General features: G+C 39.9%; 1 protein-coding gene across 1 annotated transcript; it reads right to left on the minus strand.

Annotated features, from left to right (window-relative positions):
- Positions 1-17918: 17918 nt before the first annotated feature.
- On the minus strand, positions 17919-46366 carry LOC106093860 (uncharacterized). The gene is made up of 11 exons (XM_013261024.2): positions 46307-46366; positions 34484-34769; positions 34193-34423; positions 29359-30020; positions 24911-25031; positions 24629-24849; positions 22087-22503; positions 19796-19916; positions 19528-19733; positions 18165-19462; positions 17919-18091 (listed from the first exon to the last, which is right to left on the minus strand). Exons 2-11 carry the CDS (start codon positions 34739-34741, stop codon positions 17919-17921), a joined length of 3708 nt encoding a protein of 1235 aa, XP_013116478.2. The 5' UTR covers positions 34742-34769; positions 46307-46366.
- Positions 46367-69965: the final 23599 nt, after the last annotated feature.

Below are 69965 nucleotides of genomic sequence, written 5' to 3' on the forward strand. Positions count from 1 at the left end.
GATCACGAATTAACCTTACTTTTGCTCTACGAGGCTTAGTTAAGGATATATGGCCATTTTAAGTTTTGGTATTTTTTGAATTTTTGGAAGTGATCACGAATTAAGCTTACTTTTTCTCTACGAGGCTTAGTTAAGGAGATATGGCCATTTTAAGTTTTGCTAGGGTAAAATTCAGTTTTCTGCTGATTTTCATCAAATTTTTGAATATTTGGAAGTGATCACGAATTAACCTTACTTTTGCTCTACTAGGCTTAGTTAAGGAGATATGGCCATTTTAAGTTTTGCTAGGGAAAAATTCAGTTTTCGGATGATTTTCATCAAATTTTGAATTTTTGGAAGTGATCACGAATTAACCTTACTTTTGCTCTACTAGGCTTAGTTAAGGAGATATGGCCATTTTAAGTTTTGGTAGGGAGAAATTCAGTTTTCGGCCGATTTTCATCAATTTTTTGAATTTTTGGAAGTGATCACGGATTAACCTTACTTTTGCTCTACGAGGCTTTGTTTATGAGATATGGCCATTTTAAGTTTTGCTAGGGAAAAATTCAGTTTTCGGCCGATTTTCATCAATTTTTTGAATTTTTGGAAGTGATCACGAATTAACCTTACTTTTGCTCTAGTTAAGGAGATATGGCCATTTCAAGTTTTGCTAGGGAAAAATTCAGTTTTCAACCGATTCTCATCAATTTTTTGAATTTTTGGAAGTGATCACGAATTAACCTTACTTTTGCTCTACGAGGCTTAGTTTATGAGATATGGCCATTTTAAGTTTTGCTAGGGAAAAATTCAGTATTCGGCCGATTTTCATCAATTATTTGAATTTTTGGAAGTGATCACGAATTAACCTTACTTTTGCTCTACGAGGCTTAGTTAAGGAGATATGGCCATTTCAAGTTTTGCTAGGGAAAAATTCAGTTTTCGGCCGATTCTCATCAATTTTTTGAATTTTTGGAAGTGATCACGGATTAACCTTACTTTTGCTCTACGAGGCTTAGTTTATGAGATATGGCCATTTAAGTTTTGCTAGGGAAAAATTCAGTTTTCGGCCGATTTTCATCAATTTTTTGAATTTTTGGAAGTGATCACGAATTAACCTTACTTTTGCTCTACGAGGCTTAGTTAAGGAGATATGGCCATTTCAAGTTTTGCTAGGGAAAAATTCAGTTTTCGGCCGATTCTCATCAATTTTTTGAATTTTTGGAAGTGATCACGAATTAACCTTACTTTTGCTCTACGAGGCTTAGTTTATGAGATATGGCCATTTTAAGTTTTGCTAGGGAAAAATTCAGTATTCGGCCGATTTTCATCAATTTTTGAAATTTTGGAAGTGATCACGAATTAACCTTGCTTTTGCTCTACGAGGCTTAGTTAAGGAGATATGGCCATTTCAAGTTTTGCTAGGGAAAAATTCAGTTTTCGGCCGATTTTCATCAATTTTTTGAATTTTTGGAAGTGATCACGAATTAACCTTACTTTTGCTCTACTAGGCTTAGTTAAGGAGATATGTCCATTTTAAGTTTTGCTAGGGAAAAATTCAGTTTTCTGCCGATTTTGATCAATTTTTTGAATTTTTGGAAGTGATCACGAATCAACCTTACTTTTGCTCTACGAGGCTTAGTTAAGGAGATATGGCCATTTTAAGTTTTGCTGGGGAAAAATTCAGTATTCGGCCGATTTTCATCAATTTTTTGAATTTTTGGAAGTGATCACGAATTAACCTTACTTTTGCTCTACGAGGCTTAGTTAAGGAGATATGGCCATTTTAAGTTTTTAGAAGTGACCACGAAGTAACCTTACTTTTTCTCTACGAGGCTTAGTTAAGGAGATATGGCCATTTTAAGTTTTGCTAGGGAAAAATTCAGTTTTCGGCCGATTTTCATCAATTTTTTGAATTTTTGGAAGTGATCACGAATTAACCTTACTTTTGCTCTACTAGGCTTAGTTAAGGAGATATGTCCATTTTAAGTTTTGCTAGGGAAAAATTCAGTTTTCGGCCGATTTTGAGCAATATTTTTGAATTTTTGGAAGTGATCACGAATTAACCTTACTTCTGCTTTACGAGGCTTAGTTAAGGAGATATGGCCATTTTAAGTTTTTAGAAGTGACCACGAAGTAACCTTACTTTTTCTCTACGAGGCTTAGTTAAGGAGATATGGCCATTTTAAGTTTTGCTAGGGAAAAATTCAGTTTTCGGCCGATTTTCATCAATTTTTTTAATTTTTGGAAGTGATCACGAATCAACCTTACTTTTGCTCTACGAGGCTTAGTTAAGGAGATATGGCCATTTTAAGTTTTGCTGGGGAAAAATTCAGTATTCGGCCGATTTTCATCAATTTTTTGAATTTTTGGAAGTGATCACGAATTAACCTTACTTTTGCTGTACGAGGCTTAGTTAAGGAGATATGGCCATTTTAAGTTTTTAGAAGTGACCACGAAGTAACCTTACTTTTTCTCTACGAGGCTTAGTTAAGGAGATATGGCCATTTTAAGTTTTGCTGGGGAAAAATTCAGTATTCGGCCGATTTTCATAAATTTTTTGAATTTTTGGAAGTGATCAAGAATTAACTTTACTTTTGCTCTACGAGGCTTAGTTAAGGAGATATGGCCATTTCAAGTTTTGCTAGGAAAAAATTCAATTTTCGGCCGATTTTCATCAATTTTTTGAATTTTTGGAAGTGATCACGAATTAACCTTACTTTTGCTGTACGAGGCTTAGTTAAGGAGATATGGCCATTTTAAGTTTTTAGAAGTGACCACGAAGTAACCTTACTTTTTCTCTACGAGGCTTAGTTAAGGAGATATGGCCATTTTAAGTTTTGCTAGGGAAAAATTCAGTTTTCGGCCGATTTTCATCAATTTTTTGAATTTTTGGAAGTGATCACGAATTAACCTTACTTTTGCTCTACGAGGCTTAGTTAAGGAGATATGGCCATTTCAAGTTTTGCTAGGAAAAAATTCAATTTTCGGCCGATTTTCATCAATTTTTTTAATTTTTGGAAGTGATCACGAATTAACCTTACATTTGCTCTACGAGGATTAGTTAAGGAGATATGGCCATTTTAAGTTTTGCTGGGGAAAAATTCAGTTTTCGGCCGATTTTCATCAATTTTTTAAATTTTTGGAAGTGATCACGAATTAACCTTACTTTTGCTCTACGAGGCTTAGTTAAGGAGATATGGCCATTTCAAGTTTTGCAAGGGAAAAATTCAGTTTTCGGCCGATTCTCATAAATTTTTTGAATTTTTGGAAGTGATCACGAATTAACCTTACTTTTGCTCTACGAGGCTTAGTTAAGGAGATATGGCCATTTTAGGTTTTTCTAGGAAAAAAGTCAGTTTTGGCCGATTTTCATAAATTTTTGGAATTTTTTTGGAAGTGATCACGAATTAACCTTACTTTTGCTCTACGAGGCTTAATTAAGGAGATATGGCCATTTTAAGTTTTGCTAGGGAAAATTCAGTTTTCGGCCGATTTTCATCAATTTTTTGAATTTTTGGAAGTGATCACGAATTAACCTTACTTTTGCTCTACGAGGCTTAGTTAAGGAGATATGGCCATTTTAAGTTTTGCTAGGGAAAAATTCAGTTTTCGGCCGATTTTCATCAATTTTTTGAATTTTTGGAAGTGATCACGGATTAACCTTACTTTTGCTTTACGAGGCTTAGTTAAGGAGATATGGCCATTTTAAGTTTTGCTAGGGAAAAATTCAGTTTTCGGCCGATTTTCATCAATTTTTTGAATTTTTGGAAGTGATCACGAATTTACCTTACTTTTGCTCTACGAGGCTTAGTTAAGGAGATATGGCCATTTCAAGTTTTGCTAGGGAAAAATTCAGTTTTCGGCCGATTCTCATCAATTTTTTGAATTTTTGGAAGTGATCACGAATTAACCTTACTTTTGCTCTACGAGGCTTAGTTTATGAGATATGGCCATTTTAAGTTTTGCTAGGGAAAAATTCAGTATTCGGCCGATTTTCATCAATTTTTTGAATTTTTGGAAGTGATCACGAATTAACCTTACTTTTGCTCTACGAGGATTAGTTAAGGAGATATGGCCATTTCAAGTTTTGCTAGGGAAAAATTCAGTTTTCGGCCGATTCTCATAAATTTTTTTAATTTTTGGAAGTGATCACGAATTAACCTTACTTTTGCTCTACGAGGCTTAGTTAAGGAGATATGGCCATTTTAAGTTTTGCTAGGGAAAAATTCAGTTTTCGGCCGATTTTCATCAATTTTTTGAATTTTTGGAAGTGATCACGAATTAACCTTACTTTTGCTCTACGAGGCTTAGTTAAGGCGATATGGCCATTTTAAGTTTTGCTTGGGAAAAATTCAGTTTTCGGCCGATTTTCATCAATTTTTTGAATTTTTGGAAGTGATCACGAATTAACCTTACATTTGCTCTACGAGGTTTAGTTAAGGAGATATGGCCATTTTAAGTTTTTAGAAGTGATCACGAAGTAACCTTACTTTTTCTCTACGAGGCTTAGTTAAGGAGATATGGCCATTTTAAGTTTTGCTAGGGAAAATTCAGTTTTCGACCGATTTTCATCCATTTTTTGGATTTTTGGAAGTGATCAAGAATCAACCTTACTTTTGCTCTACGAGGCTTAGTTAAGGAGATATGGCCATTTTAAGTTTTGCTAGGGAAAAATTTAGTTTTCGGCCGATTTTCATAAATTTTTTGAATTTTTGGAAGTGATCACGAATTAACCTTACTTTTGCTCTACGAGGCTTAGTTAAGGAGATATGGCCATTTTAAGTTTTGCTAGGGTAAAATTCAGTTTTCGGCTGATTTTCATCAAATTCTTGAATATTTGGAAGTGATCACGAATTAACCTTACTTTTGCTCTATTAGGCTTAGTTAAGGAGATATGGCCATTTTAAGTTTTGCTAGGGAAAAATTCAGTTTTCGGACGATTTTGATAAATTTTTTGAATTTTTGGAAGTGATCACGGATTAACCTTACTTTTGCTTTACGAGGCTTAGTTTATGAGATATGGCCATTTTAAGTTTTGGTAGGGAAAAATTCAATTTTCGGCCGATTTTCATCATTTTTTTGAATTTTTGGAAGTGATCACGAATTAACCTTACTTTTCTCTACGAGGCTTATTTAAAGAGATATGGCCATTTTAAGTTTTGCTGGGGAAAAATTCAGTTTTCGGCCGATTTCCATCAATTTTTTGAATTTTTGGAAGTGATCAAGAATTAACCTTACTTTTGCTCTACGAGGCTTAGTTAAGGAGATATGGCCATTTTAAATTTTGGTAGGGAAAAATTCAGTTTTCGGCCTATTTTCATAAATTTTTTAAATTTTTGGAAGTGATCACGAATTAACCTTACTTTTGCTCTACGAGGCTTAGTTAAGGAGATATGGCCATTTTAAGTTTTGCTAGGGAAAAAGTCAGTTTTTGGCCGATTTTCATCAATTTTTGGAATTTTTTTGGAAGTGATCACGAATTAACCTTACTTTTGCTCTACGAGGCTTAGTTAAGGAGATATGGCCATTTTAAGTTTTGCTAGGGAAAAATTTAGTTTTCGGCCGATTCTCATCAATTTTTTGAATTTTTGGAAGTGATCACGAATCAACCTTACTTTTGCTCTACGAGGCTTAGTTAAGGAGATATGGCCATTTTAAGTTTTGGTAGGGAAAAATTCAGTTTTCGGCTGATTTCCATCAATTTTTTGAATTTTTGGAAGTGATCACGAATTAACCTTACTTTTGCTTTACGAGGCTTAGTTAAGGAGATATGGCCATTTTAAGTTTTGCTAGGGTAAAATTCAGTTTTCGGCCGATTTTCATCAATTTTTTAAATTTTTGGAAGTGATCAAGAATTAACCTTACTTTTGCTTTACGAGGCTTAGTTAAGGAGATATGACCATTTCAAGTTTTGCTAGGGAAAAATTCAGTTTTCGGCCGATTCTCATTAATTTTTTGAATTTTTGGAAGTGATCACGAATCAACCTTACTTTTGCTCTACGAGGCTTAGTTAAGGAGATATGGCCATTTTAAGTTTTGGTAGGGATAAATTCAGTATCCGGCCGATTTTCATAAATTTTTTGAATTTTTGGGAGGGATCACGAATTAACCTTACTTTTGCTCTACGAGGCTTAGTTAAGGAGATATGGCCATTTTAAGTTTTGCTAGGGTAAAATTCAGTTTTCGGCTGATTTTCATCAAAATCTTGAATATTTGGAAGTGATCACGAATTAACCTTACTTTTGCTCTATTAGGCTTAGTTAAGGAGATATGGCCATTTTAAGTTTTGCTAGGGAAAAATTCAGTTTACGGCCGATTTTGATAAATTTTTTGAATTTTTGGAAGTGATCACGAATTAACCTTACGTTTGCTTTACGAGGCTTAGTTTATGAGATATGGCCATTTTAAGTTTTGCTAGGGAAAAATTCAGATTTCGGCCGATTTTCATCAATTTTTTTAATTTTTGGAAGTGATCACGAATTAACCTTACATTTGCTCTACGAGGCTTAGTTAAGGAGATATGGCCATTTTAAGTTTTGCTGGGGAAAAATTCAGTTTTCGGCCGATTTCCATCAATTTTTTGAATTTTTGGAAGTGATCACGAATTAACCTTACTTTTGCTCTACGAGGCTTAGTTAAGGAGATATGGCCATTTTAAATTTTGGTAGGGAAAAATTCAGTTTTCGGCCTATTTTCATAAATTTTTTAAATTTTTAGAAGTGATCACGAATTAACCTTAACCTTTTCGGCCGACGGCCATTTTTTTCATAAATTTTTTGAATTTTTGGAAGTGATCACGAATTAACCTTACTTTTGCTCTACGAGGCTTAGTTAAGGAGATATGGCCATTTTAAGTTTTGCTAGGAAAAAAGTCAGTTTTTGGCCGATTTTCATCAATTTTTGGAATGTTTTTGGAAGTGATCACGAATTAACCTTACTTTTGCTCTACGAGGCTTAGTTAAGGAGATATGGCCATTTTAAGATTTGCTAGAGATATGGCCATTTTAAGTTTTGGTAGGGAAAAATTCAGTTTCCGGCCGATTTTCATCAATTTTTTGAATTTTTGGGAGGGATCACGAATTAACCTTACTTTTGCTCTACGATGCTTAGTAAAGGAGATATGGCCATTTTAAGTTTTGCTAGGGAAAAATTCAGTTTTCGACCGATTTGCATCAATTTTTTGAATTTTTGGAAGTGATCACGAATTAACGTTACTTTTGCTCTACGAGGCTTAGTTAAGGAGATATGGCCATTTTAAGTTTTGCTAGGGTAACATTCAGTTTTCAGCTGATTTTCATCAATTTTTTCAATTTTTGGAAGTGATCACGAATTAACCTTACTTTTGCTCTACGAGGCTTAGTTAAGGAGATATGGCCATTTAAAGTTTTGCTAGGGAAAAATTCAGTTTTCGGCCGATTTTCATCAATTTTTTGAATTTTTGGAAGTGATCACGAATTAACCTTACTTTTGCTCTACGAGGCTTAGTTAAGGAGATATGGCCATTTTAAGTTTTGCTAGGGTAAAATTCAGTTTTCGGCCGATTTTCATCAATTTTTTGAATTTTTGGAAGTGATCACGAATTAACCTTACTTTTGCTCTACGAGGCTTAGTTAAGGAGGTATGGCCATTTTAAGTTTTGCTAGGGAAAAATTCAGTTTTCGACCGATTTGCATCAATTTTTTGAATTTTTGGAAGTGATCACGAATTAACCTTACTTTTGCTCTACGAGGCTTAGTTAAGGAGATATGACCATTTTAAGTTTTGCTAGGGAAAAATTCAATTTCGGTCGATTTTCATCAATTTTTTGAATTTTTGGAAGTGATCACGAATTAACCTTACTTTTGCTCTACGAGGCTTAGTTAAGGAGATATGGCCATTTTAAGTTTTGCTGGGGAAAAATTCAGTTTTCGACCAATTCTCATCAATTTTTGTGAATTTGTGGAAGTGATCACGAATCAACCTTACTTTTGCTCTACGAGGCTTAGTTAAGGAGATATGGCCATTTTAAGTTTTGCTAGGGAAAAATTCAATTTCGGTCGACTTTCATCAATTTTTTGAATTTTTGGAAGTGATCACGAATTAACCTTACTTTTGCTCTACGAGGCTTAGTTAAGGAGATATGGCCATTTTAAGTTTTGCTAGGGAAAAATTCAGTTTTCGGCCGATTTTCATCAATTTTTTGAATTTTTGGCTTAGGCTACGAGGCTTAGTTAAGGAGATATGGCCATTTTAAGTTTTGCTAGGGAAAAATTCAGTTTTCGGCCGATTTTCATCAATTTTTTGAATTTTTGGAAGTGATCGCGAATTAACCTTACTTTTGCTCTACGAGGCTTAGTTAAGGAGATATGGCCATTTTAAGTTTTGCTGGGGAAAAATTCAGTTTTCGACCGATTTTCATAAATTTTTTAAATTTTTGGAAGTGATCACGAATTAACCTTACTTTTGCTCTACTAGGCTTAGTTAAGGAGATATGGCCATTTTAAGTTTTGGTTGGGAAAAATTCAGTTTTCGGCCGATTTTCATCAATTTTTTGAATTTTTGGAAGGAATCACGAATTAACCTTACTTTTGCTCTACTAGGCTTAGTTAAGGAGATATGGCCATTTTAAGTTTTGCTAGGGAAAAATTCAGTTTTCGGCCGATTTTGACCAATTTTTCGAATTTTTGGAAGTGATCACGAATTAGCTTTACTTTTGCTCTACGAGGCTTGGTTAAGGAGATATGGCCATTTTAGGTTTTGCTTGGGAAAAATTCAGATTTCGGCCGATTTTCATCAATTTTTTGAATTTTTGGAAGTGATCACGAATTAACCTTACTTTTGCTCTACGAGGCTTAGTTAAGGAGATATGGTCATTTTAAGTTTTGCTAGGGTAAAATTCAGTTTTCGGCCGATTTTGATCAATTTTTTGAATTTTTGGAAGTGATCACGAATTAACCTTACTTTTGCTCTACGAGGCTTAGTTAAGGAGATATGGCAATTTTAAGTTTTGCTAGGGAAAAATTCAGATTTCGGCCGATTCTCATCAATTTTTTGAATTTTTGGAAGTGATCACGAATTAACCTTACTTTTGCTCTACGAGGCTTAGTTAAGGAGATATGGCCATTTTAAGTTTTGCTAGGGAAATATTCAGTTTTCGGCCGATATTGATTAATTTTTTGAATTTATGGAAGTGATCACGAATTAACCTTACTTTTGCTCTACGAGGCTTAGTTAAGAAGATATGGCCATTTTAAGTTTTGGTTGGGAAAAATTCAGTTTTCGGCCGATTTTCATCAATTTTTTTAATTTTTGGAAGGGATCACGAATTAACCTTACTTTTGCTCTACTAGGCTTAGTTAAAGAGATATGGTCATTTTAAGTTTTGCTAGGGAAAAATTCAGTTTTCGGCCGATTTTCATCAATTTTTTGAATTTTTGGAAGTGATTACGAATCAACCTTACTTTTGCTCTACGATGCTTAGTTAAGGTGATATGACCATTTTAAGTTTTGGTAGGGAAAAATTCAGTTTTCGGCCGATTTTCATCAATTTTTTGAATTTTTGGAAGTGATCACGAATTAACCTTAATTTTGCGCTACGAGGCTTAGTTAAGGAGATATGGCCATTTTAAGTTTTGCGAGGGAAAAATTCAGTTTTCGGCCGATTTTCATCAATTTTTTGAATTTTTGGGAGTGATCACGAATTAACCTTTCTTTTGCTCTACATGGCTTAGTTAAGGAGATATGACCATTTTAAGTTTTGGTAGGGAAAAATTCAGTTTTCGGCCGATTTTCATCAATTTTTTGAATTTTTGGAAGTGATCACGAATTAACCTTACTTTTGCTCTACTAGGCTTAGTTAAAGAGATATGGTCATTTTAAGTTTTGCTAGGGAAAAAATTCAGTTTTCGGCCGATTTTGACCAATTTTTCGAATTTTTGGAAGTGATCACGAATTAGCCTTACTTTTGCTCTACGAGGCTTGGTTAAGGAGATATGGCCATTTTAAGTTTTGGTAGGGAAAAATTCAGTTTTCGGCCGATTTTGACCAATTTTTCGAATTTTTGGAAGTGATCACGAATTAGCCTTACTTTTGCCCATTTTAAGTTTTGCTAGGGAAAAATTCAGATTTCGGCCGATTCTCATCAATTTTTTGAATTTTTGGAAGTGATCACGAATTAACCTTACTTTTGCTCTACGAGGCTTAGTTAAGGAGATATGGCCATTTTAAGTTTTGCTAGGGTAAAATTCAGTTTTCGGCCGATTTTCATCCATTTTTTGAATTTTTGGAAGTGATCACGAATTAACCTTACTTTTGCTCTACGAGGCTTAGTTAAGGAGATATGGCCATTTTAAGTTTTGCTAGGGAAAAATTCAGTTTTCGGCCGATTCTCATCAATTTTTTGAATTTATGGAAGTGATCACGAATTAACCTTACTTTTGCTCTACGAGGCTTAGTTAAGGAGATATGGCCATTTTAAGTTTTGCTAGGGAAAAATTCAGTTTTCGGCCGATTTTCATCCATTTTTTGAATTTTTGGAAGTGATCACGAATTAACCTTACTTTTTCTCTACGAGGCTTAGTTAAGGAGATATGGCCATTTTAAGTTTTGCTAGGGAAAAATTCAGTTTTCGGCCGATTTTCATCAATTTTTTGAAATTTTGGAAGTGATCACGAATGAACCTTACTTTTGCTCTACGAGGCTTAGTTAAGGAGATATGGCCATTTTAAGTTTTGGTAGGGAAAAATTCAGTTTTCGGCCGATTTTCATCAATTTTTTGAATTTTAACCTTACTTTTGCTCTACGAGGCTTAGTTAATGAGATATGGCCATTTTAAATTTTGCTGGGGAAAAATTCAGTTTTCGACCGATTTTCATAAATTTTTTGAATTTTTGGAATTGATCACGAATTAACCTTACTTTTGCTCTACGAGGCTTAGTTAAGGAGATATGGCCATTTTAAGTTTTGCTAGGGAAAAATTCAGTTTTCGGCCGATTTTCATCAATTTTTTGAATTTTTGGAAGGGATCACGAATTAACCTTACTATTGCTCTACTAGGCTTAGTTAAGGAGATATGGCCATTTTAAGTTTTGCTAGGGAAAAAATTCAGTTTTCGGCCGATTTTCATCAACTTTTTGAATTTTTGGGAGTGATCACGAATTAACCTTACTTTTGCTCTACGAGGCTAAGTTTATGAGATATGGCCATTTTAAGTTTTGCTAGGGTAAAATTCAGTTTTCGGCCGAATTTGATCAATTTTTTGAATTTTTGGAAGTGATCACGAATTAACCTTACTTTTGCTCTACGAGGCTTAGTTATGGAGATATGGCCATTTTAAGTTTTGCTAGGGAAAAATTCAGTTTTCGGCCGATTCTCATCAATTTTTTGAATTTTTGGAAGTGATCACGAATCAACCTTACTTTTGCTCTACGAGGCTTAGTTAAGGAGATATGGCCATTTTAAGTTTTGGTAGGGAAAAATTCAGTTTTCGGCCGATTTCATCAATTTTTTGAATTTTTGGAAGTGATCCCGAATAAACCTTACTTTTGCTCTACGAGGCTTAGTTATGGAGATATGGCCATTTTAAGTTTTGCTAGGGAAAAATTCAGTTTTCGACCGATTTTCATTAATTTTTTGAATTTTTTGAAGTGATCACGAATTAATCTTACTTTTGCTCTACGAGGCTTAGTTAAGGAGATATGGCCATTTTAAGTTTTGGTAGGGAAAAATTCAGTTTTCGGCTGATTTTCATCAATTTTTTGAATTTTTGGAAGTGATCACGAATTAACCTTACTTTTGCTCTACGAGGCTTAGTTAAGAAGATATGGACATTTTAAGTTTTGCTAGGGAAAAATTCAGTTTTCGACCGATTTTCATCAATTTTTTGAATTTTTGGAAGTGATCACGAATTAACCTTACTTTTGCTCTACGAGGCTTAGTTAAGGAGATATGGCCATTTTAAGTTTTGCTAGGGAAAAATTCAGTTTTCGTCCGATTCTCATCAATTTTTTGAATTTTTGGAAGTGACGCGAATCAACCTTACTTTTGCTCTACGAGGCTTAGTTAAGCAGATATGGCCATTTTAAGTTTTGCTAGGGAAAAATTCAGTTTTCGGCCGATTCTCATCAGTTTTTTGAATTTTTGGAAGGAATCACGAATCAACCTTACTTTTGCTCTACGAGGCTTAGTTAAGGAGATATGGCCATTTTAAGTTTTGGTAGGGAAAAATTCAGTTTTCGGCCGATTTCCATCAAGTTTTGAATTTTTGGACGTGATCACGAATTAAGCTTTTGCTCTACGAGGCTTAGTTAAGGAGATATGGCCATTTTAAGTTTTGGTAGGGAAAAATTCAGTTTTCGGCTGATTTCCATCAATTTTTTGAATTTTTGGAAGTGATCACGAATTAACCTTACTTTTTCTCTACGAGGCTTAGTTAAGGAGATATGGCCATTTTAAGTTTTGCTAGGGAAAAATTCAGTTTTCGGCCGATTTTCATCAATTTTTTGAATTTTTGGAAGTGATCACGAATTAACCTTACTTTTTCTCTACGAGGCTTAGTTAAGGAGATATGGCCATTTTAAGTCTTGCTAGGGAAAAACTCAGTTTTCGGCCGATTTTCATCAATTTTTGGAATTTTTGGAAGTGATCACGAATTAATCTTACTTTTGCTCTACGAGGCTTAGTTATGGAGATATGGCCATTTCAAGTTTTGCTGGGGAAAAATTCAGTTTTCGAGCGATTTTCATCAATTTTTTGAATTTTTGGAAGTGATCACGAATTAACCTTACTTTTGCTCTACGAGGCTTAGTTAAGGAGATAAGGCCATTTTAAGTCTTGCTAGGGAAAAAATCAGTTTTCGGCCGATTTTCATCAATTTTTGGAATTTTTGGAAGTGATCACGACTTAATCTTACTTTTGCTCTACGAGGCTTATTGCTTCGTCCAGCACCACTACGGAAAGAGATTTTCCTCAAGAATCCAACGGTGTCCTTAGAATTTTGAAATTCGCAAAACTAAAGATGTTACAGCAATCTCAAACTCACCTCGATTTTTTTACCATTTTTCGGATATTAATTATGGGATTTTGAGCTTGCTTAGGAGTTGCGCTAATCCGATTTTTTGCCATAATCTTCAATACTGCATACTCAACTCGAAAAATTTTTTCGCATCAAAAATTTAAAATTTTCATAAGGGGGTAGCCTTTGCGAAAAAAAATGCAAAAAAAAATAAAATGTAAAAATTTTATGTAATTTTGTTTATTGTACGAATCGTTTTCGAATTTCGAACTGCGGAATTCTGGAAAATGATCGAAATTCGAAAAAATGAAGGAGTTACAACGTTTTTGACCTTGAAAATGACCTTCAAACTTTACACTATTCCTTCATGTAGCACCTCTACGGAAAGAGATTTTCCTCACGAATCCAACGGTGTCCTTAGAATTTTGAAATTCGCAAAACTAAAGATGTTACAGCAATCTTAAACTCACCTCGATTTTTTTACCATTTTTCGGATATTAATTATGCGATTTTGAGCTTGTTTTTTAAAGAAAAAAACTTAGGAGTTGCACTAATCCGATTTTTTTGCCATAATCTTCAATACTGCATACTCAACTCGAAAAATTTTTTTGCATCAAAAATTGAAAATTTTCATAGGGGGTTAGCCTTTGCGAAAAAAAGCCTAATATAAGTCACGGTATCAAATTTCAGCGAAATCGGATTATAAATGTACCTTTTATGGGGCCAAGACCTTAAATCGAGGGATCGATCTGTATGACAGTTATATTCAAATCTGGACCAATCTGGGCCAAATTCAAAAAGGATGTCGAAGGACATAACCTAATTTACCATCCCAAATTTCGTCGACATCGGACAAAAAATACGCCTTTTATGGACCCAAGACCTTAAACCGAGAGATCGGTCTATATGGCAGCTATATCCAAATCTGGATGGATATGAGCCAAACTGAAGAAGGATATCGAGTAGCTTAACACAACTTATTGCCTTAAATGTCGGCGACGTTGGACAATAAATGCGCCTTTTATGGGCCCAAGACCTTAAATCGAGAAATCAGTCTATATGGCAGCTATATCCAAATTTTGACCGATCTGGGCCAAATTCAAGAAGGATGTCGAAAACCCTAACACAATTCACTGTCCCAAATTTTTGCGAAATCGAGAAATAAATGCGCCTTTTATGGGCCCAAGACCTTAAATCGAGAGATCGGTCTATATGGCAGCTATATCCAAATCTGAACCGATCAAAGCCAAATTGCAGAAAAATGTCGAAGGACCTAAGGCAACTCATTGTCCCAAATTTCAGCAAAATCGGATAATAAATGTGTCTTTATGGGCCCAAGACCTTAAATCGAGAAATCGGTCTTTATGGCAGCTATATCCAAATTTTTACCGATCTAGGCTAAATTCAAGAAGGATGTCGAAAAGCCTAACACAATTCATTGTCCCAAAATTCGGCGAAGTCGGACAATAAATGCGCCTTTTATGGGCCCAAGACATTAAATCGAGAGATTGGTATAAATGTCAGCTATATGCAAATCTGGACCGATCGGGGCCAAATTGGAGGGGGTGTCGAGTGGCCTAACGATTTGATTTCTTGAGCCCATGGAAGCCACAATTTTTGTCCGACTTGGGTGAAAATTTTCGGATATAGTTCTGTTATGACTGTCAAGTTCGGTTCTAATCAGTCTATAAGCTGATATAGCTCCCATATAAACCGATCTCCCGATTTGACTTATTGAGCCCATGGAAGCCGCAATTCCCATTTGGCTGAAATTTTGTACATGATGTTTTGTTGTGACTCTTAAAAACTGTGCTAAGTACAGTTCAAATCGGTTGACTTCTTGAGTCCTTAGGACAGGTTAGGTTAGGTTGAAAAAAGGATGCAGATATTAATCCGCCCCATGCCACTATAGACATACACCTAAGCCAGTAATCGGCTTGTTGTGCGCCCTAAAAACTATAAAGTAACCTCTAAAAAGAAAATTTTAAGTTAGGAATAATGACGTTGATCGAAGGTTTATAATAACGGAATTTATGGTGAAGAAATCCTTGAGGAGCTTCAAACCATTTAAGGCACCCGGACCTGATTGAATATTTCCGGCGTTACTACAGCAAGAGGCAGACTATCTGGCGCCTCATCTGGCCAAGATTTTCACAGCATGCCTAGGACTTGCATATACTCCGAAAGCCTGGCAGGAGGCAAGGGTGGTGTTTATACCTAAGCCCGGCAAGGCAAGATATTCAGCACCAAAGGCCTACAGACCCATAAGCCTTACGTCCTTTCTACTCAAAACCATGGAACGCAGTGTGAACACCACGATAAAGAGAAGGACATCCAGCGAACTGGTCAAATACAAACAGCATGCCTATGCCAAAGGAAGGTCGGTGGAGACAGCCCTGCACGAGGTTGTGCATAAAATAGAAGAATCCTTCGATGCCAAAATGTTCACCCTGGCGGTATGCATTGACATCGAGGGGGCTTTCAACAATGTGCGGAGCGACATACTGATCCAATCCTTTGACCAGTACCTAGTGGACCCGGTCCTTAGAGATTAGATAAACCATATGCTAAGGAACAGGTGGATAAATTGTGTGTCCCATGGCATAAATATAAGGGAGAAAGTGGCACAGGGCACGCCACAGTGGGGCATTTTATCGCCACTCCTTTGGGTGACCACCATAAATTACCTATTACGGATGCTGACAGAGGAGGGATTTGAACCCGTCTGCTACGCAGACGTTGTTATAATACTTCTTAGAGGTAAGGATCCGAACGAGCTATGCAGAAGGGCCGAAAGGGTCTCGCATATGGCATATGACTGGGCTAGACCTAGAGGTCTCAATGTTAACCTAAAGAAGACTGAAATATGCCTGTATACGAGAAAAACGAAGGTGGGCAAATTTAATGCACCACGTTACCTCAATAAGACGATTTCGATATCTGACAAGGTCAAATATTTAGGAGTGATCTTGGATAGGAAACTTAATTGGAAGTGTCACATTCAGAAGCGTACTGAGAAGGCTCACAAATGTTGGGCACTATGTAGACGGGCCATAGGCTCGAAATGGGGCCTGAATCCTAGGATAGTCTACTGGCTCTACAGGAGCGTGATTAGACCAGTACTTACTTACGCCTCAGTAGTTTGGTGGACTGCTATGGAGAAAAAGTGCAACATAAGGACCATACAACAGGTTCAGAGAACATGTTGTCTTGGTATAGGCGGAGCGATAAGTACCACGCCCACTAGGTCACTGGAGCCTATTCTAGATATCCGACCCATTGATATACAGATTAAGTGTGAGACAGCCACTACGGCTATGAGACTTAAGTCGTATATAGCGGTATAATCGAGGCGGCGATAGGAAACCTGAAAGAAAGGTTTCCGATCGGATACCTGAAATGACCTTTGAGCTCGAGTGCGAGGCACTGTTGCCATCGGCAAAGTCTTGGATTGACGGATCCCTAGTATTTCCATGGAAGATCATGTTACACGAATGGATCAAAGCTAGAGGACAGAGTGGGCCTGGGGGTCTACATTGAGAACCCAGGAACTCAGATCTGTTTTAGACTGCCTGACCTGACCTGACCCATAAAGTATCGAAAGGGTCTCGCATATGGCATATGACTGGGCTAGACCTAGAGGTCTCAATGTTAACCTAGAGAAGACTGAAATATGCCTGTATACGAGAAAAACGAAGGTGGGCAAATTTAACGCACCACGTTACCTCAATAAGACGATTTCGATATCTGACAGGTCAAATATTTAGGAGTGATCTTGGATAGGAAACTTAATTGGAAGTGTCACATTCAGAAGCGTACTGAGAAGGCTCACAAATGTTGGGCACTATGTAGACGGGCCATAGGCTCGAAATGGGGCCTGAATCCGAAGATAGTCCACTGGCTTTACAGGAGCGTGATTGGACCAATACTTACTTACGCCTCAGTAATTTGGTCGACTGAGAAAGTGCAACATAAGGACCATTCAACAGGTTAAGAGAACATGTTGTCTTGGCATAGGCGGAGCGATGAGGACCACGCCCACTAGGTTACTGAAGCCTATTCTAGATATCCGACCCATTGATATACAGATTAAGTGTGAGGCAGGCACTACGGCTGTGAGACTTAAGGCATTGGGAGAATGGATTGAGGATGGGAGCAGTTCATACCATCGCGGTATAATCGAGGCGACGATAGGAAACCTGGAAAGAAGAGGAGAGGTTTCCGATCGGATACCTAAGATGAACCTTGCAGTCGAATGCGACGCACTGCTGCCACTGGCACACTCTTAGATTGACGGAACTCTAGTATTGCCAGCTGGAAGATCATGTTACACGAATGGATCAAAGCTAGAGAACAGAGTGGGCCTGGGGGTCTACATTTAGAACCCAGGGACTGACATCTGTTATAGACTACCTGACCATAATACGGTCCTGCAGGCGGAGATCCGGGCGATCACGGAATGCATGAAGTGGTGTGGTGCTAACGCTAGGACTTCGAGTCTGAACATCTTTACCGACAATAAAATTGTCATAAGGACAATAACAACCACGACGGTAAGGTCACGAACAGTCTTGCAGTGCAACAATGAGATTAACACCTTCTCTGAGGATGGCAAAATCCGCATCGTTTGGGTGCCGGGCCATAATGGACTTAGGGGAAATGAAAGTCCAGACGATTTGGCGGTGAAAGCCAGAGGACTGCCATCAATAAACTTGGTTAACCCGAAGCCTTTCGGGTCGACGCAGATCGAGTTAAGGCGAAAATCCTATGGGGTGATCCAGATCGTGAGAAGACGAGGCTATTACTGAAAGCAAGCAAGAAGGAGGTCGGTATAGCTATTGGTATCATAACGGGACACATAGGATTACGAGCTCACTTATGTTAAATCGATACGGCAAGTGAATAAAATGAATACACCCCCATTATTAGGCAGTGGGTGTAATAAAGTTCAAATCGCAGCTCCAATTTCGCTGGGATGGCGAGTAGGATCAATTGGAGGTTGATGACGCTCAAAGAGCTCCCATAACAGAGAGCTTGCCGCATTTTCGTTCGAGTTTAACTGAATGATGGAATTCAAGAGAAGAAAACGCATAACATTATTGGAGGTATAGAAATTCAAGTCTTTTTTTCTTTTGGAAGTAAATTTAGCGATAAAAATATTTAAGTACATGTTGTTTGCAACAAATAACCTTACATATGTAGTTCTTATCATTGGGATCGTAAATGTCTATCGAGTTTATATTCTCATCGATCAGAGATCGCATAGGTTCACATCGCTTGTCTAAATCGAAGAGATATAGTCCCCTATCGGAACCCACCACCAGATACTTGTGCCTCAAGGAAGATTTGGCACTGGTGATATTGAAGTCAGATGTTTCGAATAGGGTAACAGCAGCACTGACAAGGAATGGTTTACATTCTACTTTCAAGCGCACTATGGATTTCTCGAATACCAATAAAATATCGTTGCCATTTGCTTCGTGGTAAATAAACTTGGACAAGTTCTGGGGCCACTTTAAGTTTATGCTTTCTTTACGCTTGTTGTGCTTATTGATAAATTCTATATCGATGGTGTCTTTGTCATTGCTGTTCAAGACCATCCAATGGGAATGTTGTATGCTGGAGACACATTTTATGTGCTGAATCTCTGTTTGACAAGTCATATAGCTTTCAATTTCTAGTAAATCCTCCGACTTCCAGTCGAGCTCAACGATATCGCCGTTGTCGAGGGCCACAAGTAGTTTATGGTCGCCTTCCAAGCGAAAGGCCGCCACGGGCTGCGATAGAAGATTGCTTATGTTTTGCAGAAGCTTACACTCCACGATGAATTGCTTAAAGTGGATAATTGTTTTATTGCGACGATCATGCAAAATGTGCCTTAGTTCCTTAGAAAATTTCCAAAACATCAGTTGGCCCTTTGAATCCATAGTCAACAAGTGTTGGTTGGCATTGAAAATTTTTATATCAATTAGCTCATCCTCCGGCGGATGGCTCATTAATACTATCGGCTGCAAGTGTTTCCTTAGATTTATGTCGTACAAAAAAAATAATTGGTTGTCTCGTCGATATGCTATGCAAGTGTCGGAATCCAGGAAGCGTATTATTTGACAAGCCTCCGTTAGTATCGAAACTTCCAAACATCGCTGAACGCAATTCATTTTTTGCTGTGCCAGATCTCTGATACCATCCTCTTCGCTCTTCAGGGCATAGTCGATTAAAGAACCATAAGCATCCTGTAGGAGTACCTTTTCGACTTTGGTCAAAAACAAAATCACATGGTTCAACAAGTTGCGAGGACCACCATCAATACTGAGGTGGAGCTCATAATGATTTAGATCTAAAATGGTATTTGCCAGACCCACATTACGCATTTTCTTTTCTAGAAAATGAAGATCCATATAGGTATTGGGGAAACGATGGAACAACTTCGCCCCCAGCATGTGATAGCCTATCCACCTGTAGTAATAGTCTTCGGCTAACCAATGATTACGTCTGCACAGATTAAAGGAAAATTGTTTAGCCTCATGGCATTGGAAGGACAACTATTCCCAACTTACGTGTAAAAATCCAACACATCACGATGCAGCTGCTGAGCGTCGATATAATACCGTTTGTTTAGCTCATTCTTGATGTACGAACTCAAGACATATTGAAGGCAAATTTTTGTCTCGTCTTCTAGCAGTGCTATTAAGCCAGTAGCGAGAAATTTACTTTTAACATTGCAGGCACGAATTGGTTCTACTTTCCACAGAACTGACAATAGCTGGAAGGAAAACGAGGCTAAGCATAAATAAAGTTAAAGTTTATTTTCGAGAGCTTACTTACTTCGTTTGGGATTTTCGCAAAGTATGGAAATATGGATAAAGTGGCATAAAGTTTTCGTTCGACCGGATTCAATTTCTCCAGTAAGTTTACTGCATATCGTCTGGTCCTTTTATCCGTGATTCTAGAAATCAAAAATTTTCATTACTATAGGGGAGGGGCAAACCTCTCCACTAGTACAATGATAAAGCGTTTCTTGTTTGATTGGCAATCTTTCGTCAGCACGTTCTGTCAAATGTGACAAAATTTCCTATAGCAAAGAAGTCTTTACGACTGGTCAACTGCAGGTTAATCTTAGACCGTCTAATCGCTAAAGTAGGGTCATAGTCCACTGGTGGGGTATGACTCAAACGATAAACGGGAGCTATATCTAAAGCTGGACCGATTTTTATGAAACTTTGCACACATATGAGAACGTTGAATAAATTGGCCCATGCCAAATTTTGTAAAGATCGGATAAAAACTGTGGCTTCTGCATCCTTAATAGGCCATATCGGATGAAAAATATATATGGGAGCTATATCTAAATCTGATCCGATTATGATAAAATTTTGCACACATATTGGGACGTGACAAAATGCACTTCGTGCCAAATTTTGTAAAGATCGAAAGGAAATTGTGGCTTCTACAGCCTTAAGAGGTCATAACGGATGAAAAATATATATGGGAGCTATATCTAAATCTGAACCGATTTTTATAAAACTTTGCACACATATGAGGACGTTGAATAAAACGCCCCATACCAAATTTTGTAAAGATCGGACCAAAATTGTGGCTTCTACAGCCTTAAAAGTTCATATCGGATGAAAGATATATATGGGAGCTATATCTAAATCTGTACCGATTTTTTTTTTTAAATCAATAGCGTTCGTCCTTGGACCAAGAAAGACACTTATACTAAATTTTGTAAAAATCGGACAACAAAAGCTACCTGTACCTTGATTACAAGAATACATGGACAGACAGACAGACGGACATAGACAAAATCGAATCAGGAAGTGATTCTGAGCCGATCCGTATACTTATCGATGGGTCTAGCTCTTCTCCTTCTTAGCGTTGTAAACAAATGCACAAATCTATAATACCCTGTACCACAGTGGTGGTGTAGGGTATAAAGAAGAAGGTACCCAAAATAAGGAAGGTACCCAATAAAGGTAATCAGGGACTAAGCAAAGAGAAGATGGCATATTTCTTGAACATGGTTCCAGGATAGTTGGTGATAGTGGCAAACACTCTCCCAAACACATTCGAAACTTTTAACAACTAACAGCATGCCAAATCTACATGGATAGCGATTTTTGTCAAGTTCTTGGCCCGGTATCTCTTGAAAGGCAAACAAAGGATAATGGATAAAATTTGTCGTGCTATTAAAGCGATATCAGGTTATAGGCCAATTGAGGCCATACATCGTTTGAATGATGGAGACCATTGTGATAGTTATTGAGCAAAATTTCAGCTAAATCACATAAACTTCAGGAGATGAACCCATTCCAACCATACTTGACACAGTTGTTGGAAGGTCAAACAAAACATTTTATGAAAAATTTCAGAACGTAAAATAGGTTCGCTCTCTGGATCCCTGATCTGTAGCACGATACAGGGAATTAACCGCGCAAAATAATGAGCCAGATAAGCTTGTTCTATAGATTGCTGGACTAAACACAGTCAGGAGAGTGTTCCAAAGGGCATGATGGAGTATCTTACTTTGTTCCACGAGGATCTAGAAATCACTACAGAACCATAGAAGCAGAGCAAAGCGTGCATGGATCTGTGAAGATGCATGATACCGCCATGTCCAGTCCACTATCTCACATAGGTTTGGCAACCCATTCGAAGTCCACTGAGCAATCCAAAGCTTAACAATTTGAGATGGCGGCACATAATGCTCCTTCAAAATGAGAGGCTATTCGGACATTGAGAAGAAATCGAATTGCAGTATTTGGCCAAGAAGTCTACTAAGATGTTGGGCGGAGGGCCCGGGAATGTATTCGCACATGTTGAGCCAATAGTCTCAACCAGCTGAAAGTAGTACCGATATCAGCCGGGGAAGGGGAGAAAAGCAATCTGGACATAGCGGAAACGTCACTTGCCTCGGCCTGGAAGAGTCCCCTCAGTCGGCGACAAAAATCTTTGCTGTGGGAAGTTGTGAACAAAAATTTGTTTGCTACAATAAAAAGTGCCATATTTATATATGTTTAAAATTTGGTCAACATTTTTTGTTTTTTGATATAGGAATAAAACATGTTAAATTTTTGTTTTCTTATTATAGAAATTATTCAAAAAACATCACTTACATTATTTCACGACTTTCACACCATTCATGTTGCGGAAACCTCGCTATTTGCTGCAGGGCCAATTCTCTAATACTATCCTTATCGCTTTGCGACGCATACTGCAATAAATAACAGATTGGCTCATTTAAGAGTTTCTCCTCTATATTGGTCAACAGCAAAACCATATCGTCCAACAATGTTTCAGGACTATCATCCAGGATATCAGATTTATAAATATTTAGATCCGAAATGGTATTGTCCAGACCCAGACGTCGCATTTTGTGGCCTAGAAAAACCAGATCCTTATAGAGTTTGGGGAAGAGATGCATATATTTCGCTCCATGCAGGTGATAGCCAATACACCTAAAGAAATAGTCATCGAATGGTGGTCCAAAATATAAGTCAACTTCCTTTCGATATTCCAAGTGTTTTCCAATTCTATACAGAAAAATGAAAATTTTTTAGCATCATGACATTTAAAAAATAATTAAAAATGTGCTAAGTTCGGACGGGCCGAATTTTGGATTCCCACCACCTCGGGTATCTATGTAAAACACCTTTCGTCAAAATCCGGTGAAAAATGCATACCTTATGCCCCATAGCAACTGAAATATGTTCCGATTTGGAGCAAATACTAATAAGAACAAGTCATTGCTCAATTGTGTATAACAAAATATGGAACTTTTTATTAGTTATATCTCAAAATAAACCGATCTGAAGCATGTGCAACACGGATGTCGAGAAGCCCAACATAAGTCACTGTGTCAAACTTCAATGAAATCGGACAATAAGTGCTCATTTTATGGCCCCAAAATCTTAAATCGAGAGATCGGTCTATATGGTAGCTATATCCAAATCCGGACCGACCTGAACCAAAATGAAGAAGAATGCCGAAGGGCTTAACACAACTCACTGTCCCAAATTTCGGCGACATCGGACAATAAATGCGCCTTTTGTGGGCCCAAAACCTTAACTCAAAAGATCGGTCTATATGGCAGATATATTCAAATCTGAACCGATCTGGGCCAAATTGAAGAAGGATGTCGAAGGGCTTAACTTAACTCACCGTCGCAAGTTTCGGTGACATCAGACAATAAATGCGTTTTATGAGCCTAAAACCTTAAATCGAGAGATCGGTCTCTAGGGCAGCTATATCCAAATCCGGACCGACCTGAACCAAAATGAAGAAGAATGCCAAAGGGCTTAACATAACTCACCGTCCCAAGTTTCGGTGACACCAGACAATAAATGCATTTTTTATAAGCCTAAAACCTTAAATCGAGAGATCGGTCTATAGGGCAGCTATATCCAAATCTGGACCGACCTGAACCAAAATGAAGAAGAATGCCGAAGGGCTTAACTTAACTCACCGTCCCAAGTTTCGGTGACATCAGACAATAAATGCGTTTTTTATAAGCCTAAAACCTTAAATCGAGATATCGGTCGAAATGGCTGCTATATGGAAATCTGGACCGATCTGTGCTATATTGCAGAAGTATGCCGAGGCGCTTAACTTAACTCACTGTCCCAAATTTCTGCGACATCGGACAATAAATGCGCCTTTTGAGGTCCCAAAACCTTAACTCAGAGGATCGGTCTATATGGCAGCTTTACTCTAATCTGGACCGATTGAGGTCAAATTAAAAAAGGATGTCGAAGGTCCTAACACAATTCACTGCCCCAAAATCGGACAATAAATGCGCTTTTTATGGGCCTGAAACCTTAAATCGAGAGATCGGTCTATATGGCAGCTATATCCAAATCTGGACTGATCTGGGCCAAACTGCGAAAAGTTGTCGAAGGGCCAAGCACATCTTACTGCCCCAAATTTCGGCAAAATCGGACAATAAATGCAGACAGACGGACGAACGGACAGACGGACGGACAGACGGACGGACAGACGGGCGGACAGACGGACGGACGGACAGACGGACGGACAGACGGACGGACAGACGGACGGACAGACGGACGGACAGACGGACAGACGGACGGACAGACGGACGGACAGACGGACGGACAGACGGACGGACAGACGGACGGACAGACGGACGGACAGACGGACGGACAGACGGACGGACAGACAGACGGACGGACAGACGGACATGGCTAGATCGTCTTAGATTTGTAATCTGATCAAGAATATATATATATATATATACTTTATATGGTCGGAAATGGATATTTCGATGTGTTGTAAACGGAATGACAAGATGAATATACCCCCATCCTTCAGTGCTAGGTATAACAATTACAAATGTGCTAAGGTCGGCCGCGCTGAAACTTGTGGAACCCTCCAACATGGACTTTACTTAAAATTTAGCACATATTTGATTTACTTAAAAAAAAATTCTTTTAAATCGGACAAAACTTTAAGGTTCTTTGTGCCTTAACAAGACTAATCTGGAGATCAGTTTATATGTCAGCTATATCAAGTGATGTGGGCCATACTTACCACGAATGTGGGAAATCATAATAGAATAATACGTGCAAAATTTCGGCCAAGACTTTGAAGGGCGTTACAAACGGAGTGTTAAGATTTCTATAACAGCTATTCACAACTCACTTGTAATAATCCACCACACCACGATGCAGCTGCTGGACGTCGATTTGAGACTTCATTGTTGGACAATTGCTTATATACGGACTGTAAAAATATTTAAGGCTGCATATCATTGATTCATGGTCATGGTCTGGAATCTCTATTTGTAAAAGTGATGTCTTTTGGAATTCGCATAAGATTTTCTTGGCCTCATTTAGTTCCATTGCCCACAGGACCGCCAAGAGCTGGGAGAAAAGGGAGGATAAGAATCAATAGAAAAAGTTTCCCTTAGCAGAACATACTTACTTGAGCTGGTATTTTGACAAAATGGGGAAATATCGATAAAGTGGCAAAAAGTTGACGGTGCCCTGGGCTCAGCATCTGCAGAGTGTTGTTTATGTCTTCTATTAACTGTTCATCTAGAATACTAGAAATAAAATATTTTTTACCATAGGATGGCCAATCTCACTGCTACATGGGTAGAGGTGACACTCTTTCATCAGTACCATTTTGACCAATGTGAAAAATTTTCCTATAGCAAAGAAATTTCAAGGATTGGACAAGACCTACAAAAGCGTAACGGGTATTAGGTTAGGTTAGGTTTAAGTGGCAGAGTCTACCATCAGACTCACTTAGACTTTTTCGTCCATTGTGATAGCACAGGAATAGAAGAAGGAATATGCCTTCTAGTTCCTACCGTTGAACCTTCCAAATCGCTTTAAAAAGTCCAACAACTTGCGAATGTTCACATTAGCTAAATCAGACAAGTTCTCAAAGAAATGAGAGCCTAAAGTGGAACTCCACACACACAGAAGGTGTTCTATAGTCTCTTCTTCTTCAATGTCCTCACAGCTTCTGCAAAAGTCGTTGCTGACAACCTTCATTCTGTCAGAAAGTTTTCCGACTAGACAGTGACAGTGAGACGTCTGTTCTGGCCAATGACAGCAAAGCGGTAGACCTCTTCAAGTCTAGATTAGGGCACATAGTTTTGGAATGCTGACAGCCCCCTCTTTGTGGCCAGCTATCATTCGTTGTTCTTCGAGCCTGGTCCTGAAAACCTAGCTCACATGTCGCTAGAGGCATACTCACAGATTCCAGTATCCCTGGAATGTGTAGGGTAGTTCCTAGTCCCGCAAGCTCGTCCGCTTTACAATTCCCTGGGATATCTCTGTAGCCCAGCACCCAGAATAGATGAATTTTGAACTGTTCAGCCATCTCGTTGAGAGATCTGCGATAATCGAGGGAGGTTTTTCTTCTCAGAAATACTTTCTCCAGAGATTTAATGGTTGCCTGGCTGTCTGAGAAGATATTTATGCCAATCGTCGTTACGATATTATATCTTAGCCATTCCACCACTTACACCGCCCAGAAGCCTTAATGTAGATCTACATGATCTAGAGCCTGAGGTTCAGCGCTACAAGAGAGAACCTCTAGAACAAGCGGCATATCAAGCATGTAAATAGATGGCGGTTGAGAACGTTCTTGGAGAACGACCGCCTACCATTGAAGAAATTGACCTCCCCCGGCAAGCCAGAGTAGTTCTGTCTTAATTACGTTCCGGCAGATGTAGCCGCCTCAACTCCTGCAGAGCAAGGATTGATGGCGGCATGCAAGATGTATGTCCCGTTTGTAACTAGGGACCACACGATACACGTCACCTGTTTTACTGCCAAGCCAGATCCACTCGACTCAGACGCAGAACCCTGTGGACGCACCGTATCTTAGTCGCAAAGACCCTGGATATTGACATTCAACAGACGGAAGATAGAACACAACGAACTGCTACAACAATAACCACTTCCTTAATTGCAAAGATCTCCGCTGCAGTGGTTGGGTAACTCTTTCGATATGACCAGTTCTATTTCTTCAGAGTACACCCATTGGTCATTAACAATATAGAAAGTTTCTCAGCACTCTAAGAGATATACTTCAGGAAGCTCTACGTGTAACAGCGAAATGGGTCTAGAAGAAAATCCGTGCACGATAGAAGTAGTTCTTTTCAGTAGGAGAAACAAGTCCCCCACAGTGGCACCTATCTTCTTGAGAGGAGAGAATGTTCCATTTACAGAAAGCCCAAAATACCTTGGTGTTTTGTTGGACAGGAAATTGAACTTCAAATCCAACATTTTGGAAAGGGCAAGAAAGGCAACTCTTGCCCTATACACCTGCAAGAGAGACACTGGCAAAAATTGGGGATTTAGACCGTGTGTCATGCATCGGATATATACTGCAAGATCCCAGATCAGTGTATATGGCAGCTATATCAGGCTATGCACCGATTTGAACCTATTTTGGCACAGTTGTTAGATATCATAACAAAATACGTCATGCAAAATTTCATTCCAATCGGATAGGAATTGCGCACTCTAGAGGCTCAAGAAGTCAAGACCCAAGATCGGTTTATATGGCAGCTATACCAGGTTATAAACCGCTTTCAACCATACTCGACACAGTTGTTGGATATCATAACAAAACACGTCGTGCAAAATTTCATTCCAATCGGATATGAATTGCGCACTCTAGAGGCTCAAGAAGTCAAGACCCAAAATCGGTTTACATGGCAGCTATATCAGGTTATGAAACGATTTAAACCATACTTGGCACAGTTGTGGGAAGTCCTAGCGAACCACGTCGTGCAAAATTTCATTCCAATCGGTTAAGAACTGCGCCCTCTAGAGGCTCAAGAAGTCAAGACCCAAGATAGATAGATGGATATATCTAAATCTAAATCGATTTTTTTTGAAATTTTGCACATACACTGAGACTTCATAAAAACGACTCCACGCCACATTTGGTGAAGATCGGATCAAAATTGTGGCTTTTACGGCCTTAATAGTTCAAATCGGATGAAAGATATACATGGGAGCTATATCTTAATCTGAATCCATTTTGATGAAATTCCAGAAGTGTTAAGATTAGTGGCAAAACAGTCCGTGTCAAGTTTTGTGCAGATCGGTCTAAAATTGTAGCAACTATGGCCATTTAAGTGCAAATCGGGTGATACATATATATGGGAGCTATATCTAAATCTGAACCGATTTTTATGAAATTTTGCACCCGTATGTAGACCTTAAATAAAATACTCAATGCCAAATTTTGTAATGATTGGACGAAAATTTTGGCTTCTACAGCCTTAAACGGCCATATCGGATGAAAGATATATATGTGGGAGCTATATCTAAATCTGAACCGATTTTTATGAAATTTTCCACGCATATGTAGACCTCAAATAAAATACCCAATGCGAAATTTCGTAAAGATCGGACGAAAATTGTGGCTTCTACAGCCTTAAACGGCCATATCGGATGAAAGATATATATGTGGGAGCTATATCTAAATATGATCCGATTTTTTTCAAAATAAATAGCGTTTGTCCTTGGGTCAAAAAAGTGACATGTGCAAAATTTTGTGACCTGCAATTTGATTACAAGAATACATGGACCCACAGACGGACATGGCTTAATCGAATCAGAAAGTGATTCTGAGTCGATCGGTGTGCTTAGCCATGGGCCTAGCTCTTCTCCTTCTTAGCGTTGCAAACAAATGCACAAATCTATAATACCCTGTACCACAGTGGTGGCGTAGGATATAAGAATGAAAATAGAATAACGGCTATGTGTTGAATTATTATACCCTCCACCATAGAATGGGCGTATACTGATTTCGTCATTCCGTTTGTAACACCTCGAAATATTGATCAGAGACCCAACAAGTACATATATTCTTGACCGTTTTCACATTCCAAGTCGATTTAGCCATGTCCGTCCTCATGCTAACTTCCGAAAGAATAAAGCTAGCCGCTGGAAATTTTGCACAAATAGTCGGTTGCGATTGTAAATGGTCCATGTTTTGATAAAGCTGCCATATAAACCAATCTCGGATGATGACTTCTTGAGCCTCTAGAGGGCGCAATTCTTATCCGATTTTGCTGAAAACCGTTACAAACCGAATTAGATATAGCTGACATAGTTTAACGTCCTAGCAGGTGTGCTAACATTTCATTAAAGTTAGTCCAGATTTAGACATATATCCGATATATCTCTCATCCGATATGGCCCCTAAAGTGTGTAGTAGCGACCATTTAAGTCGTACAAGGTTCTATTCACACTTTTCAAATAGCTTTCATATATTGAATGTGGGATGTTTGTTGACTCGTTACTTGTTAGAAATTGATTTTATACAGCTAGATAGGCCATTTCGTTCACCGAGCAATGGTCCCAAATCAGTCAAGGTAGTATCGATACCAGCCGGGGCAGCAAGAGAAACTAAATGTTGACTAGAATTAAATCTGGTCAACCGAAGAGCCTCAGTCGGCGGCGAAAACGATACAGATGTTCCTGTTGGAGTGACAGAATGGTTTCGATGGTCTTTGCTATAGGAAGTTGTGTTAGAATTTCTTTGCTTTCATTCTGTAACTATAGAAAATGTTGTCGAAATTGCATTCGTTTAGGTGTTAGGTTGAAAAGAGCATGAGCAATACTTATACGCCCTATGCCAATATCGGCTTGTTGTGCGCTCTACATACCAACAAGTAATCAATTGCTTTGCTATGGACATTTGTTTCCATTTCTTTCTTTAACTATAGGAAATGTCATGAAACGAGACTGTATAGGATGTACCTGGTTTGTGTCTTCACTAACTTCATACGGAGTTTATATCCACACACATTAGGAAATTATCTCAAAATTTGTTTCGGCTTAAAGATGTTTATCCTACTATAAGGAAATTTATGTTCCAAAATTATCACTACTTACGGAATTTTGTGCAGGCTCTTTTTCCATTCGGTCCAATTTGAATTCTCCTCGTTTAATATTTGTTGAGCTATTATGGTCAACGTGTAGGGATCTCCACTGATGGAATGATAGATATCATTGGCTTGTGATAATTTGCTTTCACGCCAATCCCATTCAATATACTTGTCCAAAAGCAAATAAAATTCGCATAAATCCAAACCTTGATGGCAGTCAAGGCTCATTTTGTACTTGAATTTCTCGGAATCGTGTACTTTTCTATGACGTGTGATTATCAAACGTTTACAGCCGAAACTAAAAACATTCGCAGCCTTCACATTTTGCACATTGGCCAGTACCAGCAAACATTTGTTGAATTCTTCGGATTGCAATAGATGCTCAATATCGAGCTTCAGAGTGGTGATTTTTTCCGTGTGATCTTGGAAAACATAATCCGGATTGAGTTGAATCATTAGGGATTTCAAGGCATTGTAGTCCCCATGTGGACGTGCGCAATTAAGGCAATCAATCCAGTAGATTTTAAAATTCATTTTTTTCATTACCAAATAATCACAGCAAACATCGATGGCCAACCATTTTTTGCCGCTACGCAGTTCACCATGCAGAACCACGCTATCACCTCCTTCGTTCTTTAGGAGGCGTAAATAGTCGCACAAAGTCAAATACTGAAAAAATAAGAGACAACCAAAAAATCTAGTCACTCCGATTGTAACACCTCGAAAAATTGATATACGACCGCATAAAATAAATAAATTCCTAATCAATATATCCGTGTCCGTCCATCCGTCTGTGAAGGTGCTTGAAATTTTTACATTTACTTCTTATTGTTGTACGATATTAATCCGCCCCATGCCTCTATGGATATACACTTGAAAGTAATATAAAACATGTAAGAGCGTGCTAAGTTGGGCCGGGCTGAATTTTATATACCCTCTACCATGGATCGAATTTGTCGAATTCTATGCGCGGTATCTCTTTTTAGGCAAACAGAGAATATTGAATAAGAACTGTTATGCTATGGGAGTTATATCAAGTTAAAGTTCGATCGATCGGACCATAAATGAATGCTGAACATTGTGGAAGTCATTGTGTAATATTTCAGTTCATTCGGATAAGAATTGAGCCTTGTAGGGGCTCAAGAAGAAAAATCGGGAGATCGGTTTATATGGGAGTTGTATCAAGCTATTGGTCGATTCAGACCATATTAAACACGTATATTGAAAGTCATGGGCGAAGCCGCTTTACAAAATTTCTGCCAAATCGGATGAGAATTGCGCCCTCTAGAGGCTCAAGAAGTCAAGATCTCAGATCGGTTTATAGGGCAGCTATATCAGGTTACGAACCGATTTAAACCATACTAAACACAGTTGTTGGAAGTGATACCAAAACACCACGTGCAAAATTTCAGTCAAATCGGATGAGAAATGCGCCCTCTAGAGGCTCAAGAAGTCAAGATCCAAGATCGGTTTATATGGCAGCTATATCAGGTTATGGACCGATTTGAACCATACTTGGCAAAGTTGTTGGATATCATAACAACACACGTCGTGCAAAATTTCATTCTAATCGGATAAGAATTGCGCCCTCTAGAGGCTCAAGAAATCAAGACCCGAGATCGGTTTATATGGCAGCTATATCAAAACATGGACCGATATGGCCCATTTACAATCCCAACCGACCTACACTAATAAAAAGTATTTGTGCAAAATTTCAAGCGGCTAGCTTCACTCTTTCGAAAGTTAGCGTGCTTTCGACAGACTGACGGACGGGCGGACATGGCTAGATCGACATAAAATGTCACGACGATCAAGAATATATATACTTTATGGGGTCTAAGACGAATATTTCGAGTAGTTACAAACAGAATGACGAAATTAGTATACCCCCATCCTATGGTGGAGGGTATAAAAAAACTATGTCGGATATTCACTAAAAAAAAGAATCGGACAATAATCAAAGCTTTAATGGGCTTCACACCCTGTTTCGGTAGATCGGATTATATGGCAGCTATATCCAAACAAAGTCAGATCTGAACCCTATTTGAAATAGTTTTCGGTAGGCTTAAAACAACTCACTACATAAAATTTCATCGAAATCGGGTAATAAATAAAGCTTTTATGGACTTCACACCCTAAATCGGCAGATCGGTCTACATGGCAGCTATAACTAAATATAGTCCGATCTGAACCATATTTAGGACGGATATCGGTAGGCTAGAAACAACGCAGTTCAAATTTCAGCGAAATCGGGTAATAAATAAAGCTTTTATGGGCATTAGACCCTTTATCGGGAGATCCGTCTATATGACAGCTATATATATATATATATAGTATGATCTGAATCATATTTGGGTCCAATGTTGGGAGGTCTAAAACTACTCACTTTTTCAAATTTCAGCTAAATCGGATAAAAAATAAAGTTTTATGGGCTTTAGACCCTTTATCGGGAGATCCGTCTATATGGCAGCTATATCCAAATATAGTCCGATCTTAAACATATTTAGGTCAGATATCGGGAGGCTTTAAAAAACCCACTGTTTCAATTTTCAGCGAAATCGGGTAATAAATAAAGCTTTTATGTGCATCAGTCAATTTTTCAGCAGATCGGTCTATAGGACAGCTAAAAATAAATACAGTCCGATCTGGACCATATTTGGGTCCTATGTTGGGATGCCTACAACTACGCATTGTTTCAAATTTCAGCGAAATCGGAGAAAAAATAAAAATTTTATGTGCTACAGACCCTATATCGGGAGATCGGCCTATATGGCAACTATATCCAAATATAGTCCGATCTAAACCATGTTTAGATCGGATGCCGGGAGGCTTAAACTAACGCACTGTTTCAAATTTCTGAGCAATCGGATAAAAAATAAAGCATCAATGAACATTAGAACCTTTATCGGCAAATTTCAGCTCTATATCTCAATTTTTTAAGGCTGTAAAGTGATTACAACAGACGGGCGGACAGGCGCACGGACATCGCTTAATTATTATCAGTTTTTTGCTGAAATTTGGGACAGTGAGTTGTGGTAGGCCAGTCGACTTTTTTCCTTTATTTGGACCTGATCGGTCCAGATTTGGATATAGCTGCCTTAAAGACCGATCTCTTGACTTAACGTCTTGTGCCCGTAAAAGGCGCATCTATTGTCCGATTTTGCCAAAATTTAGGACAGCGAGTTGTTTTGGGCCCATATACACCGATCCGCCGATTTAGAGTCGTACGCCCATAAAAGCCACATTTATTATCCGACTTTGATGAAATTTGAGACAGTGAGTTGTGGTAGGCCTTTCGACATATTTCTTCAATTTGGCCCAGATCAGTCCAGATTTGGATATAGTTGCCATATAGACCGATCTTTCGATTTAAGGTCTTGCGCAATTATTGTCCGATTTTACAAAAACTCAAAACAGTGATTTGTGTTAGGCCTTTCAACATGTGGATATAGCTGTCACATAGACCGATCTCTCGATTTAAGGTTTTGGGCCCATAAAAGGTGCATTTTTGTCCGATGCCGCCAAAATTTGGTACAGTGAGTTAAATTAAGCCCCTCGACATACTTCTGCAATTTGGCCGAGATCGGTTCAGATTTGGGAATAGCTGCCATATAGAGCTTTCTCTCGATTTATAGTTTTGGGCCCATAAAAAGCGCATTTGCTTTTCGATGCCGCCGAAATTTGGGACAATGAGTTGTGTTAGGCCCTTCGAAATCTTTGTTCAATTTAGTCCAGATCGGTCCAGATTTGGATATAGCTGCCATATACACCGATCCGCCGATTTAGGGTCTTAGGCCCATTAAAGCTACATTTATTATCCGATTGTGCTGAAATTTGGGACAGTGAGTTGTGTTAGGCCCTTCGACTTCCTTCTGCAATATGGCCCAGATCAGTCCAGATGTGGATATAGCTGTCATATAGACAGATCTCTCGATTAAAGGTTTTGGGGCCATAAATAGCGCATTTATTGCCCAATGTCGCCGAAATTTGGGACAGTGAGTTGTGTTAGGCCCTTCGAAATCTTTGTTCAATTTGGTCCAGATCGGTTTGGATATAGCTGCCATATAGATCGATCTGCCGATTTAGGGTCTTAGGCCCATAAAAGCTACATTTATTATCCGATTGTGCTGAAATTCGGGACAGTGAGTTGTGTTAGGCCAGTCGACATTATTCTTCAATTTGGCTCAGATCGGTCCAGATGTGGATATAGCTGTCATATAGACCGATCCGCCGACTTAGGGTTTTGGGCCCATAAACAGCGCATTTATTGTCCAATGTCGCCGAAAATTTGGTCCAGATCGGTCAAGATTTGGATATAGCTGCCATATAGACCGATTCGCCGATTTAGGGTCTTAGGCCCATAAAAGCTACATTTATTATCCGATTGTGCTGAAATTTGGGAAAGTGAGTTGTGTTAGGCCAGTCGACATTATTCTTCAATTTGGCTCATATCGGCCCAGATTTGGATATAGCTGTCATATAGATCGATCTTTCGACTTAAGGTCTTGGGCTCATGAAAGGCGCATTTATTGCTCGATGTCGCCGATGTGTTAGGTCCCCTGTACTTATTAGACCATTCAATTTCCGTGCCGAATTCGGTCCAAGCCGTACCATATTTCGGGGGGGCATTAATTATGCATTTTTCACCGGACTATGACGAAAGGTGGTTTACATCCATACCAGAGGTGGTGGGTATCCAAAGTTCGGCCAGGCCGAACTTTATGGCTTTTTACTTGTTTTTTTGTGTAGGCTTTGGCGAAGCATACTGGGTCAGCTACTTCACATTCCTAGAAGTCATACCGTATCATTCGATTCATTCTTCTCATATCACTTTTACTCACCGCGTCTGTGCGATGCACATTGTAATCAGAGTGCAACTCATTATTACGTTGCATATCATGTAGTGTGTTTAGAAAGATTTTTGTATCTTCATTGTGGTTTTCATATACCCCCTTGATTTTTTTCACAATCCAAACATAATCGCTGAAGATGGCATCCAGGAATCGATTAATAAATTTATCCGTTTTCGTTTGCAACACCCACATCAGACGGTATATCCGTGATCTCTTATCCTGAAGGCAAAAAAATTAAATAAGAAATAAGAAGTTTCAAGCAAAAGTTTGCACACTTGCCTTTTCGTTTAAAGATTCAAACTCGTAATCGCTAGAAAGGCTCTCTGTGTCATACTTGAAAGAATTAAAAGCCTTGTCAAAAGCGCTTTTGTCTATATATTCCAACTCGTTATCGGTAAAAAAGCTATCGCCATCATGCTTGACATATCCAAAAATCATATTAAAATCAACCTTTTTAAAAGCCTCATAGAATACAGGGAGTATCTTCCTATATGGTGTGATTTGCCCTTCATTAGAATTGGGCTCAAAGTGACTCATTTTGACAGTTTGTGACCTATGTTATGGACTGCAATAAAAACGAATACGAATTTTTGAGAACAGTTGATAGTGGAAAGCGAAACTAGTATTTTTATACCCATCACAACACATAGAAATACAATTTTACACCCTACACCACTACTGTGGTACAGAGTATTATAAATTAGTACATTTGTTTGTAACATCCAGAAGGAAGAGATATAGACCCATTGATAAGTATACCGATCGACCCAGAATCACTCTCTGATTCTGATTTAGCTATGTCCTGTCTGTCTGTCTGTCCGTCTGTCCATGTTAATTTGTGTTTAAACTACAGGTCGCAATTGTCATCCGAAATTTAAGTCACTCAATGATAGCTGCGATAGAGGTATCCATTAGGCGGTTGATGAACTGCGTCTGTTTCCAGTGGAGCGGCAGATCTAGAGCCACCCAACAGCTGCTACAGAAAGCTCGATAGGTGGAGCTGCTGCTCCAGGCTTCACTAGCCAACAGACGACTGGTCAGCAGGGGCTTTTGCCGAAGACACCTGGTTCGAGTCTTAAGGACAAGGCCGAACCTATTCTTTCTTCGCATGCCTATGAACTGCATAGGCCATCGGCATCGGCCTTCCCCGGCAAGCCAACACGCTCTTTAAGAGGTTGGAATAATAGAAGACGCATCGCTCTCAGGTCTATTGACAGGCTTGATGTGAATGATCCTAAGACTCTCACTAATAGCGAGAGGGACTCACAGGATACCCTGAACCTATTCTTTCTTCGCATGCCTATAAACTGCCTAGGCCAACGGCCTTCCCCGGCAAGCCAACACGTTGGAATAATAGAAGACGCATCTGCTACTGAAAGCTCGATAGGTGGAGCTGCTGCTCCAGGCTTCACTAGCCAACAGACGACTGGTCAGCAGGGGCTTTTGCCGAAGACACCTGGTTCGAGTCTTAAGGACAAGGCCGAACCTATTCTTTCTTCGCATGCCTATGAACTGCATAGGCCAACGGCCTTCCCCGGCAAGCCAACACGCTAAGAGGTTGGAATAAAAGAAGACGCATCGCTCTCAGGTCTATTGACAGGCTTGATGTGAATGATCCTAAGACTCTCACTAATAGCGAGAGGGACTCACCCAAGAGAACAACACGTCTAGATTCGGAAACTGCACCGCAGTCAGCTAAAAGTCTGCGGTCAACGGGAGGGCATCCCATGCCTAAAAAAAATTAGGGCGAACAATAGTAAGATGGGTCCAAGAACCTTTGCTATATCGCTAGGGACAGTTTGGTGATGACAGTTGTCGACAAGGGAGAAGAACAGGGCTGCAGACCTAGGAATAATTGGATTGGGACACTATCCCACTCCAATTATTTCTAGGTAAGATGGGTCCAAGAACCTTTGCTAATTTCGCTAGAGACAGTTTGGTTATGGCAGTTGTCGACAAGGGAGAAAAACAGGGCTGCATACCTAGTCGACAACTTGGTTCAGGTACCTAGGTATGCAGGCCTCTTCTTCTTCCTTGTCGACAACTGCCATAACCAAACTGTCTCCATCGACATTAGCAAAGGTTCTTGGACCCACCTTACTATTGTTCTTTTAGGCATGGGTATACTGTCATCAGTATACCCCGACGTCCTTGCGGAATTTCCTGGGTCTTCTCCAGTTTTCGAGGCCAAGACCGTAGATCGTCGAAGGCAATTAGCCTTCAATTGAAATGTATCGTTATGCGCTAAAAAAATCTTGGTGAGCTCTGGCCAGGTGCAGCACTAGATTTAGTCAAGAAGGAAGATATTCCTTCTCGACCAATGGCGAATGCTTGGATACCAAGTATTTCCTCAGATCCTGAATCGATGGCTTGGAAGACTAAGGGAATGTAATCCCAATCTTTCAACCACCGACTGGAGGCTGATGATGACCTGAGACATGCAGCATTCGTACTAAATTCCGGCTGTCTCGCAGTAAACTCCGGCTGTCTCGCAGACCTCAACAAGTCTGAAGGCGTTATATCCTACGGATTCAACAAGTTGTAACTGAAGACCTATAGAAGCGGTGGGTTTGGAGAATCAGGAGACCATTCAGCAGTTGTTGCTGAACCCTTGCCTGAGGAACTATCGAGCACATCGCTAAAGTGTGGCCGATTGCAGGAGACTGAAAATACCCCAGCCACAATAAAGACAGGAGGGGATGGTATCGAAACGGGACCCGACAAGCCCAGTGTGGGTGAGTTATCCAGCTGGACTGAGCTCAAGGTGTGCGCCAGCGAGGAAACAAGGAACTCAAAAAGTACTTTGACAGCTTCAGCTCTTGAAGCATCTAAGGAGAAGTCGTACACACCACAAATATCCAGTGTCCTGAGGAAGATAGGTTCCACAGCTTTCTCACCTGCCCCTGGATGCGTACGGAAGCTCTTTATGACAAGTTCTAACGAATCTTATGAGGATGAACTCCTAGTGGAGTCAGAAGACGAGGCTAACACAACAGTGGTGGAAGTTCTGAATCCTAACTATGGTCCGGTTTCTACAGATAAATCTCCACCATTGTAAGGCCGATTCGGCAACACTAAAGGTCCTCCTGATGGCAGGGGGATTTGACGTGGTATTTATCCAGAAACCATGGGTTTGTGGCCGAATGGTTCGTGGACTACTCAAGAATACGGGGAATGTGAGACACAGAGCCTGTATTCTTACAAGGGTAGTCTAAACGTTTTTCTTCTTCCGTCGCTAAGCTCTGAAGATTAAGTAGTAACCGGACTTGAAATAACAAAGTCTCATTACAGGCTGGCTTCCCTATATATGGCACACGATTCAGATATGCCGCCTTCAAACCTAAGTCGCCGGTTAAAGCCGCTTCTGTAGGGAAGAAAAGCCTCATTGTAGGAAGTGATGCTTATGCACATCACCAGATAGGGGGAAGTTTGGATGTCAACGAATATGTTATAAGCTGCAATCTGGCGATCGGTAATAAAGGGGATAAACCGACCTTTATTACCAGGAACAGGCAGGAGGTACTAGATATTACCTTTGTATCGAAAGATATAAGTGAAAGAATATGCGACTGGGATGTGTTGGATGACCATAGATTCTCTGATCATCGTTATATTAGTTTTAGCCTTGAAGAAAATACTGCAGAAGTGGTACCTCGGATAAACAGAAGAAAGGTGGATTGGGATAATTTTCGGCATAAATTCTGCACATCTATCCCTTCTAGTGCCAGCATGTCCTAGTGCCAAGCCAAGGAGGCAAACAGCTACCGCCACAGTGGACCCGAGAGCTGCTTGGTCTAAGGAAGGACTGCAGAAAACTCTTTAACAGAGCGAAAGCCACTAGAGCACCACACGATTGGGATATCTATAAGGCTGAGCTAAGAGAATATAAGGGTGAGCTCAGGCTCAGAACAAATCATGGGTGGAATTCTGCAGCTCCGTCGAGGATACATGTGAGGCCTCTAGACTAAGGAAAATTCTGTCCTCGAGACCTATTACGATGGGGTATATTCAGAAGCCAGAGAATGTATGGACAATGTCTAATGATGAAACACAGGAACTACTCGTTGATACACTTTTGCCGGGAAATTCTCCAAAGGACAACGTGGCGCCAGAAGAGGTTGTCACTGATATGCATTCGTCGGAGGCTATTAGGGAATTTGTGTCTGAGCCGAAAATCCTTTGAGCGATAAGATTACAAGCTGTGTTCCATAGATTGCATCCCTGGCTTAGGAGATATACTCTGCTTGTATCAGCATGTTATATATACCTGTGGGATGAAGGGACACGAAGGTCATTTTCATTCCGAAAGCGTGAAAACCCTACCACACGAAGGCGAGAGATTTTCGTCCTATTGGCCTTTCAACCTTTATCAAGATTGCCTGTCGCGGCAGCTGCATGCATACAGTAAAGGCAATTTCACTGAAACAGCCCTTCGAGACCTAGTCGGCTACATAGAGGGTACTCTCGCTGTAAAGAAATATACAATGGTAGCATTTCTTGACCGACGTCAATCATGAAGGAGTTGGGGTTTCTAGGCATCAACTTTACAGTAAGAAAGTTTATTAATAACTTACTTACTAAAAGATGCATTACGGCAGGTTTGGGATCTGTGGATCTTAAAAGTTGGGTCAGTAGAACTGTCTCCTCTACTTTGGAATATAGCCATTAACAATATTTTATTGTCTCTGGAAGAAAAAGGGGTAAAAGTGGTCGCGCGGTCGCAATTGATGACGTGGTCGCAATCGATAAAAGTGGTCACAATTGATGACGTGGCAATTGCGGTTAGGGGAAGTTTCCCAGCACTCTAAGAGCTCTACATGTAACAGCATAGTGGGCTTCCGAAAGTGGTCTAGGCGTAAATTCGTGCAAGACAGAAGTAGTTCTTTTCAGCAGGAGATGCAACTTGCCTACAGTGGAACCTGTCTCCTTGGGAGGAGAGATTGTTCCATTTACAGAAAGCGCAAAATAACTGGGTGTTTTGTTGGACAGGAAATTGAACTTCAAATCCAACATTTCGGAAAGGGCAAGAAAGGCAACTCTTGCCCTATACACCTGCAAGAGAGCCATTGGCGAAAGTTGGGGATTTAGACTGCGTGTCATACATTGGGTTTATACTGCAGTTGTCAGACCTTTAATGCTATATGGTGTTGTGGTCTGGTGGACGGCGCTACAAAAATCCACCTACTGCTCAATTCTTAGCCGGATCTAAAGGATGGCTTGTTTGTGCATCGCAGCCGCACTGAGGACGACTCCACTGAATTTAATGCTTCTTCTTATGCCTCTGGACATTGTGGCTACCCAAATTGCAGCGACCACTGGCGTGAGGTTAAGAGAGCTTTCTTATTTTCTAACTGTGTTATCCTTGATACAATATACGATGTTCCAGGAGCGTAGATTACACCCTACCTGAGCAGCTTTTTGATAAAAAGTACTATACCACTATTCCTGATAGAACCGATTGGAACAACTATATCCCCGACAACAGAAGTTACATTGAATGGTTCCAAAATAGACGACCAGATGGGCTTTGGGGTGTACTCTAAAGATCTAGAACTGGTCATATCGAACAGGTTACCCGACCACTGCAGTGTGTATCAAGCGGAGATCCTTGCAATTAAGGAAGTGGTGAAATGGCTAAGATATAATGTCATAACAACGACTGGCATAAATATCTTCTCAGACAGCCAGGCAGCAATTTAATCCCAGGAGAACGTATTTCTGAACACAAAAACGCCCTCGACTGTCGCAGATCTCTCAACAAGATGGCTGAACAGTTCAAAATTCACCTCTTCTAGCTGCCGGGACACAGAAATATCCCAGGGAATTGTAAAGCGGATGAGCTTGCGAGACTAGGAACTACTCTACACATTCCAGGGATGCTGGAATCTGTGGGTATGCCTCTAGCAACATGTAAGCTAAGTTTCCAGGACCAGGCCTGAAGGACAACGAATGATAGATGGTCACAAAGAAGGGGGCTGTGAGTATTCTTAAACTATGTAGCCTAATCTAGAATTGAAGAGGTCTACTGCTTTGGTGTCATTGGCTAGAACACACGTCTCAGTCATTGTATCCGTCACTGCCTAATCGGAAAAGTTGCTGACAGACTGAAGGTTAGCAACGACTTTTGCAGAAGCTGTGAGGATATCGAAGAAGAAGCAACTATAGAACACCTTCTGTGTGTGTGTCCCGCATTAGCAGTCAGACGGAGTTCCACTTTAGGTTCTCATTTCTTTGAGAACCTGTCTGATTTGGCGGATGTGAACATTCATAAGTTATTGAGCATTTTGAAACGATCTGAATAGTTCAACTGTAGGAACCAGATGGCATCTTCCTTCTTCTGTTCCAGTGGTATTACAATGGACCAAAACGTCTAATTGACTAGGTTTAAGTGGCAGTCTGCCAACCTAACCATAGATTGAATGCATTCATCCAGCGTGTTAGATGTACGATCCATCCGTGGAGCGATTATAGATTCGGATCATTACCTTGTTGCGATTCAGATCATTACTTCGTTGCAGCAAAGTTTCACACCCGTTTGAACATGGCGAGGAAAGTGCGATCTGACACTGCACCGAAGGTGGATGTCGGAAACCTTCAAACGCAACAGGTGGTTTGGCTAACAAAATTGCTTGAAGAAAGCCCTCCCTGTCCCAATAGTATAGCAGCGCAATGACAAACCATTGTCCACTACATGGAATGAGCCGCTACATCAGTTTTTTAGGAATCAAAAGCCTTCCCCAAAGAACCCATGGTACGACCAGGAGTGCCGAAAAGCTACTGAAGCCAAGAGTGCGGCTTACAGGGCAACATTACAGTCAGTAGCAACGCGCCATATGAAGGAGAGGTATCGGGAAAAAAGTAGAGAGGAGAAACGTCTCTTTCGCAATAAGCAGATGAAAATGGAAAGACGTGGATGGGAGCGAATCGAGATGTTCAGGAACCAGAATGAAGTCCGGAAATATTACCAAAGAATTAACCATCAAACCGATGGGTTTGCTCCAGGCACATCCTCCTGCAGGGACAAAGAAGGAAATCTGGTAACTGGCAGAGATAACATGCTGATGATATGGATAGAACATTTTACCCAACTGCTAGTGTCCGATGTGGGCGGCGAAGAGGATACCGCAGAACCAATCCCTGATGATGGTGTAGAATGTTTACCTCCTAGTCAGAATGAGGTCCAAGTAGCAGTGACCCGACTAAAGAGCAACAAGACAGCAGGAGCCGACGGGTTACCCGCTGAACTATTTAAGACCGCAGGCGAGGCACTGATAAGACGTATGCATCAGCTTGTCTGCGCAATCTGGCTAGAAGAACGCATACCCGATGATTGGAATTTCAGCATACTATGTCCCGTACACAAGAAAGGAGACAAGACGGAATGTGCCAACTACAGTGAAATAAGTCTCCTCCCCATCGCATACAAGATGCTCTCGAGCGTACTGTATGAAAGAGTAAAATTTTAAGTCAATGAGATAATTGGGCCCTATCAATGCGGCTTTAGACCTTGTAAATCCACCCTGGACCAGATATTCACACTGCGCCAAATCCTGGAAAAGACCCGAGAAGGACAAATCAACACTTACCATGTCCTTGTGGACTACAAAGCCGCCTTCGATACTCCTTTACGATCAAAGGTATTTCAAGCCATGTCTGAGTTTGGTATCCCTGCAAAATTAATAAGACTCTGCAGGATGACACTTGCTGATACGCGTTCATTAGTATAGGAACGAATAGGAAGGACAAGGAGATAGCCTATCGTATGATCTCTTTAATATCCTACTGAAGTAGATTTTACGAGATGCAGATGTGAATAGATATGGCACACTAATCACAAGAGAACACATGCTACTCGCCTATGCCGACAACATCGACATCATAGGTCGGTCATAGGAAGTAGTAACTGCTGCCTTTGAAAGAATCGAAAGGGAGTCAGTGAAAATGAGTCTGGCCGTAAATGCAGATGAGACGAAATGGATGGTTTCAACTCCCAATACGCCTTGTACAGCCGAGCAGATAAAGAAAAAGGAGAAAATTGGGAGCCATAACTTTGAGATAGTCAGCAACTTTATATACCTCGGCACCGCCATAACCGAAACGAACAGTTTTCAAATGAAGCAAAGAATAATACTGACATGCTAATTTGGATTAAGTAAGCAGTTTAGAAACAAGGCCACCTCTCGACAGACGAAGATCATACTATATAAGACACTCATACTACCCGTGTTGTTGTTGTTATATGGACCAGTTAGCGTTAATGGACAATATAGGCGCATGACGATGATAGTTCAACGTTTCAAAATACAACGGTTGCGTCGGCTAGATCATGTTGTCAGAATAAGTGAAAAAGCTCCAGCAAAAAGAACTGGGACCACCATAAGCCCGATGGAAAGATCATCTTGAAACTTGGTGTCAGAGATTTTAGAAGGAATGCAAAATATCGAGATGCTTGTAACGCTATTCTAAGCTCGGCTAATGGGACAAATATTCTGTCGCAGTCAATTAACTAAAAACCAAGTTCGGCCGGGCCGAATCTTACATACCCTCCACCATGCATTGCATTTGTCGAGTTCTATGCGCGGTATCTCTTTTTAGGCAAACAAAGAATATTGAATAAGACTTGTTATGCCATTGCTATATCAAGTTATAGTCCAATTTGGACCATAAATTAATGCTGAACATTGCAGAAGTCCGTGTGTAATGTTTCAGTACATTCGGATAAGAATTGCGCCTTGTAAGGGCTCAAGAAGCGAAATAGGGAGATAGATTTATATGGGAGTTGTATCAAGCAATAGATCGATTAAGACCATATTAGACACGTATATTGAAGGTCATAAGAGAAGCCGATGTACAAAATTTCTTCCAAATCGGAGGAGAATTGCGCCCTCTAGCGGGTCAAGAAGTCAAGACCCAAGATCGGTTTATATGGCAGCTATATCAGGTTATATACCGATTAGCGCCATACTTAGCACAGTTATTGAAAGTCATAACAAAACACCTCATGCAAAATTTCAGTTAAATCGGATGAGAATTGCGCCCTCTAGCGGATCAAGAAGTCAAGACCTAAGATCGGTTTATATGGCAGCTATATCAGGTTATGCACCGATTAGAACCATACATAGCACAGTTGTTGGAAGTGATACCAAAACACCACGTGCAAAATTTCAGTCAAATCAGAAGAGAATTGCGCCCTCTTGAGGCTCAAGAAGCCAAGACCAAAGATCGGTTTATATGGCAGCTATATCAAAACATGGACGAATTTGGCCCATTTACAATCCCATCCGACCTACACTAATAAGAAGTATTTGTGTAAAATTTCAAACGGCTAGCTTTACTCCTTCGAAAGTTAGCGTGCTTTCGACAGACAGACGGATGGACGGACAGACGGACGGACGGACGGACATGGCTTTATCGACTTAAAATGACATGACGATCAAACAGAATGACGAAATAAGTATGCCTTCATCCTATGGTGGAGGGTATAACAAGTAAAAGCGTGCTAAGTTCGGCCAGGCAGAATCTTGGGAACCCACCACCATGGATTCTGCTAGAAATTTATACAAACTAAAGGGCATAATTCTATTCAGCATACCAAACTCCTGTCAAACCAACAAATAAAAAAGCTCTAGGAACCGCACAAAGATGATCGAGAGACCGGCTTACATGGGAGTTATATCAGGTTCTTGACCGAACTTGGCACACTAGTTGAAAGTCATAACTGAAAACTATGTGCAAAATTTCAGCAAAATCAGATGAAAATTTAAGCATCCAGGGGCTTAAGAAGTCAAATCGGGAGATCGGTTTATATGGGAGCTATATCAGGCTCTTAACCGATTTGGAACGTACTTGTCACACTTGTTAGAAGTCATGACAGAACACCATGTACAAAATTTCAGACAAATCGAATGAAAATTGCGGCTTCCAAGGGCTTAAGAAATTAAATCGCGAGATCGGTTTATATGGGACCTATATCAGGCTCTTGACCGATTTGGAACGTACTTGTCACACTTGTTGGAAGTCATTACAGAACACCATGTGCTAAATTTCAGCCAAATCGAAATGAAAACCAGTAAAGAAAGGCAAAAGTCGGGCGGTGCCAACTTTATAATACCCTACACCTACCCTATAAAAACAAAAGGGGGGGCAACATCTAATTCTGAAACAATTTTTATGTGTCCAGATAGATTATTAAAATTCCCGTATTAAATTTCGATCAAAGCAAATATGTTCAAAATGTAATAACAACGGTTGACAAATAACAACAAATTATCCAAAATCTGACGAGCAAATACATGGGAGCTATATTTAACTTTGAACTGATTTCGACCAAACTTTATGGATATTGTGGGATTCGTCGAGGAAAGCGTTGTATAAAATTGGTCAATAAATGCGCTTGCAGTGGGTTTAGGAGTGAAAATCGGGCGATGTATATATATATATATATATATATATATATAATATATATATATATATATATATATATATATATATATATATATGTATATATATCTGAACAGATTTCTATGGAATTCACCAGTAATATCGAGAGTCATAAGAAAATCCTTCCTGTCGAATTTTGAGAGAATCGGTTAACAAATGACCATTTAATTGCTGTATTACTGCAAATCGGACAAACATATATATGGGAGCTATATCCAAATTTGAACCGATTTCTATGAAATTCACCAATAATATTGAGAGTCATAAGAAAATCCTTCCTGCCAAATTTCGAAAGAATCGGTTGATTAATGACCATTTTATTGCTGTATTACTGCAAATCGGACAAACATATATATGGGAGCTATATCCAAATCTGAACCGATTTCTATGAAATTCACCAATAATATTGAGAGTTATAAGAAAATCCTTCCCAACAAATTTCAAGAGAATCGGTCAACAAATGACCATTTTACTGCTGTATTACTGGAAATCGGTCGAACATATATATGGGAGCTATATCTAAATCTGAACCGAATTTTTTCAAATTCACCAGTAATATTGAGAGTCAGAAGAAAATTGTTCCTGCAAAATTTCGCGAGAATCGGTTAATAAATGACTTCTTAATTGCATTATTACTGCAAATCGGACGAACATATATATGGAAGCTATATCCAAATCTGAACCGATTTTTTCCAATTTCAATAGGCTTCGTCTCTAGGCCGAAAAACATGCCCATACCAAATTTGAAGACGATCGGATGAAAATTGCGACCTGTAGTTTGTACACAAATTAACAGGGACAGACAGACGGACGGACAGACAGACAGACGGACATAGCTAAATCGAATCTGAAAGTGATACTGAGTCGATCGGTATACTTATCAATGAGTCTATCTTTCATCCTTTTGGGTGTTACAAACTAATTCACTAAGTTATAATACCCTGTACCACAGTAGTGGTGTAGGGTATAATTAAGGCTTTCAGGGGCTCAAGAAGTCAAATCCGGAGATCGGTTTATATGGGACCTATATCAGATTCTTGACCGATTGGCACAGTTGTTGGAAGTCATAACAAAACACGTCGTGCAAAATTTCAGCCAAATCGAATAAAAATTGCGCCCTCTAGTGGCTCAAGAAGTCAAGATTCAAGATCAGTTTATATATCAGCTATATCAAGTTATGGACCGATTTGAGCCATACTTAGCAGAGTTGTTTGAAGTCATAACGAAACTTCGCATGCCAAATTTCAGCCAAATTGTATAAGAATTGCGCCCTCTAGTGGCTCAAGAAATCAAGATTCAAGATCGGTTTATATGGCAGCTATATCAGATTATGGTTTAAATCGGATTATAAACTGATATAGCTGTCATATTAACCGGTCTTGAATCTTGACTTCTTGAGCCACTAGAGAGCACAATTCTTATACGATTTAGCTGAGATTTTGTAACACTTTTCTTTCTGTGTGGTATCATTTAAGTAATTATCAAATGGGCACATTGTTATCGCTTAACGTTGCACATATTAGTCATTTTTTTGGTGGTAGGTTTATCTTTGTATAAATCTGCCGTCTGTTTAAAATTGTTACGCTTGTTGTTGTTATATTGAATAATTGACTCCCTTCTATGCACTTTGATAACTTCATGTGTTTAGCACCATATTTTTACCAAAAATATCACTGAACTTCAGATTTGTATTTAAATTTATTTTCAAATAGTTTTACTATCTCAAAAAAAAAAAAAAATAGGCTCGCGTATTGCTTGCGGTCCCAACGCCTCTTTTCAAACGACTCTTTAAAGAGGCACCAAGTACAAAGATTAGAAATAAATGAAGAAAGTTGAGAGAAGATAAAATTTCAAGAGAACTGTATACAAACAATGCTTGTGATTCAGCTAGTTTTTAATCGATTGTGCACTGAAAAAAATTTTTGTCCTAATATAAAAGATTTTCTTTCGTAATATTAATGAAGCGATTTTATCCTGAAACCAAACACTTGGTTTTCAAAATTGGATCTAAAACACAAAGATTTATTAACCCTAAGAAATAGTATGTTTAATCTTTGAAATCTCGATCCTGGAATAAAGAAAAATTTAAGAGGCGTTATATTACAGTATATTAACTTTAACTTGAAATAAGTAAAAAGGCGTTAAGTTCGGACGGGCCGAACTTTGTATACCCACCACCTCGGGTATAAATGTAAACCACCTTTCGTCATAAACCGGTGAAAAATGCACAATTTATACCCTCATATTGGTCTTTTAGGCAGCTATATCCAAATATAGACCGATCTGAACAATACACAACACGGATGTCGAAAAGTCTGATATAGGTCACTGTGTCAAATTTCAAGATAATCGCATTATAAATGTGCCTTCTATGGGGCCAAGACTTTAAATCGAGAGATCGAACTATATATTGGGTTGCCCAAAAAGTAATTGCGGATTTTTCATATAGTCGGCGTTGACAAATTTTTTCACAGCTTGTGACTCTGTAATTGCATTCTTTCTTCTGTCAGTTATCAGCTGTTACTTTTAGCTTGCTTTAGAAAAAAGTGTAAAAAAAGTATATTTGATTAAAGTTCATTCTTAGTTTTATTAAAAATGCATTTACTTTCTTTTAAAAAATCCGCAATTACTTTTTGGGCAACCCTAGCAGCCATTTTCAAATCTGGTTCAATCTGGGCCAAGTTGCAAAAAGATGTTGATGGACCTGACACAACTAAACGTCTCAATTTTCGGCAACATCGGAGAATAAATGCGCCTTTTATGGGTCCAAAACCTTAAATCGAGAGATTGGTCTCTATGGCAGCTATATACAAATCTGAACTGATCTGGCCCAAATTGCAGAAATATGTCGAAGAGCCCAACACAACTCAATGTCCCAGATTTCGGCAAAATCGGACAATAAATGCGCCTTTTATGGGCCCAAAACCTTAAATCGAGAGATCGGTCTATATGGCAGCTATATACAAATCTGAACTGATCTGACCCAATTTACAGAAAAATGTCAAAGGGCCTAACACAACTCAATGTCCCAGATTTCGGCAAAATCGGACAATAAATGCGCCTTTTATGGCCCCAAAACCTTAAATCGAGAGATCGGTCTATATGGCAGCTATATCCAAATCTAGACCGATCTGAGCCAAATTGAACAAGAATGTCAAAGGGCCTAACACAACTCAATGTCCCAGATTTCGGCAAAATCGGACAATAAATGCGCCTTTTATGGGCCCAAAACCTTAAATCGAGAGATCGGTCTATATGGCAGCTATACCCAAATTTGGACCGATCTGAGCCAAATTGAAGAATAATGTCGACTGGCCTAACACAACTCACTTTCCCAAATTTCAGCACAATCGGATAATAAATGAGCCTTTTATGGGTCCAAAACTTTAAATCGAGAGATCGGTCTATATGGCAGCTATATCCAAATCTAGACCGATCTGAGCCAAACTAAACAAGAATGTCGAAGGGCCTAACACAACTCACTGTCCCAAATTTCGGCGAAATCGGACAATAAATGAGCCTTTTGTGGGCCCAAGATCTTAAATCGAGAGGTCGGGTTAATATGGCAGCTATATTCAAATCTGGACCGAAGAAGAATGTTGAAGGGCCTAACACAACTCACTGTCCCAAATTTCGGCGACATCGGAGAATAAATGCGCCTTTTATGGGTCCAAAACCTTAAATCGAGAGATCGGTCTATATGGGAGCTATATACAAATCTGAACTGATCTGACCCAAATTGCAGAAATATGTCGAAGACCACGTGTAATGTATTGGGTATATACTGCGGTTGTCAGACCTATAATGCTATATGGTATTGTGGTGTGGTGGACGGCTCTTCAAAAATCCACCTACTGCTAAAAACTTAACTCAAATCCAGAGGATGGCTTGTTTGTGCATCAGAGCCGCACTTGAGACGACAATATCCGATACACTGAATTTAATGCTACATCTGATGGCTCTGGACATTGTGACTACCCAAATTGCAACGACCACTGCCGTGAGGTTAAGGGAGCTTTCTCATTGGTCATGTGGCGGCTACAATACAATAACCGATACTCCAGGCAGTGTGGATTACACCCTACCTGAGCCGCTTTTTGATAAAAATTACTGTACCACTATTTCTGATAGAACCGATTGAAACTACGTTATCCCTGGTAACAGAAGTTACATAAACTTCTATAAGGATGGTTCCAAACTAAACGACCAGTTGGGCTTTGGTCATATCGAAAAGTCTACCCGACCACTGCAGTGTGTATCAAGGGAAATCCTTACAAATAAGGAAGTGGTGGAATGGCAAAGATATAATGTCATTACAGCGATTGGCATAAATCTCTCCTCAGGCATTAAATGGAGAACGTATTTCTGAACACAAAAACCGCCCTCGACTGTCGCAGATCTCTCAACGAGATGGTTGAACAGTTCAAAATTCACCTGTTCTGGGTGCCGTTCCACAGAGAAAACTTTCGGTTCAGATTTAGATATAGCTCCCATATAAACCGATCTCCCGATTAGACTTCATGGGCCCCTGGAAGCCCCAATTTTTGTCCGATTGAGCTGAAATTTTGCATGTCGTGTTCTGTTATGACTTTCAAAAAAGTAGTAAATACGGTCCAAATCGCTCTGTAACCTGATATAGCTCCCACATAAACCGATCTTCCGAATTTTAGCACGCGGTGTTCTGTAATGACTTTCAACAACTGTGTCAAGTACGGTCTGAATCGGTCTATAACCTGATATCTTCTTTTATATATAAAAATCAATTTGTGGTTGTTTGTAGGTTTGTTTGTGTGTTCCTTATACACTCAGAAACGGCTGAAACGATTTTCTAGAAGTTTTCACTGAGAAGTTTTTACATAATGATCCTGTGGTGAAAATAGGGTACTACATTTTTTGATATCAGAAAGAGGAGCGGACCCTCCCCCTTACCCTAATTTTCAGAAACCCCAGATCTCGGAGATGGGTGGTGCGATTTAAGCGAAATTTTGTGTGCTCCATTATAGCAACCTACAAACAAAAATGTGGTATCCAAATTTCGGATGAGGTATCTAGGGGGGAGGCGTCCCACCCTAAAACCTACCAAACATATATTTAGACCAATCACGACAATATGGAACTCAAATGAAAGGTATTTAAGATTAGAAAACGTATCTGATATCCAATTGTTAGACCAAGTGTTTGGGGGACCGACCCAACCCCAAAACACCCCTAAATCGGACATATATACCGACCATAACAATATGGGGCTCAAATGAAAGGTATTTGAGAGTAGAATACGAATCTGATATCCAAATGTGGGACCAAGTGTTTGAGGGGCCGGTTCTCAGTGAAAACATCCCCCAAAGGGGACAAATTTACGACCATAGCAATATGGGGCTCACTCACAACTCTATTGCCGGTTGAGTGTGCATTGATAACTTACTTTCATAATCGATTAAACGATTTTTTTTAGCCATTTCAACGTTGACTTTTCACAAATCGATTTTTGGACACTTCCATTTTCATATCTATGTACTTTTTTGTCAACGAGTGATGTGACGATCGCGCTGATACGCAAAGTAAGTTTTAATTTCTTGAACAATAATAAAAACAGTTGAAAAGAAATTTAAAACGAAAAGTGATAATAAAACTTCCAACAAATGCACAGAATCATGTGTCGCACGGAAGCAGTGTAATTGTCGTAGAAAAAAAAAACATCTGTCATTACACGAAAACACAGGCAGTGGGAAAAGTTCAGCCAATAGACCGGGTTGTCATATCTTTTATACCCTACACCACTACTGTGGTACAGGGTATAACTTAGTGAATTAGTTTGTAACACCCAAAAGGATGGAAGATAGTCCCATTGATAAGTATACCGATCGACTCAGAATCACTTTCTGACTCGATTAAGCTATCTCCGTCTGTCTGTCCATGTTAATTTGTGTACAAAGTACAGGTCGCAGTTTTCATCCGATCGTCTTAAAATTTGGTACAGGCATGTTTTTCGGCCTAGAGACGAAGCCTATTGAAATTGGAAAAAATCGGCTCAGATCTGGATATGGCTCCCATATATATGTTCGTCCGATTTTCAGTAATTATGCAATAAAATAGTCATTTCTTAACCGATTCTTCCGAAATTTGGCAGGAAAGATTTTTTTACGACTCTCAACATTACTCGTGAATTTCATGGATATCGGTTCAGATTTAGATATAGCTCTCATATATATATATAATATATATATATATATATATACATACATGTGCAATATGGTCTGAATCGATCTATAGCTTGATACAGCTCCCATATAAACCGATCTCGCGATTTTGCTTCTTGAGCCCCGAATCGGACTACAACTTGATGTACAATAGCTCCTCCTCCGTCCTTATTCATTACTCCTTGTTTGCCTTAAAAGAGATACTACGAAAAGAACTCGACAGATGCGATCCATGGTGGAGGCATATAAGATTCGGTCCGGCCGAACTTAGCACGCTTTTACTTGTTTTTTTTTATACCCACCATCATCAAATTGGGGTATACTAATCGTTTGTAACATATCGAAATATTCGTCTAAGACCCCATAAAGTATATATATTCTTGATCTTCTCGTCGTTCTGAATCGATCTAGCCTGGTCCGTCTGTCCATCCGTCCGTCAAAATCACGAAAGAACTCGAACGCGAAAAGCTAGCCGCTTGAAATTTTGCACAGATACTTAATATAGAAGTAGGTCATTGGACTTTGACTTCTTGACTTGAACAAGAAGTCAAATGGGGCGATCGGTTTGTATGGGAGCTAAAATAACACCACGTGCAAAATTTCAGCTTAATCGGATAAAAATTGCGGATTGTAAGGGCTCAAGAAGTCTAATCGAGAAATCGGTTTATATGGGAGCTTTATCTAAATCTGAACTGATATGGCTCATTTGCAATCCCCAATGACCTACTTCGATATTAAGTATCTGTGCAGAATTTCAAGCGGCTGGCTTTTCGCGTTCGACGGACAGACGGACCAGGCTAGATCGATTCAGAACGACGAGAAGATCAAGAATATATATACTTTATGGGGTATATTTCGATATGTTACAAACGATTAGTATACCCCAATTTTATGATGGTGGGTATAAAAAAAAAAAACAAGTAAAAGCGTGCTAAGTTCGGCCGGACCGAATCTTATATGCCTCCACCATGGATCGCATCTGTCGAGTTCTTTGCGTAGTATTTCTTTTAAGGCAAACAAGGAATAATGAATAAGGACGGAGGAGGAGCTATTGTACATCAAGTTATAGTGCGATTCGGGGCTCAAGCTATAGATCGATATGTTGAAGGCCATGGGAGAAGCCGTTGTATAAAATCTGTGCCAAATCGGAAGAAAATTGCGCTCTCTAGAGAATCAAAAAGTCAAGATCCCAGATCAGTTTGGCAGCCATATCAGTTTATGTACCTATTTGCGCCATACTCATAACAGTTTTTGGGAGTCATATTAGAACACCTCATGCAAAATTTTAGCCAAATCGGATTAGAATTGGGCCCTCTAGCGCCTCAATGAGTCAAGACCCAAGATCGGTTTATATGGCACCTATAGCAGGTTATGGACCGATTTAAACCAAACACCAGGGGCAAAATTACAGCCAAATCGGATAAGAATTGAGCCTTCTAGCGGATCAAGAAGTCAAGACCCAAGATGGGTTTATATGGCTGCTACATCAGGTTATGAACCGATTTAACCCATACTTAGCAAAGTTGTGATACCAAAACACCAGGTGCAAAATTACAGCCAAATCGGATAAAAATTGCGCCCTCTAGAGGCTCAAGAAGTCAAGACCCGAGATCGGTTTATATGGCAGCTATTTCAAAACATGGACCGATTTGGCCCATTTACAATCCCAACCGATCTACACAAATAAGAAGTATTTGTGCAAAATTTAAAGAGGCTAGCTTTACTCCTTCAAAAGTTAGCGTGCTTTCGACAGACAGGGGGACGGACTGACGGACGGGCATTGCTAGTTCGACTTAAAATGTCACAACGATCAAGAATATATACACTTTATGGGGTCTTAAATGCATATGTCAAGGTGTTACAAACAGAATGACGAAATTAGTATACCCCTATCCCATGGTGGAGGGTATAAAAATTAAACCATCCCTATTACCAAAAATTTACTCATGTACAACGATAACCGATAACTCACTACCCCTTGGGGAGATAAGACAAAAAAATACATGAGTCAGTAACCTAAACCCCCAGTAGAACTTTGCCTATTGCATAGGCATCTAGTCTACAACTCCCTCTGCGGACCAGTAAAACACTGCTAATGAACAGCTCCCGATTAGACTTCTTGAGCTTCTAGAGGGCGCAACTCTCATCTAAATTGGCACATATTTGGCTAAATAGCTGTCATATAAACCGACCTCCCAATTTGACACTCTGAGCCTGAACTAAAGAGCGCAATTTTTACCCGATTTGACTGAAATTTTGGAGGTGGTATTCTTCGATGACTTCTAATAGCCATGAAAAGTATGGTTCATATCGGTCAATAACTCCATGTAGCTTATATAAATATTGAACAAGTAAAAGCGTGCTAATTTCGGCTGGACCGAATCTTGGGAGAACCCACCACCCATGGATTCTGATAAAAATGTATACAAAATAAATCTAGTTGAAGGGCATTATTTTATTGTACATACCAAACTTCTGTCAAACCAGCCAAAATCAACGTTTCTAGGAACCGAATAAGGATGATGCGGGGACCGGTTTATATGGGAGCTTTATCATGTTGTAGAACGATATGGACCGTATTTGGCACAGTTTTTGGAACTCGTAACAGAACACAACATGCAAAATCTCAGCCAAATCGGACAAAAAGTGCGGCTTGTAAGGGCTCAAGAAGTCAAATTGGGTGATCGGTTTATATGGGAGCTATATCAGATTATAGACCGATTTGGACTGCACTTGACACAGTTGTTGGAAGTCATAACAAAACACTACATTCTCAATTTCATCTAAATCGGACAAAAATTGCGGATTGTAAGGGCCCAAGAAGGTTTATATGGGAGCTTTATCAGTTTATAGACTGATTTAGACCGTAATTGGCACAGCTGTTGGAAGACATAACAGATTATCGTATGCAAAATTTCAGCCAAATCGGACAAAAAGTGCGGCTTTTAAGGGCTCAAGAAGTCAAATCGGGAGATCGGTTTATATGGGAGCTATATCGAAATCTGAACCGATTTGGCACATTTGCAATCCCCAATGACCTACATCGTTATTAAGTATCTGTGCAAAATTTAAAGCGGCTAGCTTTACGCGTTCGACCTCTATCGTGATTTCGACAGACGGATGGACGGACATGGCTATATCGACTCAAAACGTCGAGAGGATCAAAAATATATATTCTCTATGGGGTCTGAGACGAATATTTCGAGGTGTTACAAACGGAATGACTAGATTAGTATACCCCCATCCTATGGTGGTGGGTATAAAAAGTTATTCAAAGAACTTGACAAATGCGATCCATAGTGAAGGGTATATAAGATTCAGCCCGGCTGAACTTAGCACGGTTTTACTTGTTTTAATATTAAGATCTTTGCATATCCTTTTCATATTGGTCTTTTTGGTAACTCCATCCAAATATAGACCGATCTGATCCCTAAACTACACGGATGTCGAAGAGCCTAACATAAGTCATTGTCATTTATGGGCCCAAGACCTTAAATCGAGAGATCAGTCTATAGCAGCAGCTATATCCAAATCTGACCCGATCTGGGCCAAATTGCAGAAAGATGTCGAAGGGACTAACGCTGCTCATTGTCTCAATTTTCGGCAAAATCGGACAATAGATGCGCCTTTTATGGGCCCAGAACTTTAATTCGAGAGATCGGTCTGTATGGAAGCTAAATCCAAATATGGAGCGATCAGGGCCAATTTTCTGAAAGATGTCGGGGGGCCTAACACAACTCATTGTCCCAAATTCCGCCGCTTCGGGCAGTAAATGCACTTTTTATGGGTCCAAAACCTTAAATCGAGAGACAGGTCTGTTTGGCAGCTATATCCAAATCTGAACCGATCTGGGCCACACTGCAGAAAGATGTCGATGAGACAAAAGCAACTCACTGTCCCAAATTTCGGCGAAATCGGAAAATAGATGCGCCTTTTATGGGCCCAGAACTTTAATTCGAGAGATAGGTCTGTATGGCAGCAGCTATATCCAAATCTCTAGCGATCTGAGCCAAATTGAAGAAGAATGTCGACTGGCCTAACACAACTCACTGTCTTAAATTTCAGCCAAATCGGATTATAAATGTGCCTTTTATGGGCCTAAGACCCCCTCTAAAGGCTCTCGAAGACAAGACCCAAGATCGGTTTATATGACAGCTATATTAGGTTATGCATCGATTTCACCCGTACTTAGCACAGTTGTTGGAAATCATAACAAAACATCTCATGCAAAATTTCAGACAAATCGGATAAGAATTGCGTCCTCTAGTGGCTTAAGAAGTCATTATTCAAGATCGATTTATATGGCAGCTATATCAGGTTATGGACCATACTTGGTCCTCAGTTGTTGGAAGACATGACGAAACATGTCGTGCAAAATGTCAGCCAAATCGGATAGGAATTGGGCCCTGTAGTGGCTCAAGAAGTCAAGATCCAAGATCAGTTTATGGGGCAGCTATATCAACATATGGACCGATATGAACCATTTACAATCCCAATCGACATACACTAATAGGAAGTATTTGTGCAAAATTTCAAGCGGCTAGCTTTACTCCTTCGAAAGTTAACGTGCTTTCGACAGACAGACGAACGAACATGGCTAGAACGACATAAAATACCATGACGATCAAGAATATATATACTTTATGGGGTCTGAGATGAATATTTGGAGGAGTTACAAACAGAATGACGAAATTACTATACGCCCATCCTATAGTGGAGGGTATAAAATGGTCATTTGTTAACCGATTCCCTCGTAGGATTTTCGATTGACTCTCGAGATATATATATATATATATATATATATATATATATATATATATATATATATATATATATATATATATATATATATATATATATATATATATATATATATATATATATATACATACATATATATATATATACCGGCCGATTTTAACTTCTAGTCACAGCAAGAGCATTTTTGCACAACGCTTTCATCGCGACTATCACAATTTCTGTGAAGTTTGCTCCAAATCGGTTCAGATTTAGATATAGCTCCCATATATATGCTTGTCAGATTTTGGGTAATTATACCGTCCATTATACCCTTACACCATTGGAATGAAATTTTGCGCGACGTGTGTTGTTATGATATCCAACAACTGTGCCAAATATGTTTCAAATCGGTTCATAACCTGATATAGCTGACATATAAACCAATTTTGGGTCTTGACTTCTTGAGCCTCTAGAGTTTGCAATTCTTATGCGATTTGAATGAAATATTTTGTTATGATTTCCAACAACTGTGCCAAGTATGGTTCAAATCGGTTCGTAACCTCATATAGCTGACATATAAACCGATCTTGGGTCCTGACTTCTTGAGCCTCAAGAGTTCGCAATTCTTATCCGATTTGAATGAAATTTTATACGAAATATTTTGTTATGATTTCCAACAACTGTGCGAAGTATGGTTCAAATCGGTTCATAACCTGATATAGCTGTCATATAAACAGATCTGGGGACTTGACCTCTTGAGCTTCTAGAGGGCTCAATTCCTATCCCATTTGTCTGAAAGCTTGCAAAACGTATTTTATTCTTACTTTCAACAACTGTGTCAAATAAGGTTCAAATCGGTTCATAACCTGATATAGCTGCCATACAAACCGATCTGGGATCTTGACTTCTTGAGCCTCTAGAGGTCGCAATTATTGTCCGATTTGCCTGAAATTTTGTAAGACGTGTTTATAGACGTGTATCGGTCTATAGTCCGATACAGCTCCCATTCGAATTAGCTGACATTTTACGCAGGTCTCCAACATATACGGTAATTGTGGTCCAAACCGGACCATATCTTGATATCGCTCTAATGGCAGAGCAAATCTTTTCTTATATCCTTTTTTTGCCTAAGAAGAGATGCCGGGAAAAGAACTCGACACATGCGATCCATGGTGGAGGGTATGTAAGATTTGGCCCGGCCGAACTTACCACGCTTTTACTTGTTATCATCTGTTTTTGTTTGGCAGTTAAGAATGATTCGTACTTGTTTGTGGCTTTTATTGCAGTCAATAACGTTACTGTCAAAATGAGCTCTCAAAGCTCTGGATCTAATGGAGGAAACACCAAACAATATAGGGAGATACTTTTCGTATTCCATGAGTAATTTGACAAGGATTTTGATTTCAATTTTGTCAAGGATGACACAGCGAAGCTTTTTACCGATGACGAGCTCAAGTATATAGACGAAAAGCCAGTATGTAACCAAAATTTTGCTTTAGTTTTTTCATTATTAATTAGCTTTCTTTCGTCATTTCTTCTCTTCAGAAAAGAAAACAAAGAATTTGCTGCAAACGAAAGAGGAGGAAATTATTAAGCAATTTCTGGACGCCATCTTCGAGTTTTATTTTTGGATTGTGGAGAAAATCAATAGGATTTATGAAGGCAGCGGCATTCGTTCGAACATTTTTTCGTATTTTGCTTTGTTTCTTTGCAACCAAAAGTTGCAATAAAGGAAAAACGAAATATCGTAAGCAATTCAAATATGTTGTGTCTTTAAATTTTGTCACTCGTCATCCCGTATTGCCCTCTAACGCCAGCTCTTATTCTTTCTTACGCTCTTTGTTCTAGTGAGGATCATATTTATTTACATATTTACAGCAAATATTTTCAAGTTCCTGGTAGTGAGACAAATAAAATTGTCCGCAAAGGAAAGACGAACCGGGCAAGCAACTTCCTGTGGCTTGGTTCAGTCAACGCACCACAAATAATTGTTGTATCACCACTAATATTTGTTTATAACTGTTTGGAGAATCCATAGGCAAATACATATGTCACTCTCTTTTTCTCTATGGCCGAAATTTTGCATGCGGTGTTCTGTTATGATAACACCGATCTCCCGATTTGACTTCTTGAGCCCCTTGAAGCCGCAATTTTTTTGTCCGATTTGGCTGGAGTCAAATGATTTAACATTTCGAACCGAACACTGATTTTGGTAATAAAATTCAATGATTTGCAAGCGTTGCTCGTTAGTAAGTCTATTCATGATGAAATGTCAAAGCATACTGAGCATCTTTCTCTTTGACACCATGTCTGAAATCCCACGTGATCTGTCAAATACTAATGCATGAAAATCCTAACCTCAAAAAAATCACCCTTTATAAATCTGAAACGATGTGGGCCAAATTGAAGGGGCTGTCGAAGGGCCTAACACAACTCACTGTACCAAATTTTGGCAAAATCGGACAATAAATGCGCCTTTTATGGGCTCAAGACCTCAAATCGAGAGATCGGCCTATATGGCAGCTATACCCAAATTTGGACCGATCTGAGCCATATTGAAGAAGAATGTCGAAAGGCCTTACACAACTCACTGTCCCAAATATCGGCAAAATCGGACAATAAATGCGCCTTTTATGGCCCCATAATCTTATAAATCGAGAGATCGGTCTATATGGCACAACTCACTTTCCCAAATTTCAGCAAAATCGGATAATAAATGTGGCTTTTATGGGCCCAAGACCCTAAATAGGCGGATCGGTCTATATAGAGGCTATATCAAGATATAGTCCGATATAGCAAATCTTCGAACTTAACCTGCTTATGGACAAAAAAAAATCTGTGCAAAGTTTCTGCTCAATATTGCTACTTTTAAAGACTGTAGCTTGATTTTATCGGACAGACGGACGGACATGGCTAGATCTTCTTAGATTTTTATGCTGAACAAGAATAAATATAATTTATAGAGTCGGAAATGGATATTTCGATTTGTTGCAAAAGGAATGACAAAATGGAAGAAAGAAGAAGACTTTAGAAGAAGAAATTTAAAAGGAACATTAATTCAGAGAATTTGGTAAAATATCTCTTAATTAGGACAAAGGTACGGAAAGAGATTCGCCAAAGTAAACGGAAATCATGTATGGAATTTTGTAAGGTTAGGTTAGGTTAGGTAAGGCTTAAGTGACAGTCTGCCACCAGACCCACTTAGACGTTTTCGCCCATTGTGATACCACAGGAACAGAAGATGGAAGATGCCTTCTATTGTAGTTCCTACCGTTGAACTATCCGGATCGCTTTAAACAGCCCAACATCTTGCGAATGTTCACTTCCGCTTAATCAGACAGATACTCAAAGAAATGAGAACCTAAAATGGAACTCCTTCTGACTGCTAGTGTGGGACTCACACACCGAATATGTTCTATAGTCTCTTCTACTTCGATGTCCTCACAGCTTGCCCAAAAAGTAATTGCGGATTTTTCATATAGTCGGCGTTGACAAATATTTTCACAGCTTGTGACTCTGCAATTGCATTCTTTCTTCTGTCAGTTATCAGCTGTTACTTTTAGCTTGCTTTAGAAAAAAAGTGTACAAAAGGTATATTTGATTAAAGTTCGTTCTAAGTTTTATTAAAAATGCATTTACTTTCTTTTAAAAAATCCGCAATTACTTTTTGGGCAATCAATAGTTGTTGGCAACCTTCAGTCTGTCAGAAACTTTTCCGATTGGACAGTGACCAGTCATGACAGACACAATGACTGAGAAGTCTAGATTAGGCCACAAGGTCGTCCACTTTACAGTTCTCTGTATATCTCTGTGGCCCGGCACCCTGAATATGTGAATTTTGAACTGTTCAGCCATCTCGTTGAGAGATCTGCGACAGTCGAGGGCGTTTTGTGTGTTCAGAAATACGTTTTCCAGTGTTTTAATGGCTGCCTGGCTGTCTGAGAAGTTATTAATGCCAATCGTCGTAATGACATTATATCTTAGCCATTCCACCACTTCCTTAACTGCAAGGATCTCCGCTTGATACACACTGCAGTGGACGGGTAACCTTTTCCATATGACCAGTTCCAGATCTTTAGAGTACATCCCAAAGCCCACCTAATAATTTAGTTTGGAACAATCCATATAGAAGTCTATGGAACTTTTGTTACCAACGATAACGTAGTTCCAATCAGTTCTATCAGGAATAGTGGTACAGTAATTTTTATCAAAAAGCGGCTCAGGTAGGGTGTAATCCACACTGCATGGAACATCGGATATTGTATCAAGGATAACACAGTGTTCGTAGCCTCCACATGACCAAAGAGAAAGCTTCCTTAGCCTTACGACAGTGGTCGCTGCAATTTGGGTAGCCACAATGTCCAGAGCCATAAGATGTAGCATTTAATTCAGTGCATCAGATGGTGTCGTCTTAAGTGCGGCTGTGATGCACAAACAAGCCATCCTTTGGATCAGGTAGAGTATTGCACAGCATGCGCACTTTTAAAGCGCTGTCCACCAGATCACAACACCATATAGCATTATAGGTCTAACAACTGCTCTATATACCTAAAGCATGACGCTTTTGACAATAGCTCCCTTGCAGGTATATAGGGCAAGATTTGCCTTTCTTGCCCTTTCCAAAATGTTGGATTTAAAGTTCAATTTCCTGTCCAGCAAAACACCCAGTTATTTTCCGCTTTCTGTAAATGGAATATTCTCTTTACCCTAGGAGACAGGTTCCACTGTAGGCAACTTGTATCTCCCATTGAAAAGAACTACTTCTGTCTTACACGGATTTATACCTAGACCACTTTCGGTAGCCCACTTTGGTGTTGCACGTAGAGCTTCCTGAAGTATATCTCATAGATTGCGACGCGACCACTTTTACGCCTTTTTCTTCCAAAATTTTACCCATGAACATTCCACTAAGGAACAGGGGCAAACTTCTCACATATCAATGTGTGCGTCCGATTAATGTTTAAGCTCAATGATAAGGGGCCTCCTTTCCATAGCCGAGTCCGAACGGCGTGTCGCAATGCGACACCCCTTTGGAGAGAAGTTTTACAAGGCATAGTACCGCTGAAATTTTTTTTATGATGGATGATGGACAGTGCCCTACACCGTTGGTCTTTTCTTCCAGAGACAATAATATATGGTTAATGGCTATATTCCAAAGTAGAGAAGACAGTACACCTCCTTAAGGCGTTCCTCTGCTGAGCCATCTTTTTAGATCCACAGATCCCAAGCCTGCCGTAATGCATCTTTTAGTAAGTAAATTATTAATAAACTTTCTTACGGTAGAGTTGATGCCTAGAATCTCCAACTACATCATCAATGACGTCGGTTTTACATTACAAAAAATGCTACCATTGTATATTCCTTGACAGCGAGAGAACCCTGTAGGTCGTGAAGGGCTGTTTCAGTGAATTTGCCTTTACTATATGCATGCTGTTGCCGCGACAGGTAATCTCCAGGGATCTTTGCCCTAAGATATGTTTCTATCAACCTATCAAGAGTCTTCAGCATAAAGGATGACAGACTAATAGGACGAAAATCTCTCGCCTTCGTGTGGTAGGGTTTTCCTGCTTTCGGAATGAAAATTAACTTCGTATCCCTTCATCCCACAGGTATATATGACATTATGCTAAGCCAAGGACTTGGTCTATCTGACACAGCTTGTAATTCAACCGATGATACACCATCAGTGGCTGGCGACTTAAAGGATTCAAAACTTCTTATCGCCAATAAGATTTTCGTCTCAGACACAATTTCCCTAATAAACTCCGATGATACATACCAGTGACAACCTCTTCTGAAGCCCCATTGTCCGTTGGAGAATTTCCCGGAAAATGTGTATCAACGAGTAGTTCTAGTGTTTACTCACTAGACATTATTCTTACATTCTCTAACTTCGGAATATACCCCACCGTAATAGGTCGCGAAAAAAGAATCTTCCTTAGCCTCGAAGCCTCAGATGTATCCTCCACTGAGCCGCAGAATTCTATCCAGGATTTGTTCTGAGGCTTTCTCAGCTCGCCCATATATTTTCTTATCTCAGCCTTATAAAGCCAAGGCTGAAACTAATATAACAATGATCAGAGAAGCTGTGGTCATCCAACACTTCACAGTCGCATATTCTTGCGCTTATACAAAGGTAATATCTAGTACCTCCTGCCTGTTCCTGGTAATAAAGGTCGGTTTATCCCCTTTTATTACCAATCACCAGATTGCAACTTATAACATATTCGAAAAGCAGCTCACCCCTTTCGCTGGCATATAAACTTCCCCATATATGGTGATGTGCATTAGCAACACTTCCTAGAATGAGGCTTTTCTTCCCTACAGAAGCGGCTTCAACCAGCAACTTTAGATCGGAGGTCGGCATCTCTGAATCGCGTGCCATATATAGGGAAGCCAGCCAGTAATGAGATTTGATTATTTCAAGGCTGGCGCTACTACTAAATCTTCAGTGCTTAGCGACGGAAGAAGAAAAACATTTAGACTACCCTTTCCAAGAATACAGGCTCTGTGTCTCCCATTCCCCGTACCCTTGAGTAGTTTAAGTCCCGGAATTCTTAGTCCACCTATCATTCCTCTACACACTCATGGTTCCTGGATAAGAACCACGTCAAATCCCCCAGCCATCAGAAGGACCTTTAGTGCCGCCGAAGCGGCTTTACAATGGTCTAGAGTTATCTGTAGAAACCGGACCATAGTCAGGATTCAGAACTTCCACCACTGTTGTGTAAGCCTTGTCTTCTGACTCCACGAGGAGTTCATCGTCACAAGATTCGTTAGAACTCGGCACGATGAGCTTCCGTGCGCGTCCAGGGGCAGGTGAGAAAGCTGTGAAACCACTCTTCCTCAGGACACTGGACACTTGCGGTGTGGACGATTCCTCCTTAGAAGCTTCACTAGCTGCTGATGTCGAAGTAATTTTTGAGTTTCGTGCTTGCTCGCTGGCGCACAACTTGAGCCCAGTTCAACCGGATGAGACCCCACACGGAGCTTGTCGGGTCCCGTTTCGATGCCTTTCTATCCTGTCTCGATTGCGGCAGGGGCATTTTTGGTCTCCTGCGATGTGGTCGATAGATCCTTAGGCAAATGTTCAGCAACAACTGCTGAGTCATCTCCTGATTCCCCAATCCGACCGCTTCTATAGACCTTCAGACTCGTTGAGGTCTGCGAGACAGCCGGAGTTTAGTACGAGTACTGCCTGCTTCCGGTCACCATAAGCCTCATCCAATCTACCAATCTTCCAGTCGGTGGTTGAAAAATTCGGATTACATTCCCTTAGTCTTCCAAGTATTGCTTCAGGATCTGAGAGAATCCTTGGTATTCAAGCATGGGTCATCGGTCGAGAAGGAATATCTTCCTTCTTGACTAAATCTAGTGCTGCACCTGGCCAAATCTCACCAATCTTTTTTAGCGCGCAACGATACATTTCAATTGAGCGTTGATCGCCGAAGACAATTAGTCTGTATCGGCCTCGTTACCAGCCTGCATAGTTACAAACTGGAGGAGACCCAGGAAATTCCGCAAGGACATCGGAGTATACTGATGACAGTCCATTGACTTACCCACTCCAATTATTGCTAGGTATGCTGCCCTGTTCTTCTCCCTTGTCGGCAACTGCCATCACCAAACTGTCTCTAACGACATCAGCAAAGGTTCTTGGACCCATCTTACTGTTGTTCGCCCTAGTTGTTTTAGGCATGGGATGACCTCCAGGAGACCGCAGCCTTTTGGCTGACTGCGGTGCAGTTTCCGAAACTAGACGTGTAGTTTTTGGGGTAGCCCGTGCAGCGAATTCCTGAGCCCAATTTAAGGAATCTCTCTCCCTATCAGTGAAAGTCTTAGGATCATTCGCACCAAGCCTCTCAATAAACCTGAGAGCGATGCGTCTTCTATTATTTCAAACTCTTAAAGAGCTTGTTGGTTTGCTGGGGAAAGCCGGTGGCCTTGGCATATTATAGGCATGCGAAGAAGGAATAGGTTCGGCCTTGTCCTTTAGACTCGAACCAGGTGTCTTCGTCAAAAGCCCCGGCTGACCAGTCGTCTGTCGGCCAGTGAAGCCTGGAGCAGCCGCTCCACCAGTCGAGGTTTCAGTAGCGGACAACATGCTACGGCCTGATACCACCACCGCAGCTGTTGGGTCTTTGGAGTCCATTCTCGAAACAGACGCAGACCTCTATCGCAGCTATCCTTGAGTGACTTAAATTTGTCTTCCAAAAAAATGACCTATTACGAGTTACAGGAAAATACTTGCGGAGTGAAATAATAATACGTCCGCTCCACTCATCGGTTCGAACAAAAGTCAGCAGAATCGAGGAATAAATAAAGCTTTTAAGGCCTTCAAGCCCTTTATCGGCAGATAGGTCTATATGGCAGCTATATCTAAATAAGTCCGATCTAAACCATATTTAGGTCGGATGTTGGGAGGAATAGAACAACCTGCTGTTTCAAATTTAATAACAAAACACCTCATGCTAAATTTCAGAATTGCGCCCTCTAGTGGCTCAAGATGTAAAGATCCAAGATCGGTTCATATAGGAGCTATATCAATACATGGACCGATATAGCCCATTTAAAATCCCAACTGACCTACACTGATAAGAAGTATTTTTGCAAAATTTCAAGCACCTAGCTTTACTACCCCGAAAGATAGTGTGCTTTTGACAGACAGACTGACAGTCCTCTGGCCTTCAATGCCAAATCGTCTGCCTTTCATTGTCCCTTACTCCGTTATGGCCCAGCACTCGAACGATGCGTATTGTGTCATATTCAGAGAGGGCTTTAATCTCCTTCTTACACTCCTTGGTGACTGTAAGAATGCAAAAAAATTTCGAACGAATCGCATCACAAATCTCCGAGATCTGGTGTTTTTAAAAATTGGGGTTATGAGAAGTTCTTTTTAGGGGAGCGATGACAGCTCAGACATTTCGACTCAAATATGGATATCAAATTCGGGCAACACTCCCAAATCCCTTTAATTTGAGCCCTATACTGCCATGGTCGGTAAATATGAACCGTTTGGAGGGTGTTTTGAAGGTGGGGCGGCCACCGGTACTTTGCCTTAAAAATAGATATCAAAAGCGTTCTTTACCCCCAAATACCGCTGATTTTGAGCACCAATTTGCCATAGCCTGATATGAAGTTCAGTTTAGGGAGTGTTGTTCTAAAGCACCCCCTAAACTGAACTTAATATCGCCCCAAACACTTGGCTTCACAATTGGATATCAAATTCGTTTTCTACTCTCAAATACCTTTCATTTGAGACCCATATTGTCATAATGGATGCCACCTGGACTTGAACTCAAATTTTAATGTCATATTGTAATCTACTTCCAAGCGGCCCGATGGGTACTTAGACCCAAATTTTAATACCTATTCGTATTCTATTTTCCAATACTTATCATTTAATACCCATATTGTCCCGATCAGTCCACTTTTGATTTTGGGTGTTGTTTTTCCGTAACGGGGTAGGGTCCGCCCCCTTCCAAAATCAACAAATTATAAAGCTTATATCTCCTTCCTGTTCATATTCGCAATCTACTCCCGAACACCTTTCATTTGAGTCCCATATTGTCCCAATCAGTCCACTTTTAATTTTGGATAGTACTTTTGGGGTAAGGGGGAGGGTGCGTCCCCTTCCGAGTTCAACATATTATAAAACCTATTTCTCCTTCCTGTTCATATTCGCAATCTACACCCGAACACCTTTCATTTGAGTCCCATATTGTCCCGATCAGTCCACTTTTAGTTTTGGGTAGTACTTTTGAGGTAAGGGGGAGGGTCCGCCCCCCCTCCGATATCAAAAAGTTATATAACAATCTATACAAAATAAATTTAGTTGAAGGACATCATTTTGTTCTTCATAGCAAACTTCTGTCAAACCAGCAAGAAGTCTTCTGGCCAGGGGCTCAAGAAGTCAAATCTGGGAGATCGGTTTAAATGGGAGCTTTATCCGATTATATACCGATTTAGACAGTAGTTGGCGCAGTTGTCGGAAGTCATAACAGAATATGCAAAACATTCAGCCAAATCGGACACAAATTGTGGCTTCCAGGTTATTTTATGTCTGTTATGTCTTCCAACAACTACGCCAAGTACGGTCTAAATTGGTATATAATTGGATAAAGCTCCCATATAAACCGATCTCCCGATTTGACTGTTTGAGCCCTTTGAGCCCTCATCCTTTATCCAATTTAGCTGAAATTTTACACATAGTGTTCTGTTATGACTCTCAACAACTGTGCCAAGTACGGTCTAAATTGGTATATAATCGCATATAGCTCCCATATAAACCGATCTCCCGATTTGACTACTTAAGCCCTTTGAGGCCTCATCCTTTATCCAATTTGGCTGAAATTTTCCATATAGTGCTCTGTTATGACTTCCATAAACTGATATAGCTCCCATATAAACCGATCTCCCGATTTGACTTCTTGAGCCCCTAAAAGGCGCAATTTTTATCCGATTTAGCTGAAATTTTACATAAAGTGTTCTGTTATGACTTTCAGCAACTGTGCCAAGTACGGTCTAAATCGGTCTATAACCTGATATAGCTCTCATATAAACAGGTCTCCCGAGTTGACTTCTGGAACCCCTGGAAGCCACAATTTTCATCCAATTCGGCTGAAATTTGACACATAATGTTCTGCTATGACTCTCAACAAATGTGCCAAGTACGGTCTAAATTGGTATATAATCGGATATAGCTCCCATATAAACCGATCTCCCGAGTTGACTTCTGGAACCCCTGGAAGCCACAATTTTCATCCGATTCGGCTGAAATTTTGCATAAAGCCTTCTGTTATGACTTCCAACAACTGTGCCAAGTACGGTCTAAATCGGTCTATAAACTGATATAGCTCCCATATAAACCGATCTCCCGTATTGACTTCTTGATATTTTGCATATAGTGTTCTGTTATGACTCTCAACAACTGCGTCAAGTACGGTCCAATTCGGTCTAAAACCAGAGGGGCTCCCATATAGCATAGCACAATCCATGGTGATGGGTACCCAATATTCGGCACGGCCGAACTTATCACGCTTTTACTTGTTAAACACTTTGACTACTACTTCTATACCTAGGGTGTAGCCAGTTTTCATTGCCTTGTTTGTTGTCAACGAGAGACGTTGCGGCCGCACTGATAATTTTAAATATTTTTAATCATTAAAACCAATTCAGAAGAAATTTAATTACGAATCGGAAGTTTAGTGATATTCAATGTTACAACATGATGATATGAAAGTGCATTAAAGAGAACCAACTATTCAATGGAATTAATACAAAAGAAAAAAACAAGTATAACAATGTTCCATAGACAGCTGATTCATATAAAGATAAATCGCTCTTATCACCAAAAAATTACTCTAAACAAAACTAACGATAAGCGGTGACGACGATTTATTTGGTACTTTCTTAAGTGTAACATTGGTTAATGAAATATAAAAAAACATTGCAAAAACAAAAATTCGACCGGGCCGTATTTTGATACCCAATAGCACCACGCAAAGACAGTAAGCATCAAAATAAAATGTATTTAATTGCTATATAGTGGTTCGACACAATTCTTTAATTATATTAATTTTGTCATTCCGTTTGCAGCACCTCGAAATATTAGTCTAAGTTCGGTCTTGATCGTCTTTACATTTTAGGCCGATCTAGCATGTACATGATATGTTCACTACGGTCCATATCAGTTCATAACTTAATAACTAAATACAGCTCCTATACAATTGAACGGCTGGTGAGGAAAGCAAAACAGACACCAAACGAGGGTGCGATGCGAACTCTCACCACATTTCGTGGGATAGTACCAACACTAATAAGCGGGGCCAAGCCCTGGCATAGTTCTTGAATACTAACGACCTAATAACACTTAATATTGATGGCACCGCTACCTTTGTTGACAGAATTTGGTAAGAGGTATTAGATGTGACGATATGTTCGGAAAATCTAATCGATGAGGTTCAGGATTGAAGGGTCAATTTCTCTGACCATCGCTACATTAGGTTTAGAATAGCAAGGCCAGCGCCGAATCCGATAAGCTTCCGGAATAAGTTGAAAACCAGCTGGACAAAATTCGAAAGGCTACTCAGAAGAAGACTTGGACAAGATAATTTAGATTGTCGAAGCCTAGAAGGGATTGACGAAAAGGTTAACAGGATTACGACTGCACTGCTGGGGTCCTTCGAAGATAGTTGTGCTCTTCGGGAAAGGAAATCAGTCCAAGAAAACCCCTGGATGACCGGCGAGATTCGCAATATTGGGAAAGAGGTCCGCAGACTTTTTAACAGAGCACGTCGTAAAAAAGCAGAAGTTTATTGGGATGTGTATTACACTCGGCTCAAGGAATACAATATGATTGCCAGAGCGGCAAAACGTGCCGGTCGAAAGCGGTAATATCGCCGCCAATATAAATAAGTAAATGCGTGCAAAGTTCGGCCGGGCCGAATCTTATATATATGTCGAGTTCTTTTCCCGGCATCTCTTCTTAGGCTAAACAAGAAGTAAAATAGAGTGATCGATTTATATGGAAGCTGTATCAGGCTATAGACCGATTCGGACCATAATAAGCACATATGTTGTTGGTCTTGAGAGGATAAGTCGTACAAAACTTCAGGCAAATCGGATATGAGTTGCGCCTTCTAGAGGCTCAAGAAGTCAAGACCCAAGATCGGTTAATATGGCAGCTATATCAGGTTATGAACCGATTTGAACCATACTTGGCACAGTTGTTGGATATCATAACAAAACACGTCGTGCAATATTTCATTCCAATCGGATATGAATTGCGCCCTCTAGAGGTTCAAGAAGTCAAGACCCAAGATCGGTTTATATGGCAGCTATGTCAAAACATGGACCGATATAGCACATTTACAATCCCAACCGACCTACCGGCCTATCGAAAGTTAGCGTGCTTTCGACAAACAGACGGACATGGCTAGATCGACATAAAATATCAGGACGATCAAGAATATATATACTTTATGGGTCTGAGACGAATATTTCGAGTAGTTACAAAACAGAATGACAAAATTAGTATACCCCCATCCCATGGTGGAGGGTATAAAAATTGTATCTTAAAAACCCATGTCCAAACTGAAACTTTAGTAGACGGCATGGGAGTGAGAGCAGAGACAACGAAGGACATGCTGAGGCTTTTGATGAAACCCCATTTTCCACAGGATACAAAGGGACTCACGGAGATAACGGAATCTTGAAATTGATGACATTGATCGAAGGTTTATAATAACGGAATTTATGGCGATGGAATCTTTGAGGAGCCTCAAACCATTGAAGTCAACCGGACCTGATGGTATATTTCCCTGGCGTTGCTACAGAAAGAGCCAGACTATCTGGCGCCTCTTCTGGCCCAAAACTTGGACTAGGACTAGAACTTGCATATACTCCGAAAGCCTGGCAGGAGGCAAGGGTGGTGTTTATACCCAAGCCCGGCAAGACAAGTTATGCTACACCGAAGACCTACAGACACATAAGCCTTACGTCCTTTCTACTCAAAACCGTGGAACGTATTGTGGACACTATGATAAAGAGCAGGACATCCAGCGAACTGCTCAAACACAAACAGCATGCCTCTGTCAAGTGAAGGTCGGTGGAGACTGTCCTGCACGAGTTTGTGCATAAAATAGAAGAATCCTTCGATGCCAAAACGTACACACTGGCGGTACGCATTGACATCGAGGGTGCTTTTAACAATGTGCGGACCGACACACTGTTCCCAACCCTTAGACCAGTTCCGGGTGAACCCGGTCCTTAGAGACTGGATATGTGAGGACCCACACACTGATCCAATACTTAGACCAGTACCGGTCGGACCCGGTCCTTAGAGTCTGGATAAACCATGTGCTAAGGAACAGGTGGATAAATTGTGCGTGCCATGGCATAAATATAAACATAATACGGTCCTGCAGGCTGAGATGCGGGAGATCACGGAATGCGTTAAGTGGTGTGGTGCTAACGCGAGGGCGTCGAGTGTGAACATCTTTACCGACAATAAAATTGTCATAAGGGCAATAACAACCAGGACGGTAAGGTCACGAACAGTCTTGCAGTGCAACAAGGAGATTAACACCTTCTCTGAGGTTGGCACAATCCGCAACGTTGGGGTGCCGGGCCATAACGGAGTAAGGGGAAATGAAAGGGCAGACTATTTGGCGGTGAAGGCCAGAGGACTGCCGTCGATAAACTTGATTAACCCGAAACCTTTCGGGTCGACGCAATCCTAGTTAAGGGAGTGGGCGACTAATGCGCATGCAACATTGTGGAACAGCGAAATGTTCGGTAGGACAGCGAAAATCCTATGGGGGATTCAAATCGTGAGAAGACGAGGCTATTACTGAAAGGAAGCAAGAAGGAGGTCAGAATAG

The sequence above is a fragment of the Stomoxys calcitrans genome, chromosome 5 (genome assembly GCF_963082655.1).
Source record: "Stomoxys calcitrans chromosome 5, idStoCalc2.1, whole genome shotgun sequence".
NCBI lineage: Eukaryota > Metazoa > Arthropoda > Insecta > Diptera > Muscidae > Stomoxys > Stomoxys calcitrans.

What these genes read in the sequence shown, in the direction of transcription:
- LOC106093860 (XM_013261024.2), bottom strand. Translation starts at nt 34,741, where the DNA reads ATGAGTCACTTTGAGCCCAATTCTAATGAAGGGCAAATCACACCATAT. An exon ending in TTGAATCTTTAAACGAAAAG is followed by an intron (nt 34,424 to 34,483) that starts GCAAGTGTGCAA and finishes TTTTGCCTTCAG; the next exon opens with GATAAGAGATCACGGATATA. An exon ending in CAATGATAAGAACTACATAT is followed by an intron (nt 18,092 to 18,164) that starts GTAAGGTTATTT and finishes AAAGAAAAAAAG; the next exon opens with ACTTGAATTTCTATACCTCC.